The sequence below is a fragment of the Nelumbo nucifera genome, chromosome 1 (assembly GCF_055504915.1).
Source record: "Nelumbo nucifera cultivar China Antique chromosome 1, China Antique-T2T, whole genome shotgun sequence".
Lineage (NCBI taxonomy): Eukaryota > Viridiplantae > Streptophyta > Magnoliopsida > Proteales > Nelumbonaceae > Nelumbo > Nelumbo nucifera.
Window position 1 is genome coordinate 62,753,497 of NC_142649.1, and position 72,089 is coordinate 62,825,585.

Genomic DNA, 72,089 nt, shown 5'->3' on the forward strand with positions numbered 1-72,089 from the left:
GGTTTTGGTAAATTTTGGTGGCCTTGGAAGAAGTGCCATGATGGATATCTATGATTCTAAGAGAAACGAATGACGGAAGTGGTCTATTTAGAATCTTTTTGTATGATAGGTAAAATGGGGATTTGGGGTTTGGAATTTGTTGGGTAGGCATCTTAGGATATTTGGAGTCTAATGAGAGTGTCTGATGGCTTTAAAGGTGGTGGAATCATGGGAATCTGGGTTGTGGATATTGCGGTTAACGATGAAGTTTAGAATGAAATCTCGGTTTGATGGATGGGTAAATGAGGGGATTTTATGTTGAAACTTGGTAGAGTGGCATGGATATGAATTACAAGTCTGTTGGAAGGGTTTGATCATGCTAGGGGCATATGGATCGTAGGTTTTAGGCTTGAGAAGTGTTATATTTCTAGATACATCAAAATAGAATCTTTGATGGATGAACGGTGGAATCAAGGAATTTAGGGTTGATTCATTGGATGTTCAAAGGTTATTCTTCATGTAATCGATGAATTTGAGGGTAGAGAGAGAGAGAGAGAAATAATCCCTGCCTGGCCATCTCCTTGCAATTTGCACTTCACACTTTGTAGGATGCCCTCATTGTAGTCAAGGGCAAAGCTAGGAATTTTTTTATGAAGGCGGGGGCAAGATGGATGGGCCATTGGGGGGCCAACCATTAGAGTGGGGAGTGGGGGAGGGGGGAAATATACATGTAAATTGAGAGATGTTCCCAATACACAGTAGCATGTGGCTCTAAGGTTGGTGTATGGAGAAGATCCCAATTCCATCGTAGCTTGGTTCAAGGGAAAAGCATATATAAAATACAATTAATACGTGTCATCACAAGAATCGCTTGGGAAGGATTGCCAGGTTCACGTGCACTCCATGTCACTACAATTCATAATGCAGGCACACACTACACAAATTAGAAAGTTTTCACTAACAGGCAGAACAATAGAGTACAATTAATCGTCTAGGCTTTAAACTTCAAAGTGTTTGTTTATGTTGGTAAGATTAATAAGCAAGTGATAGTAATCTTAAATGTGCTTCTTACTGAGGACAAGTAACAACTTTTACGATTTGTAACCTATAGAGAGAGAGAGAGAGGAAAAAAGGGAGGTGAGGGTCCTCTCACCAATAGAGCTCACACATACCTTTTCATCATCTCCTTTCTCACACATGTGCATATTTATTTTTATATTAAATCATTAAAAATCTCACCAATAAATCTCTCTCTCTCTCTCTCTCTCTCTCTCTTCTTAATATTCAATGTTTGTAACATCTCCCCTCCCCATAAATCCTTATTTTCCTCTTAAATATCTTTTAATCCCTTTTGGCTCTTTCTAATAAAATAGGGTGTAAATTAGATAGGTTGGTTAGGTTAAGTGTCAACCTAAATATCAGCCTTAGTTTGGACATATGTATTTGCCCACCAGTACATGGGATGAATTGTTTTATTAATTTAATTTAATGTAGATTTGTTTAATGGATTCTTTTGGTTCAATAATAAAATGTAGTAAGAAAAAACTTAAAGCAAGTTTTTGGTTATTTTCACCGGTCCAATTTTTAACTATTAATCTCATGCTAAGCACATTTTTTGGCTTAATAGAGCTACACAATGGGAGGTAACCCATTGCCCCAACCCAGGTCTCTGCTACAATTAACTAAATAAGGTATCAACTGAGCCACCATCAGTTGGTTTATGTGCTTCTCATAATATATAAATTATATAAAAAGGAAAATTTGAAACTACTAAAAAAGAATAGAATCTTTCCTACTATTCTACACATAAAAAAAGTAGACATACAATATCCCATGCGTTACACGGGTCTCTACTAGTTTGTATTGAAGCATGTTGGTGTAGTTTCACGTATTTTAGTGATTGTATAGACTTTCCGGGTTTCACTCATACTCATAGGCCCTAATGTGTATAAGCAGAGTAGGGATCTAAGGAGGCACAACATTGTAAGAGAGATCATCCATTTTTTTTTTGTCTTGGGATGTGGGCTCGTAGAAAGCATGGTATTCCAACTGCTTGTGTGTATGTGGACTATGGGTGAGCAAATGGGTAGGTTCTATCCAGAACCAAATGGAACCGACCTCGAATTGGCCTTGAATCCTACCCGATCTGTTATAAGGTAAGGTCTGCTTCCAAATTCTTGGAACTGACCCTCACCCAGGTTGGTTCTAGGGTTTAGGGGTTTACCTTAGTTGAACTAAATCGATGAACCGGTCTTGGTTGCCTTGGTGGAACTGGATTTGAAACCGAACTTTCCTTAAAAGAAACCCCCAAAATATTTTTAAGGATATGAAGATTTGAGCCTAGGCACTCATGGTTACAAAAGCCATGCTCTTACTTGACCATCAAGTTACTTAATTAAGTGAATGATCATTTGTTTTCATTTTAATATATACACTTGTATGTGTATAATAAATAAAGTAAAAGGTAATATTTACAAAATTTAAATAATAATGACAAATTTTCGAGCATATATGAATATATTATAATAATCTACATATTAATTAAATTATTTAATTTAATCAATAAAGTTAATATAAGTTTTAAACTATATATTATCATTATTGAAAAATCAAGGTTTTGAAGAATGTGTTTCATTTTTTTCTGGGGAGAGTAAAAAAAGAACTGATTCCACGGGTAGACCTTGGAATCGACCCTGAAACCGCGAAGGCCAAAACCAACCACTATTGTATAAGTTCTAGGTTCTGCCATATAACCGAACCGACCAATCCATACTCACCCCTAATGCGGATTATTTAACGAGATTATATATCAGTGGATGTGTATACTATTAGTCCAGATGCATCCTGTAAGAGGGTTGTGCTTCAGGTGCATAGCGAGAAATCATAAAGTTGAAATTATTAAGATAAGTGCAGGTCCAATAGCCATAACTTCGATTATGGTAGCAGTGATGTGGACATGCTTAAAAGCTCACGAAATGGCAAAAGATTTAGGTTATTCGCAGGTTATGCCTTTCAAATGAGACTCTAGGATCACAATAGAAGTGTTAGAACAGTTCGAGCAAGGTTGCATAGAGGGGACCGGCTAACAATTGAAGAGCATCATCATGCTATAAACACAAACAACTCTTGTTCGTGGGATTTGGACTATATTATTCTAAATTTCTAATTGATGCTCTAGGCGGTTCTCTCATCTTGAAATACACATGGCAAAGTTGGAGTCAGACTGACTACCTGGATTTTGCTTGGTGGTTTCCCACTTTCTTGCTTCCAGCGGCAAAACGTTCGAGCATTGGGGTGGGGGGGTGTTTTGGGGTTATGGCAGCGGCAAACGGAAGTGGCTAGTGATGGCATTGATACGGTGATGTTGGGAGAAGGCTATTCCCAACATTAAGAAAGAGGGAGGCTATTCCCTCTCTTCTCAGAGTGAGCGTCCTATCTTCTGTATTATTAGAAAACCCTTTATCCCTTCTCCCTCTTCTCTCTCTGTTTTTCCATTCTGAGTCACTCTCTCATACCAAGAATACCCTCTCTCCCTCCTAATTTAGGTGTGCCCCATTTGAAAATAAGGCTGAGTTTGGAAGGAGTACAAATGCGAATATGTAGAGTGCAAAACTTTATATTTTGTATTATTTTGTATGTATTTATACTGAACATATTTGCATTTGTACTACTTCCAAACTGAGCTTGAGGAGCGTTCTTTTTTGAGTCTGGATCTCCTGCCCACAAGAACTCTGTCCACGTTCATCGAAGCCACACATGGAGAACATCTGATCCTTTGCATAGTATTATGTAGGGGGAGATGTTCCCAATTCACGGGGGGTAGTGTATTGTGCGTAGGCATGGGCAGAGTTCTCGTGGGCAGGTGATCCAGACTCTTCTTATTTTTTGATTTTGAAAGGGAGAAAGTTGGTCAATGGGATTTTGGTTCCCATTGTCTAAAAATCCCATGTTCTTTTTTCAGATTAATGTGGGAACCAGGGAAAGTTTATTTTCCTGGATATCACTTACCCGGGTAAATGACACCCATCTCCTAGGTGGATAAATAACTTTTCCACTAGGGAAGAAAGTTTCCAACACTTGAATGGGACAAAAATGCCCCTTTTAATAATGAATTTTTATGGTTAAAATGGTTGTTTCCTTTTTTTACTTGGAAAATAAAAGAACATGGGTAAATACACTTACTTGGGTAAGTGTTTCCCAGGAAAAACTTACCCAAGTAATTGCATTTACCCAGGTAAGTAACTTACCGATAGGGGTGGCAACGAGTCAAGCTTTTCACGAGCTGCTCGAGCCCAATTTATAGGCTCGATTAATAAATGAGCCGAGCTCGAGCCTAATAGAGCTTGGCTCATGAGGCTCACGAGCCGAGCTCTCAGATATATATATATATATATATATAGAATACAATTATAGAAAATAATATATATAATAAAAATATTATATATATATATATATATATTTTATAAAATACTTTTCTTCAAATCAAGCTCGAGCTTATGAGTTTTTGACTCGAGCCAAGCTCAAGCCTCATACTATTCGGCTCAGCTCAGCTCCAATCCACCCTACTTACCGAAAAGCGAACAGGACCTAAGTTAAAATTAATTCCCTTCCCAATTATTCCGATATGATTCATAACCAAAAGAACCAACTAATTTTTCTCAATAGGAACAGTTCTACCCAAAGTTCTAAATATCGACATGGGGTGATAGCCACAATATGCCAGTAGGGCATATTGGCCCATGTTGGTACATTTTTTCAAGTTTCATTTGTTTTTTTTGAAACCAGTTCAGAGGGGTCAGTTTAAGGCCCGACTACCCTCTGAACCAGTGGCTGACCCAATACAACCCCTGGAGGGGCGTATCGATAAGCCATCAACACAATACATATCAGCCAATACAGGCCAATATGTATTGATACTTTGAACCTTGGTTCTACCCTGCCTTTAATCAGACTCCACCCATTGACAGCCTTATAGCCAATATATCCGATCCCATCATCCCAAGGAGAGAGGGGAACCATGGTAATATGAGCCCTTCTATGGGGAAGGCAGAATCTTTTTAACTAGTGCTCTAGCGCGTTGTCCATTGGACACCAGGTTTATGGCAAACACAAATACCGATTTGGTGACCGAATCCACCACTCGAGAATGTGTCCAAGCATCAAGAATTTAAGATTGTCCTGAAACGGAACCTCACCTTGGCGTCTAGATTTTTGGTTACCCAGGGCACCATGTGAATGTGAATTCCGGATGGTTTGTTGTAAAATATCAAGAAACTGGGTAAAGGTTTCACAGGAGACCTTTTATTGTTTTTTCGGTATTTCTATGACATCATGAAGCTCCAGCTCCCCCACTTTTGACCATTAATATACCACGATTTTATTCAATAGTCAATACGATTGCTCACAACCAATCAACCATCCAACCCATATCGCTTGATTCTTAGCATTCACTGGACAAGAAAGGAACACAAAGGTAGCTTTACTTCTACCTCGGGGATAATGCCCTATAAGAAAACTAATGCACTATGTTGTAACTCAGGCTGAAGATCTCATCAATTGAAATAAGAAATTGGGGGGAAAAGACGATATGTAGCAGTAGAGAATATAAAACGTCAAACTCTTCATAACATTCATCAATTAGCTCCAAAAGCTTTTCTCTGCACCTCTTAAACTCCAAAGAAACATCATTGTCTAGAAATGGGCAAACCTTCATTGACAAAGAGACTCGAGCTCTTTATAGATGAAAACCTCAGGTATCATCAACTTGCGAGTGAAACACAAAGCTTGGGAATGTAGTGGTGATGTCCCTGTTCAAGGGCATTGAAACAGTCAGTTCAGAATACCTTTAAGAGAGCGTGTGCTGCTAAATAAATAGTTCCATTTCTTTCTGGATAGGCATTTAAGTTCTTCCATTCACAATTTTGCTTACAGACATTGGTAGCTAAAATCAGGTGAAACCATCAACTAATCATCTTAATCTTAGACCACTTCAAAAGATTAAAACCAAGTACAAGATCTCAACCTTCTATGTTATGTATGGTTTTGGTATAAAAATAAGAGAGAAATAGAAAGTTGACTAAAAAAAATAGATTAATAACATAAGAAATTAAATTAAAGTTGAGATAAGTATTTCTAATCAAGCACAGCAGCGGTCCATTTTATAGGCCAATCTGCTGCATAACATGAAACCCAATAATTGAACAACCACGCTAGATGTTTGTCATGGATACAGAAAAGAAGATAAACTCCTTCAAGATGATGATGATGGCTAAGTGGCTTTCTCTACTAATAACTAATATTACATCAATCTGTTAAGATTAAAAACAATTAGGAGAAGCACATTCCTCACCATATAGATGGGCTTTCAGTTTTGATCAGTGACACAAATTGAGGGCATCAAAAAAAAAATCCAGAACAGCAAAAGCCTTGCCAAGACACATCATTTGTATTTAGCCACAAAATCTGTAATAAACATACTCGAACAAGATTTTGTAATTGGCCTATAGATTTCAGAGCAACTTATGAGGTTCACTTTCGCATGCAAGGGTACAGGTTTATTTTTGTATGATACTGAATAACAATCCTAAAGGAGGTTTTTCCTTCCCTTTTTGAGGTGGCAGTGAACAAAAATTCTAGTGTGGCTGAGAATTTGCAAGTGCTAAATGGCAGTGTGGTGTGGGTTCCTCAGTCAGAAGGCTGTTGAACAATTGGGAAGTAGAAGATATGGGTGGTTTTACTTCAAAGATTATATGACACTCAGGTGGACATCGGGCATGCGAATAGAAGAGTGTGGAAATGGGATAAAAATGGAAACTTTTCAGTCAAATCTATCTTTAAGGCTTTTTCAAGGTCAGAAGAGCAGGACATTCCTGTCAAGATCGTTTTTCTGTGGCTGGCCTGCCTGAATAAGCTCTCAACCAGAGACAATCTGGCCAGAAAAGGAATGCAGCTGACGTCCACTACCTGTGTTTTTTGTGAAGCTGAAGAAGAATCTGTGAATCACCTCCTTTTACATTGCGGCTTTGCCCAAGGTGTGGTTTAAAAATTGGAACTTGTTTGATTTAAAGAGCTGTTGCCCAAAGTCAATTATGGAGTTTGTAAGGCTGGAGTTTAGGAGGTTTATCCCCGAAAGGTAAGGTGGCATGGAGTTTGATTTAAGTGCAAGTTTTCAATAACAAGCACAGCTCTTCTGACACAGTTTTTCAGAGAATAGTGGGCAAAATGATTTCTTGGCTTTCTGTAAACATGTTATTCAAGAATATGAACTTCAACTCTTTTTTTGTACATGAAAATATATTTTTGTAACGCAGGGCTGAGGGGTACAGATCTGCTCTAGCAGTTTTTTGTAAATCCCTGTGTACAGCTTCTTGTTGCACATGGTTTTTCTTCCCTTAATGAAATCATACTTTACCTGTTTCAAAAAATAAAAAAATAAAACAATCCTAAAGGATCAAAAACTAGGCTCTAGAAATCTAGGATGGATTAGCCAACCAAATTTGTATATTTATTTTAATAAATTCTTTGATTTTAATCTTGCAATAATTACATAATTTACAGGACTTGTGCCACTTTTCCAAGTTTGTATTATTGCCAGATAAGTATTTATTTGCTTCTTATCTATTTAAAGAAAAAAACAGCATGCAAGAAAAGCAAAGGTAGTTTGCAATTCTTTTACATAATATACAGCCCAGAAACTCTATCATCATTGACTGGCTATCAAATAAAAGAAGACATAGGTTTAAAGCCAGAACATACTTAAGGTATTGAAGAGTCATATTCTTCAACAGAGATGGGTGCCGCAAAACAAGATTCCGCCACTCTTCCTTGTCTATCTTCCCATCATGTTTTGTATCAGCCTCCTCAAATGTCTGCCATAGGCAAAGGAAACATGTGTGATTATAAGATGTTTACAGAAGATTCATATCCAGAACCCTCAAAATTATACATGTATTTACTGTATAGTCTAGTAATTCAAAAAATTCAGAACACTGGCAAGAAAAAGATAAACATGCTTAAAAACTAAAACAAAATACCACATTGAGAGTTGATACTTAAACAGAACTTCTAATATACACACTAGTTGAGTGGCATGTGCAAAAGGAGAGAGACAACTAAATGGACTAAGATTTTGAGATGGTTACCTGGACGTGAGGCCAAGACCATCAGCCAGGCTGCCAGGGATGCTTCTGAAACACATGGCTAGGTCTCCCACTATGAAAAGGGGGATCATTTCATATCCTTTAATAAAAAATTAAAACCCAGCAGAAAAACTTAATGCCAGTTCCATCTTCTAGATAAAGTAAATTTTACTAATTGAATAACCCCAATATTCATTACCAAGGTATACTTAGGTACATAACTTTTCCATACAGGTAGATAGAGCACCTACTCTAGTTGGTCGCACTGCTGAGTTGCCTAGATGAGCACCTTGTTGATATTAAGTCAAGGCATTATGGGAAATGTTCCCAGCCAAAGGTGACTAGGTGATGCCTTGACAACTATGGGTGGCATAATAGATGAGAAACCAACTCCTTCCAATTGCCACATAGCTTGTAACAATTATCTAACGACCTTTGCCTTGCCACGAGATAATAATGATCCATTACTGGCATCTTATCTTAGGAGTTAAGACAACAGTCCAGAAGAACAATAACTCTGTATGGGACATTAATCACCCAAATCCGTTTCCAAGAGAAGTTAGCATCTGAGATTTCAATTAGAGAGTCATAAAGACTTGACCAAACAAAGGAGGTCAGGTTTCCAAATATTGGATCTTCAGCTCTTAACCACAGGGTGCTCCTAGCGATATGAGAAAGCAATTCAATTAAATGAACAGCCTTGAATCATCAAGATGCTGATGTAGATCTGGACCCTAATCTACCTGACCACTAACAACAGTCCGACTCATTGATGATTACATCATGAGGATGGTGCTATATGGAGGTTAAGGGGGTCAATACACAATGGCCTGTTCATGCACCATCAATTGGTCCAAAACTGATTGTTATTACCATCTCCTCAGTAATAAGGCAACAAATTTACTGTACATCTTTTCAAGGCACCAAGGCAAAGCTAGGCGATAGGAGAGTGCCTTGTTTCCTAGTCGCTTAAGTGGGCGCCTAGGCATCACCTAGGTGATGAGTTTTTTGAAATAAAAAATATATATAAATCCTAAGCTATTAGGTTTCATAGGAAAAAGTAGTAATCTTTAGCTAATAATCACCATAATTCTCATGAAATAAGTATAAACCCCATACCAATAGATAGAAAGTAAACATATTTATGAGTAAAAAAATAAGAAAGGAAAATTTATCAAAAAAAAAAAAGAAAGGAAATAAACATACAAAACATAAGGGTTGAGCCTTTGTTTTGGTCCTAGGATGAAGAAGTCCTATTGATTGTTCTTGTGTGTCAATTGGATAAAATCTTCAAGTTATTTTTAACTTACCAATTCAGGTTTTAAACTCCTGAAGGGTTCAAGAATATGTCACTGCCTTGTGTCTCAATTTAACCCAAACGAATAAGAAAATAACAAAAAGAAACTAGTATAGGAATAACAATATTAATTCTGTAAACCCACAATATGAATAATTTAGTCTAATAATATCTATTGTACTACTATTAATAACACAAAATAAAAATATAAAATATTGTAAGTTGTCTTATATAAAAATATGTAGGCATTTGGGTGAGGCAACCCTCCAAGAACGCCTTATCACCTAGGTACTGCCTAGGTGCCCGTCTAGGTGTTGCCTTGACAACTAATGGAGTGGTTAAATTTACTGAATACATTCCAAGTACTCATAGTTCCTTTCTGAACTCCAGAACCATAGATTTTTTTTATCAACCTGAACCATAGATATTTGAATCAACTACTTTTGCTAATCTAATAAGAGGTTCCCATATTTGTTTAAAATGACTTGGATCCATGGTGTGTCATGTTCCTTGAACATAACATAGACACCTGCCAAGAAGCTATTAGTAAACGACATTTCATCACCAAGTCCATCCCAATAAGAAGTGCAACTCCAATTATCCTAAAACATCACCTGCCAATGCCAAAATAAAAAAAAAAAAGGACAAACAACAGACCAGTATATTGGAGAAAGAACTCCTAAGAGGTATTATCGTACCCACCAGGCCACCCTTTTGTAGTTAGTTTTAAATTTAACCTGCCAGTTTCTTTCCAAACTACTCAACGGAGAGTTCTAAAAGCTTTGGAGGCAGAGAGCCACATCTGTGAGACTGCAATAGAGGGAAGGCAGTGCAGCAGCCAAATCTCCTAAGTTGTGATTCAACTTGCACCACCACAGTTGTGATTGCCCTTATGGGTCCCCACCCAAGAAGACCGTGACCAAACTCATTTTTTTATGGCTGTGGAAGAGAGGAGCTGAACAGTCCTCGATGAAACAATCAAAAGGTGACACAATGACTCCCGATGCAAACACAAGACCAACACTAGCCATAAAGAATGCTTGACTCTTAAAATTGGGGGGGGGGGGGGGGGGGGGAATAGTAACAAAGTGCATCATAAAATGACCGATAAAATATCCATCCAAATACGAATTCCACCACTAAGCATGGTGTAAACTACTCAAACTCCCTACAGAGCAAGTATTACACTCCTCACTTGTTTCCCTCAAATATGCACCAACATATAACAAAAGGCATAACATCCCAAAAAATAGTCTCTTTTGTCAAGACAACTTGCAAGCCAAGCTTGAATCAGTGAAGAGATTGTGCTTCAGGATCACCATTCAAACAACCTAATGAATTACCACAAAATCTTGCAAGCAAAATAAACTGGAGAAGAAGATGACCAACCGACTCTTCTTGGGTTGTAGAAGAATTATTTTAAGGTATGATTATGTTCTCAAATAAACAAATCAATGACTAAATGAGGATAAACAAATAAGCAATTGTATTAAGGAGTCAATGAAATATTGCTTTCAAACGATACAGCAATTACTAAACAAACAGCTGATGAGTAGTAAAATTAAGATATCTCATCAGTACACCATAAAGATGAATTTTTTTTTTGAAGATAAATAAAGAAAAAATTTTATTGCCAAAAGGAAAATAGTACAAGCATAACTAGGTGACAAGACGTCACCACCACCAGAAAACAAAAAGACTCATTACAACCTCACTTCAAAACAAAACAATCCCTTGAAGACAACACAGAACATCAACACTCTTTTATGCATTCAAAGAAATCAGTACCAAAATCTTCCTTCCTCAATCCCTGAAACTCAGGAAGCAACAGCAGTACAGCACCCAACCAATAACTGTCAAACTGATAATAGCCACTGTCTCTTCCATACTTCTCTTTTTCTCCTCAAATAAATCAGTACCAAAGTCTTCGGTTTCTTCCCTTCCAGATCTCTGTTAGGAACCTGCCCCTGCCTAACACAGAGCTCTTTGAGGGAACCAACCTCCTGAATTAGAGAGAGAGAGAATGATGCTGAAAGGTCGATGGCTTTATTCCCTTATCTTTGATTATTACTGTTTTACAGAGCTCCCTTCACTAACATTCTTTAATTTCTTTTTCTGTTAAAACCACTGCAAGTGGATGGTCAGTTAGTTGGGCTGTTGACGTGGCCTTCTCTTGTAAAACTGGCTAACCATTTTCTGTTGTTCTGTTTCAGCTGTCTTAACAATCCCTCCCTCCTTTAGAGAGACCTTGCCCTCAGGGTCTAAAGTGGGAAAGTTCGTTTGCAGATCCAAGTAAGGTTCCCAGGTGGCATCCTCCTCTGGAAGTTTAGACCATACAACTAGTGCTTCCAGAATGACTCTACCACCACGGTGCACCCATCTGAAGTCAATGATGCGGGCTGGCTCAGTCTGCACTTGTCTGTGGGTAGGGTAGCACTAGTAATGGCTCCTGGCTTAGGCCCTTTCTTCAGTAAGGAGATATGAATGCAGGATGTAATCTTGATATTGCCGGTAGATCCAATTTGTATGCCACAGACCCTATCCTCTCGATGATTGTAAATGGTCCAAAGTAGTGTGGACTGAGTTTATTCCACTTCCGGCTTGCTACTGAAATCTTTCTGAAAGGATGCAATTTAAGAAACACCCAATCACCCACTGCATAGTGGATATCTTTGTGGTGCTTATCATAACTGTTCTTCATCCATTGCTGTGCTCGTAGGAGATTATTTCAGTTCCTTTAATACCTCATCTCGTTGTATCAATTGTTCTTCCAGGGCTGCCACTGCCGTAGTCCCCCTTTCATAAGAAAGTAGAGGGGGAGGTCCCAACCATATAGAGCTCTGAAGGGGGTCATCCCTGCAGCACTATGGAAAGTGGTGTTGTACCACCACTCAGCCCAGTGAATCCACTTCACCCATTGCCTTGGTCGATCTCCAGCAAAACATCTGAGATATGTTTCAAGACTCCTATTAACCACCTTTGTCTGTCCATCAGATTGGTGGTGGTAACTAGTTGATTTGAAGAGCTTAACCCCATGTAGATTAAAAAGTTCAGCCCAGAAACGGCTCATGAAAACAGGGTCTCTGTCGGACACAATTGAGCTGGGAAGCCCACGAAGACGTACGGTTTCCTGAAGAAACACTACAGCAACTGTGACTGCTGTAAATGGATGTGATAGAGGTAGAAAGTGACTGTATTTAGTCAATCAATCATCCACCACAAGGATAACAGTTTCACCAGTGGAGACGGGCAACCCGGTGATGAAGTCCATTGATATATCATCCCAAACTTGAGTTGGAATTGGAAGTGGTTGCAAGAGCCCTGCTGCTGTTGTAGTAGGTGTCTATTCTGTTGACACTACGCATTCAGCTATGAAATTTTGGATTGAAGCACGCATTCCCTTCCAGTGGAATTGTGTGGCAATGCGTTTCTGAGTGCGCAGGACACCGGAATGTCCACCTATGGGCAAGCCATGAAATAGTTCAAGGAGCTTCTGAAGATGGGCTGAATCTGCTGGGATTTCCAGGCGACCCTTGAAGAAAAGTAGGCCATCTTTGACGGTATACTGGGTGCTATGACAGATTTTCCAATAGTTGGGCCTTTAATTGCTGTAATCCAGCATGGGAGTGAGCTTCACTTCGAAGCTGATCCATGAGTGGAGAGGCTGGGGATGACACAAGTAACTGAAATGACTAGGGGTGCCGTGAGAGGGCATCGACCACACGGTTAGTAGACCCTGCTTTATACTCGATTGTATAGTCATACCCCAGTAATTTGGACAGCCACCGTTGTTCAGGTGATAGGACAGTCTGTTCTAACAAGAACTTCAAACTTTGATGGTCGGTCCTGATGATGAATCGTCTACCAAGCAAGTAGGATCGCCAACGCTGCACTGCTAGGACCACTGCTATTAATTCCCATTCATAAACTGACTTGGCCCACTTCTGTGATGTTAAATCCTTGCTGAAAAAGGCTACTGGTTGGCCTTCTTGCATGAGGACAGCCCCAACACCTCGACTGGATGCGTCACATTCCCCGATGAAATCTTTTGTGAAATCAGGTAATGCTAATGTGGGTGGTGTTGAAACTGCATGTTTCAATTGCTCAAAGGCTTGCTGGGCCTGGGCTGACCGGTGGAAGGCATCCCGTTTTAACAATTGGGTCAAGGGGGCAACTATTAGGCCGTAGCTTTTGATAAAGTGGCGATAATAACCTGTCAGGCCCAAGAATGCCCTAAATTCTTTCACATTTTTGGGTTGCGGCCAGCCAACTATACTAGAGATTTTATCTGAGTTCGCAACTACAGTTCCATTTTCCACAACATGTCCCAGGTAATATACTTGAGATTGTCCAAAGGAGCACTTGGACTTTTTAGCAAATAGCTGATGGGCCTAAGTGTTGTAAGTGTAACCTGTAGGTGGTGCAGATGTTCCTCCCAATTGGGGCTGCATACCAATATGTTGTCAAAGAATAAAAGAATGAACTTACGTAAATATGGCCGAAATATGTCATTCACCAAGGCTTGAAATGTTGCCGGAGCGATGGTCAGTCCAAATGGCATGACCAAGAATTCGTAGTGGCCATCATGTGTCCTAAAAGTCATTTTGTGAATATCCTCCATATGTACCCTTATTTGGTGATACCCGGCCCGTAAATCTAACTTTGAGAATATGGTGGCCTGACTGAGTTCATCAAGTGGCTCATCAATGACCAGTATTGGGAATCGGTCCTTAATGGTAATATTGTCAAGGGTCCTACAATCAATGCAAAATTGCCAAGTCCCATCCTTCTTTTTGACTAGTAATACCGGTGAGGAGAATGGGCTATGGTTGGTCTGTATTATTCTTTTCTCAAGCATATCTTGAACTTGCTTATCAATTTCAAATTTTTGGAAATAAGGGTATCAGTAGGGTCTTACATTGGTCGAAGTAGCTCCTGGCATGAGAGGAATGAGATGGTCATGCTCCCGGGGTGGAGGAAGCTCCTGGGGTTCTTCGAACACGCTGTCGTATTCCTGGAGGAGTTGTTGTAGGCGGCTGTGGTAATCTCCCGACCCACTTGAGTTGCTATTAGCTAAGGATGGGCTGACCCAATTCAAATCCATGTGCATGAATATGGGTTGATCAGGGTCCCTCATTTGTTTTGTTAATGATGCAAGACTTCACCCAATGTGGAGTCCATGGTGAGGCGAGCCCAATCACATACAATGGGCCCTAATTGCCTTAACCACTAGATACCTAGAACCACGTCCTCTCTGCTGAGATTAAGGGGATATATGTCCATTGAAAATTGATGCCCTTGAATCTTCAGTGGCAAACCCAAGCATATATTGTTGCAAGATAGGCTATTACCATTGGCTACATGTACCGTAAAGGCCGTTGTTGGTTGAAACGGAAGCCCCAATTTATCCACCAAAATCTGAGTTATGAAATTAAGGGAACTGCCGTTGTCTATGAGGATTGACACGTGGTATCCCTGGATTAACCCGACTACTCTCATTGTCTGTGGAGACGCAAGTCCCATGGGGGCTTGCAGGGATATTTCGGGTGTCCCAGTCGGCTGTATTTCCCACCTGGATTCTCCGTCACTGATGAAGTCGCCTTCCTCCTCGGTCTCTGTCTGGAGGAGAAACACTTGTTGTGTCTTGCACCAATGGCCTGCTCTGAATTTTTCTTCGTAGTTGTAGCAGAGGCCTTTGTCTCTACGGGCTTGCATTTCGCCCCAAGTCAGTCATTTGAATGGGATGGTTGGGCCTGAGCCCAGTATCCCGTCTTCTTTGTTTGGTGATGCTGGTCTGGTTGATGGCCCCCATGGCCGGTGAATCTTTCTTGCTCGTGCGAACTTGTCTTCATACAATCTTGCCAGAGACGTTGTGTTTATGACTGAAGTAGGTTACCTCGCCTTTACTTCCAGTCATAGTTCTTCCTTCGGGCCGCCAACAAAACACCAGAGCTTTTTCCGTCCACCCTTGGACCTACATGGCCAGCTTCTCGAACTCCATCTGGTAATCTTTAACCGATCCCATCTGCCACAATTTTGCCAGATTTTCATTGTGATCCTCGAACCCAGATGATCCAAAGCGGATAGTCAAGCCATCAGTGAAATCCGCCCAAGATTTGCGAGGGTGCCCACGTCGGTACCGCTGATACCACAAGATAGCTTCTCCTTCCAAATGTGCAAAAGCTAGAGACACCCTATCTTGCCCAAATGTCTCATGGTAATCAAAATAGCACTTTGCTCTGAGAATCCAAGGAGTCAGATTGCCGCCTGAAAAAACAGGGAAATGTATTCTTACTACTTGTGTTGCTCTAGGTCCTATTCTCCAGCTATTCTCATGGCTGCGCTCTTCTTGATTTTCCTTGTCATTGTTTGCCAACATTTGATCCAATCGATTGAGGAGAGTGGTGAAGCCTTCCTTCATTTCTCTGAGGTCTGATGACATATGATGGATTTCTACCTCCATCTGATCCACCTGAGTGTCTACTTGAGTTGTTCTCGTGTTGGTCTTGTTGGCTCTAATACCAACTTGTTAGGAGCCTACCTCACACAGAGCTCTTCGAGGGAACCAACCTCCTGAATTAAAGAGAGAGAGAGAGAGAATGATGTTGAAAGGTCGATGGCTTTATTCCCTTATCTTTGATTATTTATACTGTTTTACAGAGCTCCCCTCACTTACATTCTTTAATTTCTTTTTCTGCTAAAACCACTGCAAGTGGATGGTCAGTTAGTTGGGCTGTTGATGTGGCCTTCTCTTGTAAAACTGGCTAACCATTTTCTGTAGTTCTGTTTCAGCCGTCTTAACAATCTCCCAGAACAGAGCAACGGGAATACAGATCAATAAAATCATAGATTTAATGCCACCACAGATTCTTGGCCAGCAACTAAAGATTTCAGCCAGATCTGCCATAGAACACCTATCTACCTTAAATAGCTTGAAGAAATAGGACCAAATTGGACATGTGAACTTGCAGTGCAGAAGTGAGAAACATCTTCCTCTTCAGAAAAACACAGCACACACCTACTTGGAAACTGAAAGCCTCTGAGCTTCAGGTTATCCTGGGTTAAAATGCATCTTCTCACAACCAACCAAGCAAAAGCTTCAGCCCTAGGAAGCACTGGTTTTCCCAAAACACCCCCTAACTGGATCACCCTCCACCTGATTTCTGATCAAAGCCGCGTACATTGATTTGACAGTAAACTTCCCATCCTTACATTCTTTCCATAATCTGACAACTGCAACTGAGGGATTTATCTCCAAGGCCTGAAGTTTTGCCAACAACTCCACACACTCCACCTCCCAATCGAACAGGGGTCTTCTGAGATATGGATTCCAGATCACAGCACCTTTAACTACTTCATAACACTCTGAGATAGGCACTCCTTTCCTGCTCAAATTGTATAGCCTTGGGCATATTTCACAGAATTTCCCAACCCCAGATTAATCATCTTCCCAAAACCGAATACTCGATCCACTCCCCACTTACAAAGAATAAAAGGAGATCATCAAAGACTTAAAGCTCATGATTCCTTTTCATACACTAACACCATATGAGTGCCTCACCTCCTTTGAGTTCCACCCGGAATTCACCACCCCATACTTACAGGCCACCACTCTCCTCCAAAGGGCCTCTCTTTCTCTTCCAAACCTCCAAACCCACTTACCCAACAAAGCTTTGTTGAAACCTCCTATCCTTTTCACCCCTAACCCCCCCGTCTTTTTTGGGTCTGCAAACCACCTCCCACTTAACCAAGTGAATCTTCTTTATTTCAGACCTAATATTCCACAGAAAATCTCTGTAATCTTTCAACCTCTCCCAGAAAGATGAATTATAAAAAGTAAAGATTATATCAGATTGCCATATAAATTACTAAACAAAATCAGGATTCTTTTTGATATGTGAGGATTTAGAGGCATCTTTTGTCATCCCAAAGTACATTTGTGTACATGGTTTTACAGTTGCATTGTATTTGCTAATACATCTTTTTGTCGTTAGGTAATAGTCATTTTTCTTATTGTTTTTCAAAACAAAATACTTGTCAGAGAGAACATAGAAAGCTGAGAAGACCCAAAAAGCACACAAGATAAAAAGGCTGGAAGGTGGTCAAGAAAATTTATATGGGAGAAATAAGGAAAGAGAATAAACAGAACCAAACTAAGGAAGCACCTTGTCAATAATACTTTCTATAACATCATCTGAAAGATTCATTCCAGACTCAGCAAGCGTAGCTACTACCATTTGCTTCACCTGTACATTTGAAAGAAGGTCAAAGTTCTGAAATGCCTGAGTAGAACAGAGATAAGAACCTATACCAGACTAGATGTCTGAAACACCAGAAATGAAGTCAATATTTTTATATAGGCAAGTGAAAAAGGATTCTATTAAAAATGAAGGGCAAATCACCCTCAAACATGTATAAAAAGAGCTTTACAAGAGTAACATGATTCCCCCAACCTTGCTATACAAAAATGTTTAACTACATCAGAAAATAATAGACTTTCAATGATTAAAAAAGCTATCAGTGGGCACGTCCAGAAATGAAGTCAATATGCAGAGGGTAAACTTATGTTCACTGAATCAACAGTAAGGAGGGAGGGGGAACCAAAGTAAAGAACCAACTAGAAAACAGTCATATTAAGCATGAATCTCTATAACACAACCATTGCATCCCATTCAAGTATATGCCTTGCTTTAGTTTCCTTATTTCCAATACCCTTAATCTTGTTACATCACCCACTGCATATGAATCACATAAAACATGCTATTCCCCGTTTACAAATCCTTAGTCTCAAGCCTACTTCATCATATTCTTACTATAGGTCATACTTAAAAAAAAAAAAAATCCAGTATAAGTTAAAAGGAGAGTTTCACATGACATATGGAAAAGAAAAAACACCGCATTAACATTTCCTATAAGAGATGGACAGGCTTGGATAGAAGATTTTTAATGGATGAGATTGTCATTTGGAAAGTCAATTATTTCTTTTCCCTTTTGACCAACAATAACAATAAAAGACACTTCATGGATATAAAAAAAAAGGAAATAAATTAACCCCTAAGCATATGGCCCACAGTGATTTGACAGTAGCAAACTAGTGCAGCTTACAGCCCAAAGCTTCCAGCACCTGATACTGATTCCATAAGTCTCTCATCTCCAACTCGCAAGTGATGAAACACTATTTTGTGAAGCACATTAAATCGTGCCAAGGAATATAAACTCTACATTGAACTGATTTAAAGACAATGAAGAGATAGTCGATGAACAAAGGTTGACCAAAAGGTATCCTGTGTTTCCTTCTTTTTATATAAGGTATAGATAAAGTAAACAAAATATCTAATAAAAAATAGGGAAAATTACAGATAGGTACCCTATACTTTCGGGGTACTAACACTTGAGGGCCTAAACTTTCAAGTGTGACACCTGAGTACCTTGAACTTTTGGAAATATACATCCAAGTCCAACTGTTAGTATTTCATGTTATCTTGACCACATAATGTCATGTGCACTTTTAAAACTTTTATAATCCCAAAAATATTCTTCTCTTAAAGCTCTCACCCCGAACGAAGCTGAGACAAGAAAATAATGCCAGAGAATTTCTCTTTCTTCCTCCATCAAAGACTGATGAAGGTGAGGGATACTCCAGCATCCAGCGTGATATCAATCAGTAAAAGATCTGAACATTCACAACACAAGCCGTAGCAGCTTGAATTTCCGGCTGTGTGAGAGATCCACCATGAGGAATCTCTGGTGGGTTTTCCGGAAAATTGAACTTGTCATTCCGACCATGTAAGCAAAAGAGGGCAGCATCAAAGGCCCGAGCGATCTTTTGGGTGGTGCCATAGGATCCCAACAAAAATCATCTCACGGTTGTTGGGTGGCCGAATTTCTGAAACCCATTTGCCCCATTTTCACCATCAGCTGTTGACGAAATGCCTCTAAATTTACTGGTACAATTGTTTCCGCTGGAAAAAGGGATTTTTCTCAGGTGTCAAGTCTCTGGTTAGTGAGGGTGAAGAAATGACGGCTATTCTATATATATACTGTAGGTGAGTCTTCAGTGTTTTTGTTTGTGGGTTGACCTGTGTCTTCATGGAAAATCTTTTCAGCTAGAGAAATTGGCTTGGAATTTGATTACTGTGTTTCTAGGAGAATAGAAATTAGAGCACCACCACCCATTTGCACATTTGGGCTGTAAAGGGATTCTCAAGAAGTGGTGATTTAGGATTGCACCTTAAAAATTCAATTTAAACAGATATTTATATTGTTGTAATCAAACAATCTCTGTATGTTTTTCTGTGTTTCCTACAAAACCAGTTTGCAGCTTTGTCTCCCCCAAAAGAATTAAGGATGAATCACTCACTGAAATTTTGATCACCTAGCTCACAATTACTGTATTTAAGTTTCTTCATTTAACAACCCTTTCCAGATCCCATGGAAAAAAGTAGTCATCATCCCAGTTGTGAACATTATGTTTGAAAACTAACTCCTCTTCTTCTGCATTAATTTCAAGGCACTGAAAATACTTGAAAGAATGAAAGAGATCCTTCCTTTTCACTAAGGCTAAATCTAGACTTCAGAACTGTCTGATAAATAGTGACGATCCAAACTGTTTAGAAGTTGACGCAGGCAGGAAGACTCAGGGCATTGAGTCCATGGTTTTCAAAACCGGACCCGACCGGACAGTTGGACCAGAAAAACTGGGAACCTGTCACCTGATTGGTTCCGTTTTACCCCAGAACCGTCATTTTGGCCAAAAACAGCAAATCACTGACCCGGGCGGTCGAACCATTCGAACCGTCCAGCGGTTTTTGGCCATTTTTTTAAAATTTTTTTGTCAGAACAGGCCGTCTGTTCAGTTCGAACGGCCGGACCATTTGATCCGGGAACTGGACCCCTAAACGGTTCGTTGTCCGGTCCAGTTTTAAAAACGTTGATCGAGTCAAGTAATAAAGGAGGATGAAAGAAGATATCATCTTATAAAATGGGAACAGGTATGCAAACCTAAAGAATTGGGAGGACCTGGAATTGGGAATTGAACAAAGAGAAATACAGGTCTACTAGGAAAATGGCTCCAGAGATTTCCTTTAGAAAGAGATAGATTGTGGCACAAGATCATTGGAAGCATTCACGGTATGGCAGAAAATGGTTGGGAGGCAACTTTGGCAACAGATACTTCTTCAGATGGAAGAATTTGGTTCCCTTCACCTAATGGCCTTTTCTCTTGTGCTTCCTTCTTTAGCATTCTTGTCTTGCCAGAGCCTTTGGGGGAAATTTTCCCGGTTAAAGAAATCTGGTGCAAACCTATCCCCTCCTAAAGTACAAGCTTTGTGTTGGGAAGTGCTCCATGGGAAGATCAACACTTGTGATTCGCTACAGAAAAGAAGGCCAAACAAATGCCTTTCTCCTCATGTGTGTATCCTTTGCAAGGAAAGTGGCTAAACCCTTCCCCATTTAATTGTTACATGCCCTTTTGTTTCTTGTATATGGAAATATGTTTCTTCTCTCTTTGGTTGCAGATGGGATCCTCAATAGGATGCAGTAGACCTATTCAATTCTAGTTTCTTAAGGCAACAAAAGAAGAGAGGCAGAGTTATGTGGAGGACAGCAAGAGCAGCGCTGATCTGGACTGCATAGGAAGAAAGAAATCAGAGAATCTTTAATGAGAAGAGCAAATCAAAGGAGGAACTGTTTGAAAACGTAACAGTAAAAACAGCACATTGGGTAAAAACTTTGGATCTCTTTCAAGACTTCTCAACAAATGCCATAATAAGATCCCGGACTGAAGTGGAACGAACAGTTAAACCTGCAGAAAGTGTAAGAGTGGTTTGGAAACCTCCATCTTTTAACAAACTAAAGGTTAACTTTGATGGTAGCTCAGTGGGTAATCCAGGAAGGGCAGGAATAGGTGTTTTTAGAAACCACGAAGGAGTGGTGGTGGCATTATTTTCAAGACCAACTGGTTTTGGAGATTCAATATAAGTGATGGCTCTCTTACATGGGATCAAGGCTTGTTGTACAATTTGGAGCAAGGGAATTGGAAGTGGAAGGAGATCCTCTGTTAGTCATATCTTGGTCCAAGAATATCATATCAGCTCCATAGAAATATAAACTTGCTTTTAGGGAGATCGACACCTTGGCAAAGAGATTCAATTCCACTTTTGGGTGGATAAGAAGGTCAACAAATGGAATGGCAGATGTATCGGCAAAGCAAGGAGCTCATAGAGATGGATTGTTTTGGACTAAATTGTAATCTAATGTATTTTGGGATGTTGGGACCTTATTAGCCTTTTGGGGATTTCTTTGTAACTATAATTTGATTAGCTCTTGGGGATGGCATCCCTGTCATAATATTATACTGCTACAGCTTTCTTTAAATCTAATAAAATAAATTCTTTTGCTAATCAAAAAAATGAAAACGAGGAAGCATTCACAGGGGAGAGGGAGGAAATGAAAAGCATGAAGTCTTCTGAAAGAAACTTGGAGTTAGAGAGAGATGAAGGGATTGAGGTAATGAAGGAGAAAACTATTGACAGTGGGGGGAAGGATGAGAGAAAAGGAAGTGCTCACGAAGTGATTGGAGCAAAGCAGGGAGGGGGAGAGGGAAAAAGGAGGGAATAAAGCTGATCACAATGATATTATCTTTGAGAGGGAAGAGTTGATATGATAAACTAGTAGAGATAGACAGGTGGCAGTTGGAAAATCTCTTGGCATTTTCCTTTTGGGGGGAGAAGCAGTTGTGAGGAAGGCAATCGAACAATTTGAACAAAATAAAAGGCAGAAAAGTAACAAGATAAGTACAACTGGGGAAGGGTGAGAAATGGGAGGAAGGTGAGGAAAGGAGTTAGATTTCGTTGATGAAGAGTGAAGGGAGATGTGGGTATTCAATGCAGGTGAGAGGGTGAGGTATGGTCCATATGGATGTCTGTGGTTGCTCTATGTTGGTCTCCGGGCTCAGTTGGTTTGTTCTAGAGGTTGCTTCTACTATTGGGTCACTAGTTTTTTTTTTTTTTTTGTTGATCAGCAACACAAAAAAAAAATTGATTTATTAATTTTAAAAAGGAGTACAACAAGGAGTTGTGGGAAAAGAAAAAGCCCAAAACTCAATTCCAATATTTACAAAACAGCCCAAAACATGGATTGTCTCTGAATTCCTTGTTTAGCTAATCCATCCGCCATGCTGTTTGCAGATCCCCTAATCCACTTTATTTGGATTATCATGTCCTTAGAAATCTGCTTGAAGCATCTGAATTCATTCTTTAGCTGCCATATTACTCCTTCCTCCTTTTTCAGCCAGAGCCCACAACAATTTTTTAATCACCTTCAACAATCAACTTGTCAATCCCCAATTCTTTAGCTTTCTCCACTAAAAACACTGCTGCCATCATTTCTGACCTCACCACATCTCCATGCTGAATAGGACCTCAAAACATGGCTAGAATATTTCCATTTTCTTCCATGATTAACCCACCAATACTCGAAGGTCCAAGATTGTCCATGCAGCTGCCATCAAAATTTAATTTCTTCCATCCAGCACATGGAGGAGACCAGGCCTCAATTATTTTTTGCCTTCTAGAGGATGAGTGAGCTATTGATCCCCATGAGCTGAAGAAATCTTCAACTTTAAAGTCTGCGAAGAGCTTTAAAGTTTTCACCCAATGTGCCACCCTTAAGGTTATAACCCTCTATCACAACTTCCTTACTCCTTTCTTTGTCTTCAAAGATTTTTAAGTTCCTTTAATCCCAGATTGTCCAGACCACTGCTGCTCTGGTGCATCTCCCCAAAATCTTGCCTCTTCTTTTAGAGCAACTAAAAAGATGAGAGTTGAATAATCCTTCCAAATTATCAAGAGGAAGCCATCTGCAACCAAAAAGAGATGGAAAAAACTCCCAAATAGAGATATCAAAAGGGCAGGAAATTAGAAGATGAAAAGCAGTCTCACCATGCAACTTACATATGAAACACCAGCTTGGGGACAAGCACTAATTTGGTCTTTTTCTCTTGAGCAGATCACAGGTGTTAATGGAACCATGATACACTTTCCAACAGAAAGCATTGGCTTTTGGAGGAATAGGCCAAGACCAAATCTCCTTAGAAGGGAAAGAAGGAGAAGAGGAGGTGACTACAACAGATTTTTGTTTTTTATTTGATAAATGGTGGCTACAAGAGAATTCAAGAAGGATTTACAAGAATAAGCCCCTGAATGATTAAGTGCCCACACTCTGGAATTTGAACCACCATACCCCAATACCACTGAGTTCAATAGGCTAAGCAAAGTGGAAACGCTAGGGATTTCCGACCCTCTAAGGATTCTAGTAAAGTCTAGATTCCAATTCAAGCCTGAATGGGAAGAGGATGAGCTGATAAAATGGCACACCAGCTTTCCTTTAAAACTAGAAAGATCAAGAAGAGAGGGAAAGACCTCAGACAAGGGGTTGTCCCCGACCCAGATATCCTCCCAAAACCTTATTCTCTGACCCAAAGCTAAGTCATACCTTATGGCTATGTTTGGTTTGAAGGAAAAGGTAGGGAAAGGAAGGGAAAGACAGGGAAACCTATACAAGGTTTGTAAAGGTTTCCCTTCCTTTCCCTGCATTTTCCTTCAAACCAAACATAGCCTATATGGGTGAGGAACACAGGAAGAATGTCATGGATAGCCTTCCAGGGAGTAGCCAAAGTAGCTTTATGCAAGTGGCCATGGATACTTGAAATAACTCTATTCCACAGCTTCTCATTTTCTTTAGAGAATCTCTAGAGCCATTTACTCAGCAAAGCCAAATTTTTCGACCTAACATTTCCAATGCCCAACCCCCCTTCCTCCAACCGTACCACCTTATCCCAATTAATCAAGTGATCTTTCTTTCCCTCCCCCGGCTCCCAAAGGAAATCTCTCATAACCTCTCCTAAAAACTGACATAAAGTACACTAGGAGATTTGCTAGAGTGGGTTTGATCAATGTTGTTCGCCCTCCCATCGAAATATAATTCCTTTTCCATCTTGTTAGCCTTTTCTCAAACCTCTCCACTACTAGGGTCCAAAAACTACCTGATTTAGGTTGACGCCAAGGGGTAATCCTAAGTAACACAAAGGCCAATTCCCTTTCTGACAACCCAACGAATCTACCCTTGCTCTCAAATCATCATCCTCCAAGTTGATACCAGCCAATAAACTTTTAGACTAGTTGATTTTCAAATTGGAAATCCTCTCAAAGAGCTTCACTACCAACTTCAAATTTTCTACCCCTTCTCTGCCTTCCCCATCACAAAAAAAAGAATATCATTTGCAAATTGCAAGTGGGAGACCAAAATTTTATTTCTTCCTATTACCCAACCCTTAAACAGCTCCATAGAGTTAGCCTTAAAGATTAGCTTACTTAAAACCTCAACTATCAGAGTGAATAGAAAAGGAGAGAGTGAATCACCTTGTCTAAGACCTCGAAGCCCCTCAATGAAATCAACTGCCGACCCATTAACTATAACAGAGAAGTGGCTTGTTTGCTAGCAACCTCTGATCCATTTACACCATAAAACCCCAAAGACACACCTCCTCATAATATTGATCAAGAAATCCCAGTCCACTAAATCATAAGCTTTCTCTAAATCCAACTTGATTGTTATTCCCTTTTCTTCTCCAACCTTTTATAAGCCTCCACACACTCATTTGCAATTAGAATCTAATCAACAATTAGTCTGTCCTGGATAAAAGCCCCTTGGAACTAGGATATGAGAGGAGGGAGGACCTTTTTAAGTCTCAGAGAAAGCACCTTGGCAATTATCTCATAGATACCAATCACTAGGCTTATAGGTCTGAACTCTGGTCCCCTGGTTGGGTGGCACCTTTCTTCTTTGATATCAAGGCTAAGAAGGTTGAATTCATTCCCGGGCTGATTACTCCCCTACTATGGAACTTCCCAAAAAAAAAAAACTTTAATTAGATCATCTTTAATTATCTCCCAACAATCTTGATAAAAAGCCATTGTGAATCCATTAGGCCTAGGAGCCTTAGATCTATCCATGGAGAAAACTGTTTCCTTAATTTCAACCTCAAAACTTTTCTCCAAAATGTCCACTTGATTTTCTTCCAAACAATCCCACTCAAGCCAATCCAATGACCACCTCTCATTAATTAGCCTACAATATATTGATCTGAAATGGTATGCAAAGGCCCTGGCAATTCACCTTGATCTATTATTTCAACCCCCCCCCCACCCACACACACACCAATAAAGATGAGATTGAACTCTTCCTTTTTCCACCATTAGCTATAGCATGGAAAAATGTTGTGTTCCCTTCCTTAATCCACCTCTCCCTTGACTTTTGCTTCCAGCTGATCTCCTCTCTCAATAATCTCTAGCTCCTTTTTTAGAGACCATCTCCTCTCCCTATCATGATCATCAAGTACACCTTGCATCTCCTTCCTGTCAATCTCCTCAATTTGCAAAATAATACTGGTTCTTTTTCTCTTCCAATCTCCCAAACTTAACTTTATTCCATTCTTTAATTTCTCCCTTCAATATCTACAGCTTCTTCAGAAATTTCTGACCTTCCCAAATAGGTTGTGGTATGTGGGTATCCCACCACTCCTTAACCTTTTCCTTGAATTCCGAATGGGTAAACCACATATTCTCAAATCTAAAGGGAAATGGACCTCCAGCATTGGATCTCTTAAACAAGCATATTGGCCAGTGATCAGTAACTCAAGGTAAGGTTTTTCCCATCAAATTCGTCCAATGTTCTTCCTAGTATAGTGACACCAAGAATCTGTCCAAACTAGAGCAGATAGGGTTAGCTTGAAGATTAGACCAGGTAAAACAAGGTTGACCAAAAGGGATGTCCCTTTACTCAAGATCCTCAATAAAGTTGTTAAGTTTCCTCATGCTTGAGGTAACCCTTTGTCTACCTCCATTTGATTCCTCCACAAACCTGACTACATTAAAGTCTTCTCCTAGGCACCAAGGTCCATCCCACAAACCTCTAATGTCTGCTAACTCTTCCCACATTACATTTCTTTTTCTGTAAGAGTTTGGACCATAAACATTGGTAAGGACCCATTCAAACCCATCCTGAGTATTCAACTTAAGCAAAACTGAGAATCTTCCCACTAGTTCTTCACTGCAATTAAGCATGTACTCCTTCCAAGCTGTTATTATTCCTCCTAAGGCACCCCATGCTGGAGCATAACTCCACTAAATCTCTCTCTCCCCCCAAATACGTGATACATTTGCTATCTACCTCCGAAACCTTGGATTCGTGGATCAGCACTAAGTCCGGTTTCTCTTTCTTCAACAACTCCCTAATCAGTCTTCTCTTCATAGCACTTCCTAGGCCCCTCACATTCTAGCTGATAACCTTCATTGACCTAACTCAAATTACCCTAAACCTCCTTTTTTCCTCCTCCCCTGGCACTAAACTCTTTGTCCCCTTCAGCGTCATTAATAAGCTTCTCCACTTCATTCAGTTTTCTCCTTTTCCTCCCCACTTTTCCTTTTTTTTTTTGTTTGAGAGCTCATCTCCTTAGATTTCTCTACATTAAGCCCCATTCTTCCAGCTAGGTCCACCATTGGGTCTTCTTCCTCATGTATCCTTTCCCCCAAGATGCCTACTTCAGCTCTGATCTCAATCCCTTTTTCTTTAATCACAACACTCTCATTTTTCTCCACTTTCGTGTTTTCATTGGATTTTTCTCCCTCCTTCCAACATTCTCCACTTCTCATGCTTTCCCCTGAATCCTCTAGCTCCTTTCCACAATCTGTCTTTGATCCTCCCTTTGAGTCTTCCCCAATCTCACTCACTCACAACAACATCAGATGAATCCATTGACCTTTGCACAATGGGAGCAAGATTTGGGCTGCCTACAATAGCATTTGAGGAAAGGTCAGTAGCAAAACCGAAACACTAAAGTTACAGGGAATACCAGAGTTCAAAGGAGGATCTTGTTCTTTTTCAGATACCATGTTGCCCTGAATAGGATCTGGGATGCCAATCAGACCAAAGTCAGTTTTCTCTATTTGATTGCGTTCCCTAGTTGCATTAACCTGATCCAAGCTTGGTCTTGTGGCCCTTGCTGGAGTTTCCTTTGAAGTTTTAGAGTTCCCTTGCTCAATCACCACCTGACTTTCCAAAATTTTCTACTCAACTAAGAGAGATCTTCCAACTGTTGTTTGGTTACAGGAAGATCCCTACTAATCCTGGACCAGTTACATCAAACTAGCATCATTTTGCAGTTGCCCTTATTGCTGAAAATCTATCAACAAGCTTTATCCTCCTTACCAAGCTGCTTATATACTTTAATGTCAAAACACTCCTCAACCTGTGTTTCACTAAACTTCTCCCCCTCAAACAGAGCACCAATGTGCATATCCTCTTTGTCCTCCAAGCAAACTTGGATAGTTCCATCAACACTTCCAAAGCTAGAATCGTCGTCAGAAAGGCTCTCCTCAGAATCACCGTAGCTAAGCCACTAGTAGTCGTCGTTATTGTCCCCCTGAACTTCCTTCAAATGGGCATATCTAGTGTTGGGCTTGTCTTGTATCAACTGAGAGTGCTTGACCCACTGTAACTGGATCGAATTTCCCATGTTTTTACTGTTAGAGCTTGGCGGGGACGATGATACACCCACCTCATAATCTCCCATTGTCCACCCTTCCACGACCCCACGCGTGAGATTTAAGTTATCATGTGAGGTCGGTTTAAAGCAAGACCTAGTCGCTCAGTCCGCCCCTGGTTCAGAAATCTTTAAACCCACTTTCTCCCCTTTTAGAGCCTCCACGTAGGACAATGAACCATTTCTTCTAAATTCAAAAAAAAATTGAAAACCCAGCTATCAATGGGTCTTTAGAGCCTAATGAAATCTTGCCCAACGATCTATTTCCCTTTGGGGGAAAAATGACATTAAAGCTCAAGCCTTCCTTAATTTTTTCTCCACGTGGCCTTCTACTTGCCATGTAGTCATCATCTTCAACCTTTCTCCCTTTCTTCCAGAGTGTCGATTCAACTTCCAACACTATCCATACCTGCCTCCACCTCCCATTGCAGAAAACTTCAATCATTCTCAGAATCTTCTCCAGCTTGGACATACCTACCTGCAAGGTAGCCACATGAAGATCAGACAAATCCATTTCTTGAAGGGAACCTCCACACAACGCTGCAATCTGGATAAGAAACTCCTCTGTCCAAAGATTGAACGGGAGTCCCACTATTTTCAGGCTAATGGCGTCGCATTCTACTTCCACCTTGTTGCAAGCGGAGTTCCAGTTTTCTACAATTGCTACTCCCTCTCTAGTGGCAGCTCTGAGTAGATTATCAAATTGGCTGCCCAAATCTAATACCCCTGCATTTCCACCAAAAGGGCAAAGAGCTGCCCTTTCCATTGCTGGAACAGAGGCCATTATATCCTGTAAAACTCCTCCCCAGTCAGCCACCTTTCTATCCAATCTAACCACCTTTCTTCTTCTCCACTCCTCCATACTCCCCTCAGCCATCAATTTCGAGCATATGGAACTTCCACAAATGCCTCCTGTCTGTTTCTTCACGTCATAGGTATTCTCAGACAAGTGTCTCGACTCTGGGAAAACCATAGGAGCCTTCATGCATTCTGCTCGGTTCTCCAGAAGCCACATCCTCTGTTCATAAATGCCCAGGGCCTCCGCAAACATCAGCCACCCTTGTTTTTCTTTTCCAGCAGGAATACAAACTATCTGCTTCTTACCAAGTCCGAACATTTCTGTTATTGTTCTTCTTCTCCATAATGAACTTTTTCTTTTGCAGACATAGTTCCCCTTTCCATCCGGTCTCTGTGATGGCAAATAAAGTGCCATTGATCAACCCTTTCAACCAACTTGAAGCTTCCCTGTTAACACCACTACAGATCTTTTGTCTTCTCTGATTTTGATCACCGAGTTACCACCTGTCTCTTCTAACAAGAATCTCTTTTCCACAACAAAAAAAAAAAAAAAACTTCTTCCGCCTATTAGCCAGAACAAACCTCTCCTCCATCCTTCTTCGTGCACCCAGCTCCTGCAGTCTTATCATTTGGGGGCCTTTTGTTTGGGATTTGGATGCCTGTTGTTTCTTATGTCTTATGGAGGTTTTCCCTCAACACCATTCTAGGCTGTATTTGTTTTTTTCTTTTTATTTAATAAACTTTCTTTTTACTTGTCGAAAAAAAGAGGATCCTTTTTCTATTTTTATCTAACTTAATTACCTTTTGGTGAACGTCTGCAACGTTATTTTCATTGTTAAAGTGATTTGAGTCAATTTTTAGTTCTAGTTTCTAACAGAGCAGGAAGGTTACCAAGGTTAAGGCCTCTAAGTTACAGAGGTGCTGAAATGTTTTTGTTGGCATTATCTCTTATCAGCAAGGCTATCTATGATATGTTTTTATATATTTTTCTTGTCTGATAAAACTGCTGTTGGCTGACCAACAGAATCTGACACATTCAACTATATAGTGGATCCCAGAGAGCTGAAACTCTATTCTCCTACAGTGCCACTTGTGCTGGTTGAGACCAAACTTGGTAATATCACTGAATTCAAAAAAGAAAACAAGCATTGTAATAGTGAAATGCCATTTACATTTTGATCAACCTCATTTGAAGGCCCCATTATTAAGCATGTTTCATGCCGAATATTGCCTAGGACCATAGAAGCCTTTAATCATTTCTCAATTCAGATTTGGAGTACACCAACTTCTAAGGATTCAATGGTGTCACCCGACTCATCTCAGATTCAGCAGCTCTTCCTTCATGGATGGACTTGCACGAAGGTTCTGTCATTTTCAGCTGATAGGTACTTCCGTAACAAAAATCAGTTTTATTTTCTGAATAAGTTCATGTAGAGCAGTGTTTCCAGTCTAGTACAACCATTACACCCTCTTAAATTGTCTATGTAATTTGTTTAATTTTCTCTGAAGTTGTGGTATTAATCTTAAATAAATCTGAAGATAATGGGCAGTTTGGTAATTTTACTACTATCTACTGTAATGTCAGATAACGGTGTTAGACTTGTGCGTATATTTCTGAAAGTTTAGGGTACTCAGGTGTTGCACTTGAAAGTTCAGGCCCCCAAGTGTCACTACCCACAGAGAAAAGTGATGCATTCAATCAGTTAAAATGCTATCCAGTACGACTTGAAAACCATGATGTTCCATCAAAAGACCAATTAAACATCACTTTAATGTTACAAATTTAAAAAAAAAAATCATGTCTATCTAATACTGCCCAATGAAACTACAAACAGAATGCTGATTCCTAGAGTCCAAGAAAGGACACAATTGTCAAAAAAAAATCGAAGTGCACAAAATAAAATTGTATATAGACATTCATGCATTCATAATGTAAACAGGAAAGTTATAGTACCATTATAGTTTGTCACATTACATGTTTCATTTTACTTCAATCTTAATTCAGTATGAAGTAAAAATCTAGTGCCTCCAATTGGACCTCAGAAAGCTGTACTTTTACAACTATTGGTTAGTTTGATTAAGGCATCAGAATATACCTCCTGTCTCTCAATGAAGCCTTGCTGCTTGAGATCATATAGTTGAAAAGAAACTGCAAGATAACAAAACATAAATTAGAATTGCCAACATATTTCAGTATATGAAAAGATAGGATGCAGTCAAGGAACATAAAAACATGCATGAAACGAGAAATAAGAGACCATTAAGAAAATTAAATTGCCACCTAAATAATTCAACAAGTACTTACAGATTCAATAACCTTTCATTTACTTTTCATTATTTGTCAATATGTCTCCATGTTTCAATGTTTTAAAAAAGGAACATGAGCTATAACCAATGAAAATTAAAGGAGAAGGCTAAAGAAGATATAAACTTTGATGAATGTAAGTTTGATATAGCTTACAATCAATCTTATCATCAGTTGGTGCATTAGGATGAAAGACTGAGAGAGCACGTGCAAACTCCTCAAAACCTAATATTCCATTGTGCTTTGTGTCAAACAAGTCAAATACCTGCAGATTTTGAACCAAGGACATGCATCAAGAAGATTTTATTAGAAAGTTTAAAGGAGAAGCGATTAAGTTTGAAAAAGAAAGAAAAAAAATACACAGCAGCAGTAAAGTTTACCAGGCTACAGCATGAGACACAACATATCCCCCACAAAAGAAAACAGATCATGCGTTTGCACATGGATGTTGTCTAACTATAATTTGGTATTTTCCTGACCTGAATTCTTTCTGAACTAGCAAGTGAAGTAATGCAATACATGGGGTTGAGTAGAAATTTGGTTAGGTTTGGGTTGGAAAATTTGGGTTTTGACATTAGTTTAGGTCCAAGCCAAGATCCACGTCTAAGGTTGATCTTGGGTTGACCCTTAACCCAACCCAACCCATCTAGTTTAAGAGAGAGAGAGAGAAAGAGAGAGATTTAATAATGATTTTATTGGAGAAAGTAATGATAGATTTAATTAAAGAAAAGCTAAGGTGGCGTTTGATAAAATTGAAATCTGAAATCTGAAAAGCAAAAATGTGCTTTTTTTTGTTTTTTAAAGCCTCTGTGATATTAAAAGGAAAGGAGGGCATTTTTAGTCATTATGAACCATCTAAAAGACATCTGAAAACATTCCGTGCATGGGCCACCTCTTACCAAATCAGACCTTTTATCACTTTTAGAGATTTAGAGATATGGTTTAGGCATTAAAACAAATGAGACCCAACCTCTGAAAAACAAGATTTTCTTATTTCAGATGCCGATTTAGAGCAACCAAACACTGCCTAAGACTTAATAGGGTTTTATTATGGCCAGTGTTTTAAAAGGCATCAGAGGTGTATGCCTGGAGGCACACTCCAGGCAAGGCACCCCCAAAACGCCCTGAGGTGTATGCCAGAGGCGTCCATAAGTATTGCCTCATGCATGCCTCATACAAAAAGACAGAAAGAAAGAAAGAAAGGAAAAGAAAGGAAAGGGAAAGAAAGAGAAAGGAAGAAAAGAAGAATAAAGGAGGAAAGAAAGAAAAGGAAAGGAAAGGGAAGAGAACGGAAAAGAAATGTTGGGTGCTCGCCTCCACTTTGACAAGACCTCCCCTTTGAGCTAGTGTTATGCATCTTCATTCTTAATATAAGACATCTTTCAATTAAATAAAAATAGAAAGGAAAAAAAAAAAAAAGATGAGATCCTCCTTCCTCCGATTACGCCCCTTACGTTCTGAACTATGCCTCATGCCTATAGATATAAACCACATAGTTTAAATATACATTCTATGTGGATACCTTTGGTTTAGTAAATAAGTTTACAAGAATATAGCCATGAGGTCATGTGCCTTAACATAAAACATGAAAAGATATTAGTCGACCATATCATAGATGAGAGATCTAACGAATGAAGAAGAAAGGAGAACGATGAGGAAAATTGAGAATAAGCTACTCAACAACACACTACCTCAACTTTTTTTAATCATCAAAACAATATATAAGGGGGCATGTATGCCCTTTTTTTTATCAGCAAGGGCATGTATGCCCTTGATACAGGATATGTCACCCATTTGGTTAACCATATATGTTAAAAACATAAAGGACTCTACAGCCAGGGTTCAAATCTTGGAAACAGCCTCTCTGTATGTGCAGGGGTAAGGTCCATACATCTATCCCTCCCAAGACCCCACATTGGCAGGAGCCTCGTGCACTGGGCTACCCTTTTCTTATGACACTGTTAAATGAAAACTAATCAACAAACTGACAAAATGATAAGGCTTGAAAAGCAAAAGAGTACCCGATCCGCAAATAAGCTTTCTTTTTTGTTTGTCTTGAACAATGCCAACTGAAATTCTTCCTGCAATAAAATAGTTGAATTTGTTAGCAATTAAAACTATATAATTCTTTAAATTAAGTAAATAAAATATAAAATCTCAAATTCTCCATATACTAGAAGGGCCTGAAGTATACCTTGTTGATCAATCCGTCATCAATTACAGCACTGCTGATCTTCTTAAACAGTTCATATAATGCTTCAATTTCACTTACACTAACTGCAATAAAAAAGCAGGAAACTTTTACAACTTTTTATTGACATTATTACATTAACTGGAAGTAATTTTCAACAACCCAAAAAAAACACAAAAAATAACAAAATTAAAACAAAGCAACACATCACCAAACAAAAGTGATGCAATGAATAAAATCCTCATATAATCACAAACATCAGAATTTTCGTAGCTTCTCAGCAATGAAAGTATGCAAGCTGGTTCATACAATCTGATTCACCCAAGCGTAGAGCAGAAGTTGAATCAAATGCATAAGGAGCATGGGACCACAAGATTTATTAAAAAAAAAATCTAAATGCAGGTGTGCTTTTTGTGAGTTATATTAGACTTAAAATCTTATTGTGAGTGTTAATTTTTGTCTGACTGATTTAGCCATTTGAATTGTTAAGGGACATTGCAAAACCAAAATAATAACGGGCTTACCTGCAATTAGTTTATATTTTATCCATTAGAAAATAATCCTAAATTTCATATAATGGCAGAAAAACAGGCTGAAAAAATGTGGAGTTGATGTGCCATGGATTGAGGTTTTCCTCCTGGTTTGACATGCATAAGCTCAGGGGAACCAGCCTGATTTGCTCTGTCATGTGGACTCCCGAATCAGCTAACAGATAGCCAGTTCCTAGCTAGGGACAGAATCTCTCAGTAAAACTTATGTTAGTGTGAGCCTGCACTGGGAGACCATTGTAAAGACAAAAGAAATGTGAAGGGAGGTGGGGGGAATGAGAATAGTTGGCTTTAAGCTGCTCCTGATTTTTGTATGACTACGTCCTATGAGTTTGGGGTTTACCCTCATTTGTACTAATATCTATAAACATTTTTGATAGGTAAAAAAGAAAAAAATTTTACACAACAACCGCAACAACAAAACAATGCAGATGCTAGGCACAGCTGCACAGGTCAATCTTCCACCTCACCAAACTCGTCTGGGCCTCCCTCCTCATCCCAAATTTCTCCCCCTAACGCTTCAAGGACCTTTCTGAAGCTGTCTTCTTTCCTCTCCTCTCGTATGCTTCAAAGGATCTTCTCACAATATTCTCTCCCCCTATGAAGAACAAGCCCAAGGATTTACCAATTTCCACTTCTGTCAACTAGCGTCTTCAAATCCACGCTTCCTTTCTTTATTCCCTTTTCCTTCAGCATCACCATAGCAGAGACCTCTTTCAAATCAAACTCATCCCTGAAAGCTTTTTCTGACAAGTCAGGCTTATTAAACTCCTGTTTAGAACCATCCTGAAAAGGCTTCTTTCTAACCTCCTTGGATGAGAGGGTAGATTCTGGGCAAGGGTTCTCAACACTCGAAGATCTACATTTAACCCCTCTTCTTTTATAAATCCTTTTATACTTATTTTTCGGTCCAGCTCCCACCAGACCCTCCTTTAGCCTCGAAAAGACCTTCATTATGTGAACTACGTTTAACTTGCTTGAAGTTCCAGTCTTCTTTGGGGTCTCTGAAACATCGCCACTTTCAACTACACTCATCTCATTTCCCCTACGACCCAAGTCAACTCCCAGTCTACCAACAAGTAACAACCACTTCAGAAACCAAATAACTGGCACCTATCCTATGGCACGTGTCTTGATTTATGTTATCTAAGTCAGAACCCTGCTCGCCCTCAACTTCTAATAAGCCATCTCTTCTTCCTTGTCTCCTCCCTCCTCCCACTCCTTGATTTTGTGCACCACCTCCTCTACCACTGCCTCTACCCTAGCTTTACTCACATCCCCTACTCCCAGTTCCTTCTCTAGGCTTCCTCTCTGTAAACGAGAAACAGGACCCCTACACTCCTGGCTTAACTCCAGGCACAACAAAATAGGGTTCGGCTCTTTCTTCCCTTCCACTGGATCAAACGCCAAAACATTGAGCATGCTCTCACCACGACTACCTAGAGGAAGCTCCTTAGGATTTGAAAACTCTTTGCAAGTGGTCGAGCAAGGCAACTCGTTCATTGCTCCAAGAAAGTCACTAACTTCTCCTTTTACCTTCCACCCAAGAAGTATGACATCACAAAAGAACACAAAAATTTTGCTTTTTGATGCTCTGGATATTAGTCAGCTAGTTTTACTGGTTAATGTAACAGAAGGGATGATGCTTATAGTGAAAACTATGCTTATGGTAGATGATATAAATGTCTTCTACACTCGACAGCCACAAGAGCTAGAAACATTCAATAAGGAAAAGTAAAAGGTAATGAAATCTTGGCACAACAGTTGGGTTGCTCCATTGCAACCCAGGTGACCAGGGTTCGAATCTTGGAAACAGATTCTCCATGTATCTGCAGAAGTAAGGCTTAGTACATCTGTCCCTCCCCAGACCCTGGATGGGAGCTCAATGCATTGGGCTGCCCCTTTAAGAGGTAATGAAAAAAAATACTGGTAGTAACAGTATACAACAACAAAGACATGAATACATCATCATTCATCATTATCTAAGCCTTGTCCCAACTATATGGGACCGGCTACACAAATCCTATTTCACCCTTTCATTCCATTCAGCACCACATCCATTGCAAGACATGAATACATGGCAAGCACAAAACCACAGACATGAATACATCATCATTCATCATTATCTAAGCCTTGTCCCAACTATATGGGGTTGGCTACACAAATCCTATTTCACCATTTCATTCTGTTCAGCACCATATCCATTGCAAGGCATGAATACAAGACAAACACAAAACCACAGACATGAATACATAGACAGGCATAATAACCACAAATGAATACATAAACAAGCATAACAACATCCATTAAAATTAAAACAAGCAGTCTGCATACAGACAATATTAAATAAACGGCATAAACTTGCTCATAACTAAATCAGAAACACAGCATTATACACATCTTCACAAAGTTTAACGGTTCCAAAAAATGCTTCTTGGCATCCAGAAAAGAAATTTTCTTTTTTTGTGTAGGTAATTGTTAACTTTATTAATTGATGATTAAAGAATGAAATATGTAAAATGGAAAATGTGCCAAGCATCCAGAAAAGAAAATTTGAGGAATGATACATGACTTACACACAGTTTCCCTTGCAAGAACTTCTGGATCTTCAAGGCCCTTTGGCTGCTTATACAAATCTAGATCACAACACCTCAGCAAGAAAGCCAATAGATGCTTAAATCCCTCTAGGCACTGCAACATGATATTTCCGGCTCATCAAAACAGTCCATACCTGTGCAACATGAAAAAAGAGAAAAGGAAAATCTTTCAGATTACTCTAATAAAAACAAAATCCAACATAGAGTTAGGCAATAACAAGGATCTTTTGTCTATTAAATGCTTCTGCTAATCCAAGCTCAAGTGCAAGGGGTAACAGAAACTGGAGGGTGCACTCAAAAGTCAAAACTTTATATGTTATCTACAATGGAATGCGCATGCAGGTTATTGCTGAACTTACAGGCAATACTATTTCAACTACTAGAAACCAGAAAGTAAACCAAGATGATGCACAAAATATTTACAGAGGAACATGAAGGCTAAACATCCATGTCATATACTTTAAAAAAGAATCTTAGAGAAGTTAGAATAACTTAAAATCTTTTCTTTATGTTGCATGGATGCAGAAGTAGAGTCTCTTATAGCATTAATTGTCCATCAGTCTTTCCAAACAAATAAGGTACATAACCTTGCAGTGTACAAAATGTTGACAAAAAAGAAAGACAAAATAATGTATTTTTGCATGCGTTAACACAAAAAAGAGTGAAAAAGAAAAATGAATATGAGAGGGAGAGGGAGAGGGAGAGGGAGAGGGAGAGGGAGAGATAGACAGATAGAGAGAAAAAGAGGGAGGGAGAAGGAAAAATGGAAATAAACTTTTGTGTCAATAAGACATAAAAGAATTCTTTTAGCTGTGAGTAAATATATAAACTCATTTAGGACACTTAGAGGGGGAAGGCATCCCTGGTGGCTTTTAAGATCAATACAAGGCTTCAGGAATAAAAAAGATCAATATGCACTAAACTGCTATCTGGTCCAAACAGAAATCCATGAAATTGGGAAAGAAGCAACAAGAAAAAAAAAAACATATTTCAATTTTTCAAAACATAAACCTTTCAAACATGATGAAGGAATGAGACAATTTCCAGGAAAAAAAGGTATTGCATGTACATGGATACATACTAGGTGACAAAATAACATAGTGGTAAGCATGAAAAGAAGATAAACGGATAGCCATCTTTTTCTCATTGAGAAAATTCTTGAATACACAAGACAAATTGAGTAGACTCCAATAAAGAAGAACCAAAACTTCATTAGAAACTAAAAACTCCTTAAATGTTCACAAAGCTAACATTAAGAGCCAAGAGAAAACTGGACCAAAATAGAATTACTAAAAAATCCCACTGCAAACTGATATCCTGACACTTAAACTGTCACAACTCACTCAAATCACATCAGGTTCATGGATGGCAAACTGAAAAACCATTCTCATGAGGCTATGATACTAAAACCATGTCAAGGCTAGGTGATGCAGAAGAGAATGACTTCCATTTGTGTACTGAATGCCCCTAATCTAAGTTCATATGGGGATTCTTCTTTGGCTTTTCAAGGCTAGATGGATGGTCCCTTGTTGGGCAGAGGAGTTATTCTCTAGGTGGCCAGGTGTTAGGGGAAATATCAAGGAGGAGATCGCTTGGAGCTGCATTCCTTTTGCTGTGTGTTGGGAAATTTCAAAAGAAAGAAATAGGAGAATATTTGATGATATTGCCTGATCAAGGGACTGTATCACTCTTCTGTGTGGTAAAAGGATCATGGATTGGGTTCTCATTCTTCCAGAATAAGAGAGGGTCTCTAAAGAAAATTTTGGTGCTGATTTTTGGAACATTCTTGAACTGGTTTAGAAGCTTTGTTCTTCTATTGGCTTTGTTTCTTCTTTTGTTTGTTTTACTTTCTGTACTGTCTTGTAATTTTGGTGATCTATCGTCACCCTCAGTTGTACCTCCTATTTTAATAAATTTTATTTTCATTTACTACCAAAACCATGTCAAACAGATGGGTATTAACATCTGAAAATCAGGGCACAACATAAGTGACAAACCTAGACACCCAAAACCACTAAAAGTAATAACAATCTCTACTCTAAACCAAACATGAGGCTCTGACCACCATGTTTTCTATATCACGAAATTACCCCTAATAAACAATAATTAAACCTTATCAATTAGGAAATTGTTAATTGTGATTTCTTAATCTCTCAACCAAGGGTCATGCCTCTTCAGACAATATGATGAAAAAATCAAGTAATAATAGCTTAATAGCCGATTAGGAGATCCCAAAGTCATCTTAGTCACTTGTGCAAATATCTAATAAAAGTGCATAACATCAATAATAATTTCAACAATCCAACAAATTTTATTCCAAAAATGTCACAAAACTGCAATTCCTTGGATGCATCAATTGTAGCCTGACTACATTCACTGCCTCCGGTAGCCATGAAACTTTAGACTTCCATAAAATGTTTAAGTGACATGTGCATATTTGCAGCATAAAACGATTGTTCAACACCAATCAAAAGAATAATAAAAAGGATATGTGCAAAACAATTGTTCTGCTGTACACTTGGACCAAACATCCAACTGACAGAAATAAATATGGAAAGCTCATCTTAAAGATAAGGAAACAAATCCCACGAGGTTGACAATTCCTATTCATCTCATTCCCATAGGCTGCAAACGAAGAGGTTACAAAAGATACACTCATACAGGATAGAAAACTTTTAACTTTATGGTAGTTAGACAGACCAATGTCCTTCAGATTAGCAGATCAGATTTGGGGGAGAACTTTTGGAATGTTCTTGAAATTCAGAATTATATCAGTGTTTAATTTGTTTCTTTTGGTCCTTAGTTGTTCTGTCTTGGTAAGGTGCCATCTTGTCACCTCCTATCTTATAACCTTTTATTAATAAAATTTCTTCTCTTACTCTTCAAAAAAAAGGCAGGTCAATGTCCTATGGAAGAGATCCATAGATTTCCACATGGTCTAGGCATAATGCAAGCACTTTGCATCAAAACCTGACAGACTGGTATGTAGGTGACAAATAATGCCAGCATAGCATCACTTAACTCTCTTTGGATCGCCTGGTACAATAAACAAGATATCCATAATGACACTAAGTCCTAAATAAATGCAAATATGACAGTCAATTTGGATCTCTTAGGAAATTCATTCGCCCATGTGCTTCTCAGATTGAAAAAGCCTTTGTCATTGTTCTACCGGATGCATCTGTTGTCTCAACATAGCTTTTTCATAATCCAAAGTTTGGATCATATCAACTTGTATTTTTCATTTAGATATATACTGGAATGTGGTAACAAAGTTTAACGTATTACAAGCATAAGCCAGAATCTCCACGCTATAAACAACAAAGAAGCTTGTAGCCTTGTAGTTGCTCGGGACTATGCAGAGTCCTTATAATCTATTTTTATCTAGTTCTGTAAGTATTACTCAAAAATAAAGGAAGGGTCATATCTCGAGTTCAATGAGCAAACCATTTGATATGTAACAGTTGGATAAACTCAATTAACATCCATTTACAAGTTTGTACACTATATCAATTTGTAATTATTGTTAATTTTAATGTTAATATCAGTAGTAATTATGGAATTATATATGCACACAAAATTAAAAACCAAAGTAAGAAATAATAGATCTGCACTTGCAAAATTCGCATTTATGGCGAGTATCAAATATCTTATTAACCAACTTTTCAATCATAACAGGACTCGATCAGAATTTATATTTCAGAAAACAAATTAATCTAAAGAAGCGATGTATTAATCCCAAACTCATCCATTCCGAAAAAAGAATGACAAAACACTTCAGAGCCAAAAAATTAGGGTTGCAGGGGAAAAATACTAACAAACGAGCAATTAATTAAAGGGAAAAAATGTAAATGAAGAATTCAGGAGGAAAAGAGAACCAAAAGAAAAATATGGATGGACAAAGGGGGAGGGGGGAGATGGAAGATCGTACTTTAAATCCATGGCAGAGATAACTGGGAGAAAGAAGAGATTTCCTGATTCCACAACATATCTTCGCTGTTATTCTGTTTTCTCCGGTTCTATTTTCCTTTGCGGGAAGACGATTGCGATTGAAAAGGTAATAGACCAGTGCATCGGTGTGTGTGGCTGCGCGCGTGTGAGAAGAAAATATTCGTTAATATGGCAACGGACGGAACAATCTCTGGGCCTCGTTCATTCAGGAGACATTATTTTAGAATCTTTTTTCCCTCGCAAAATGATAGAAATAATCAACCCTAGCCGCGAGAATGGCACTTGAGTGCTAGAAATCGTTGGATTGGAATATTTTTTCAGTCGAAGTTACTAGCGTATGTACTCCGTCATAATGCTTCTCCAGGAGCCCATTTCTCACTGTTTTCACTACCTTTTAAAATGATTTCCAAATACTTGTTAGGGCAGAACCGCAGCGGGTCAGGGAAACAGTTTTTAGAGTTTACAGCCTTGCTGTGGGCCTCTCGCGTGTGACCATTTTCATGGGGGGCTAACTTTTGGCCCGTTTGGCGTGTTTTTTTGCACAATCTTTTGGTTGTTTATAAGTTTGGTGGACCGAATTTCAGTTTATTCCTGTTTAATTCATGGAAGATTTAATTGTCAAAAGATACGAGAAGCCAATTTGGGACTAATTTCGAAAAACTCCAAATGACACAGAAAGATGTATATCTCCCAAACTAATTTCGAACTACTCAAATCTTCGTGCAGAAGCTCAATATGTTTTTTAACTCTGAGAACTACCAGAAAATTTTCCCATAAAAACTTGCCAAACAAGCCCTTTATATTTTGGATCGGCTTTTACTTTACCCTCCAAATAAAACCAGAGAAAACCTATGCATACATAACCAACTACAAGTAAACGATTTCAGTCCTCACAAAACCATGTTCATGGTATTTTGCAATTGTGTACAAAAACATTTCTATAATTGTATATATTTTATTAATAGGGAGATATTTTCAATACACAGTTACAAGTGGCTTTTGAACACCGTCAAAGCGATTTTGTGAGGACTGAATCCAATTTAGCACTGGTATACTCACTCTTAACACGTGAACAGAAGATTCCAAAGCACGTGACTGATAAGGTCTCTAATTATTGTAACATAGACTTGCCTTTACTCTTTGGTATTGGGGTATATCAGGAGTAATTTGGATTAACTGAACACATGGGCTGTGCAACCAGACCAATGATATGCCACACCAGTGAGACATGACTGCTCAACAGCTACTGTATTTAGTTAATCCTTCTCAACGGATATTGTGTTTAGTTAATCCCCAATCTAGAAGTAGACCATGGGTCAACCAAAAAAGTGACCCATGGTTCCGGCCCAACCAAAAATATTTTGACTACGTGACCCATGGTCCAGCTTGGACAAAGGGATACATATCACTGTAGCAGATCGTCCATAGCTCTGAAATACCAGATCCCGAAATATCCATTACCTCGCCCATCAAACAAATAAGAAAATATATCCCTTACGCCAACCAGCGAAGTGGATCTATCATTTGTTATCCATCCATCTGTTAACTAGCCACGTGTTATTTAATAAATTTTCATCCAAATTATTTAAATTTTGGACTTGGACGATACGCCAATATCCAATTGGGCCTAAAGCATTGAAATGGTCTATCAATCTAGAGAGTAAATTTCAATACAACCAAATCTACAATGCAGCCATATGATTCGATTCATTCGAGAAGCCATACTTATACAGTTGCTCTGTAAGATGCCAACGCATTTTCTCTCTTTCTATGAAGGACACAAGGATCCTTCCGAGATTGTCCGGATGTTCTATCTACCTGACGCTACCAACAAAGTTCCAACTTGATCTACAGATCGTGTTCATGTTGGAAGCTGCGTTGGTGATCCATGGACGCAAAACCAGCATTTTTTTTAACAAAAGCATTCGTATATTTTTAAGTTTTTTCAACTTTATTACATTTTCTTTTTTCTGTATAAAATTATTTAGGCGCAGTTTCGAAGGAGTGCAAATGCAAATATGTAGAGTGCAAATGCAAATATTTTGTATTATTTTGTATATATTTGCAATGTACATATTTGCATTTGTACTCTTTCCAAATTGAGCTTTAGAGCTTGTGTTTGTTCTAACGTCTACCTTTGGAAGTGCAATAATTACATTAAGAGGTGTATTGATACTGATGAACTTTCACTCTAAATGTAGAGAATGTTGTTAATTCTAGGGGTGTTTACGAGTTGATTTGGTTCGGTTGCAAGCATTTTGGCCAACCAAACCGACCTCTTGGGTTGGTAAACATGTAAACCAAAACTGATCGATCATAAGGGAAAATTGGCCCAAACATGAAGGACCGGTTTCTCGGTTTGATTTAGTTAGTTTGTTGGCTTAAGATATAAGGTGGATAAGCACCCCATTGGGGAGGTAGATTTCTACCATGGTTGCATCGTTCTAGGCGATAGATTTTGGTCACTCGGCTAAGTAACCTTCTACCATGGTTGCACCATTGCGCCATTAGAGTTTAAAGAAGAAACCATGGAAGAAGAGAGAAAAAAATAAGTGAGACCAACACATTTGGAAATGAGTAGTTGTAGGAAAGATGGAGAGAGAGAGAGAGAGAGAAGGAGGAGGAGGAGGGGGAAGAAGAAGAAGAAGAAGAAAAGAAAGAAGTGCTTTGGGCTCCTAACCTTAGTGGTTCGTTTCGAGGTGACATAATGGTTGGCTGGTTGCATTGGTCATTGGATATAAGCTTGAAAATATGACAAACTTGACCTCATAGCCCCACTAAATTGTATTGAAAAGAGAGGGGCATTTCTATAACTGAAATTCAAATTATAGTTGTGCCAGTGGCACAAGTTCACTAGACAAAGCCTAACATTGAGAAAGTTGGGCACGTTGTTTCTTAGCTTGGGGGGTTGAAAGTGAAGGGATGGGAAATCCATCATATGGATGGCCAAACCCTACAGGAAGGTTGGGCAAAATTTCAAAAAATTTTTCTCTCCGATCCGGGAATCGTATTCCCTAATTTAGAAAACCGCATTTTCAAGGTTCGTTCTTGAATCAAAACCGAACTAGATCTGAAACCAAAAGTGAAGTGAGAGATATACTTGATACGAAGTAAAAGGGACTCCCAACGTAGGTGTTCACGCCCAAAAATGATACCAAATCCACCTCCAGTAAAGATGACATAGTGTATGTTGAGGCAAGATCAGCAAGAATGGTTCTTTAGCAAGAACTTGAGATTCTTCACCAAGAATCGAGTAAAGTGGTGTGAGCATGACTTCTTATTGTTTCTTCACCAAGAAACAATATCAAGAACACTTCTTGATCACTCTAGTAGGTGGAGATCGAACTAGGATGGCGCTAAGAACTGAGAGAGCAAAAAGACTGTAGAGAGAATTGTGTTCCTTTTATGGAATTCGCCCCTATTTATAATCCCTTCTGGATCAACTTCCTAATCTGATTAGGAATGAGATTTCCTAATCTAAATCTTGTAATTAGATCTGGACTCTCAAGTTGATAATACTTATCTTATCCAACTGCTAATCCCAATCAGATTATAAACCCATAATGGCCCAATTTAATTAAACAATTTAAGCCCAGTATGAAATGGGTTTTAGGCCCATTAAGTCATATTGCTTACTTAACCCATTAAGTGCTGGCTAGTTTGGTTCTCTTTGTATGGCGTGGGACCCTAGCATTGATCTACACATCAGCCACATGGGTTCAGCCTACCCTTTGTTACAAGGCCTGGTTGAATTCACTATGGGTCACAGTAAATCCCTGAGTCCATCACCATGGGCTCTTAATGGGCCCAACATTTACACTAAATGGTCCTTGCATCGAGCCATCTTGTGAAAACCCAAGGACTGTGGGCATATGCAAGATTAGCCCATCAGGTACTACCCTCAATGGCCTTACACTTAACCTCTCAGCCCATAATGATCAAACACTACCCGACAAGAGAGGACCTCTCCCTCGGCTTCAAGGTATAGTGCTGCACTCTCTACTCACATGGATCCCATTAATTAAAACCTTTTTTTGCAAACAATTTGAAACCATAGTATATATCCTTATATAAATATATTTTGCAAAACCAAATTTCAAACACATTTGAAATCTACTGCCGGCAGTTTAGGTTTCCATCAGAGAGAGTGCATTCCCCGATCATTCACTTTGTCCAACAAAGGGGTTGATCATGTCACTATGATCACTCACTCAGATGAATTCTCAGACTGCCCCAACATACCCAGGTTTTGACCTAGTAAAAGATCTCACTGATTGGCATATCAAAGACAACCCAATCCGACACTTAGTGCAGAACCATAATTGAGTCTAGGGGTCAAGTGTAACATTCCAGTTTTACCCATCTATCTCCAAGGTCCAGGGCAATACTAAAATTTGGTCTAGTTCAGGGTTTCAAGCAAACTCGCACTGCATATACCTCAGGTCTCACCCTAGCAGCTGAGACAAGCCACCCCAACCAACTTGGCGGCACATCAGTGTCGGCCTTGGTAGGATAAATCTCCCCATGATAAATCACTCTGCAGTTGAGACAAGCCACCCCATACTTTCCACGTATTTCTCAAACACTTTCTGTGTCAGTGACTTAGTCAATGGGTCTGCTACATTTTTCGCTGATGCTACCTTATGAATCAAGACGTCCCCTCTACCAACTATCTCCCGTAGTACATGGTACTTCCTCTCGGTTAGTGATGGAGGTAAATTTGACCCGACCTCTTGACCACCCGACACGTGGAAGCAGCCAAGGGTGACCTGGCAAGAACGACAGCTCGGCACGGCAGTGCCCAAGGCGCGAGCTCCAAGAAGAGGAACCCCGAGCTCCCCAAGAGGGACCTGTGACCCGAGCTCCCCAAAAGAAGCCCAAACTCTCCCCTTGGCCCCAAACCTTGCGAAGAGCACAAAGGGCCACAACCTTAACTGGCCCACCCCAGGGCAGTTCGGGCCACACTTCTATCCGAACTCAAGACTTTACCTGGCGCACCACACCGGCACTGTCTCCTGGCCACCGAACTGAACCACCGTACCTGACACTAAAGCCCATATCCTGAGGCGGCGCACCAAACTGACTTGGGATCTGACGCTTGACAGTCGCACTTCAACGACCACCTGCCACCGCCACCTCCAGTTACAGAGATGGCTCCGAACTGGCAGAAGTGCAGAGGTAATGATACCTGACCTGACAGGAGCTTGGGAGTGAGTGTGTGAAGTGGTTATAAAAGGCCCTCTTCCCCCCAAGAATAGAGGTAGGTGATAACTTTGCGCTATCTGGTTTTGATCTTGCCTTTGAGGAAATACTAACTTGAGCTCCGGAGCACTCTCACCGGGTTCCTCCCCGAAGACTCCTCGCCTTCTTCTCCATTTCAGGCACCTGTTGCTCCAGTCAGAGGCAAGGTTGTTGACAACTAGGACCGACCGGATTGCGCTACATCATTTGGCACCGTCTATGGGAAACGCTTCTAAAAGTCTCTCTCTAAAACTTTCGTAGCACCTTTTGACCAAGAAACCCCAACGCCTATGGCTTCTTCCAGCAATGTCGGATGTAGCACGGAGATGAACGCCACCGGGGAACAACTTCAAGTCCCTGTGGTATGCATCGGACAATTCACCATCCCCCTTTCAGTGGATGGGACCCACAGCCTGAGTACGTCGTGAACAATGGTGCCTATGAATCTTCCCTCCGTGAACGTCCCCCTTCTTCCTTTTGTTGGAACCACCTTTGCTAAACCTACCATTGTTCCCCCGACAACTAGCCAGAACCAATTCGATGACCTAATGCATGGCATGCGGGCCATCCAAGCCCAGATGCAGCAGCTTCAACAACAGCAAATCCACCAGCAGCAGATGCTGCACCATGTCTCCCAGTACCACTACCAACAGCAGTTCCCCCAACTACTTCAAGGTCAGCTTCAAAGTCAGTCGCAGCTCCCACCTCGGCACCCCACCGTTAGGCGAGCCAAGCCCTCCCCTCAAGGCGGGCGCCCCCACTAGAAGGCTTTCCAAGCTCGGCCTCCCCAAGCTCAGGCCTCCCAGCCTCGGAGCCCCTCTAGGAGCCAGGCCTCATCCCCTGGCAGGAGAGAGCGAGCTGTGGCCCCCGCCTCGCCACACGCCGACGGATCAGGAACCTGATCTGTCAAAACAGCATCACCTCGGCACCCTCAGGATGGGCTCCTGCACACCGAGAACCGGTTCAGTCCCTTAGCCGTGGACTACCCCCAACAGTCCAGGTCCATCAAGCTCAGGAACACCGAGGCAAGCAGTGCCAGTGCTAGGCCTTCCAAGCAGTAGAGGCGCCGCCGGGGAAGTCGCCAAACTGCAACCCGTGTCCTACCCAGGCTCCGAGGCAAAGAAGAAGTGAGCTCGGACGAGGTAAAAGCTACCCCTGTCCTCTCAGTCCCTTCCCCCTGTCATCAGGATTACTTGCAGTCCCCATGCCCAGAGACATCAAACTCCCCCCACTTGACAAGTATGACGGGTCCTTTGACCCCAGCAACCATGTCGATGCCTTCTAGTCCCAGATGCACCTGGCGAGAGCCAGCGAGTCCTGTATGTGCGTAGCCTTCACCACCACCTTCAAAGGAGTGGCTCGCACCTGGTACAGGAACCTAGCCCCCGGGTCAATAAGGAGCTGGGCCCAGTTCGTACAAGTCTTCACCGTGCACTTCGTAACCAACAAAGCGGTGCCCCCGAACCGAGGAGAGCCTCCTCGGCGTGGTCCAGAAGGAAGGGGAGCCCATCCGCAGCTACATCAACCGGTTTAACAACGCATGCCTACAGATCCCACGCCTGGACCCCGCAGTTCAGCTTGCGGCGGCCAAGATGGGAGTGATGCACAAGGAGTTCAAATGGCACATTGTAGCCAACCAGCCCACGACCATCGCCGAATTCCTTGATCTCGCGGACAAGTTCATGCAAACGGAGGAGGAGATCCATCAAAGGACTGGGGGTGGGTTTGAAAAAAGAAAGAGAGAAGAACTCCCCAGCCAAGGAGACAGCCGGAAGAATCCAGCTCGGGTGCCGAAACCGAGCCAGCTGTTCCGAGCTCCCATGACAGGTCGGACATACTATACGCCCTTGAACACAAAGCGGGCTGAGATCTTAATGACAATCAAGGATGCCCCGTATGTAAAGTGGCCACCTCGCCTAAAAGGGAACCCAAATGAGAGGAACAAAAACCTGTACTGCAGTTTCCATAGAGATCATGGTCATAGTACCGAAAATTGTAATAATCTCCACGACGAGATAGAGGAACTCATCCGCTGCGGGTACTTAAGAAATTTTGTACAGCATAGTAGTAAATAATAATAATAATAGTAAGACAAGTCGGCAAGGGGAGCGCGGAAAGGATGCTCCTGAATCTAGCAGCAGGCCAATCGAACAGCCACAGAAGCAGCCTCCAGAAGAGAGGCTAGTTCGGGGGACCATCCACGTGATAGTGGGAGGTTCGGTTGTAGCAGGGTGCACTTCGGCAGCGGCCTGGACGTCAGTTCGCGAAGCTGCCCGAAAAGAGCAAAATCCTCAAAAGAGGCCGAAGGCAGAAGAGCCAATTCTTTTCACAGAAGACGATGCGCGAGGGGTCCACTACCCTCACGACGATGCACTTGTGATAAAGCTGAGGATCAACGACTTCGAAATTAGGCGCGTGCTTGTCGACTCAGGCAGCTCGATAGACATTCTATTCAAATCGGCATTTGACCAGCTCCAGCTGCAGGGAAGTGACTTGAAGCCCGCGAACATTCCCTTGGTGGGCTTCAGTGGGGAAGAAGTCAAGCCCCTTGGGAAAGTGACAGTACCCGTCGAGGTCAGCACATGGCCCTGTGCGGTCAGACTCAATCACGACTTCCTGGTGGTCGCGACCCCCTCCCCGTACAACACCATAGTAGAGCGGCCAATCACCCATGTCTTATGGGCGATGGTCTCCACCTACTATTTGGCGATGAAGTTCCCCACGGACTTCGGTGTGGGAGTAGCACGGGAAGACCAACTCGAGTCCCGCAAATGCTATGTGGCCGCTTTGAAGGAAAAACCAAGGTGGTCGGCGAACTTGAACTGGAACGCCCTATGGAGCAAGGCGAAGAGCGAGCTACGCCCACGAAAGAAACGGTCACGGTCCCGACTTCAACGACAGACCCAGCTCGGACACTACAGATTGGTGCTTCCATCCAAGAACCTCTACAATCTAAACTGGTAAGTTTCTTACTTCAAAATTTAGATATTTTTGCTTGGTCTACGGCAGAAATGCCCGACATAGACCCTGTGCTCATAACTCACAAGCTCAATACTGACCCCGTAGTCAGACCCATTAGACAGAAGAAACGCAACCTAGCCCCAGAACGTTGGAGGGTGGTCGATGATGAGGTCAAGAAGCTCCTCAAAGTAGACTTCATCAGGGAAGCTCATTACCCAAGCTGGGTAGCCAACCCAGTACTAGTAAAAAAGGCAAACGACAAATGGCGCATGTGCGTCGACTACACCGACCTGAATCGAGCTTGCCCAAAATATTGCTTCCCCGTCCCCAGGATTGACCACCTAGTAGATGCGACCTCGGGACATGAGTTGCTAAACTTCCTAGACGCCTACTCGGGCTATAACCAAATCAGGATGGACCCAACCGACGAGGAAAAAACAACCTTCATAACCGAGTTCGGATTGTACTGTTACAAGGTCATGCCCTTTGGACTGAAAAATGCTGGGGCGACCTTCCAAAGATTTGTGAATAAGCTGTTTCAACCCTTAATTGGGACAAAAATAGAATGTTATGTAGACGACATGGCCGTCAAGACACAATTTTTGCATGAATTAGTACAAGACTTGCATTCTGTCTTCCAAATTCTTCGACAATTTAACATGAAACTAAACCCAAATAAGTGTGTCTTCGGTGTCACCATGGGTAAGTTCCTAGGGTACATCATCAACCAGTGCGTTATTGAGGCCAACCCGGACAAAATAAAGGCCATCTTAGATATGAAACCACCACGAAAAGCAAAAGAGGTTCAGAGGCTAAACGGTAGGATAGCCGCTCTGAGTCGTTTCATGTCTAAATCAGCAGACCGCTGCCTGCCCTTCTTCAAGGCAATAAAAGGAAAAGGGTTCGAGTGGAACCCGAACTGCCAGCTCGCATTTGACGAGCTCAAAAGATACCTTGCCAGCATCCCAACCCGGCCCAAAGAGGGTGACTTTTAGAACTGTACCTCTCGGCAAGCAACGAAGTGGTTAGTTCGGTACTAATAAAGGAAGCAGATCGGGTCCAATGACCCATCTACTATGTTAGCAAGATATTGTAGGGAGCAAAAACGAGATATCCAGAGATAGAAAAGCTATCATATGCGCTGGTCATCGCGGCCCGCAAACTCCACCCGTATTTCCAAGCTCATACCATCGTCGTCTTCACCGACAAACCCCTAAGGCAAGTATTACTTAGACCCGAGGTCTCTGGACGATTGACGAAGTGGGCCATCAAACTCAGTGAATACAACCTCCACTACAAGCCCTGAACTGCCATCAAATCCCAAGCCTTGGCAGACTTCGATGCAGAATGCACGTTCCGCTCTGAGACCCCTGGCCTGGCCGAGCATGAGTCTCCCAGTTCGGGTGAGCTCGGTGCTTCCAGGAAAATCGAGTCTGAGCACTGTGAAGTCAAATCCAGACCGGCATCTCTCCTGGTTAGGCCAAGTGCGAACTGGGATAAGGAGCCCTGGATCCTTCACATGGATGGCTCCTCGAATCAGCTGGGCAGCGGAGCCGGTGTAGTTCTTCGCGGCCTAAGTGGCATAAAACTGGAGTACGCGCTACGCTTTGAGTTCGCAGCATCCAACAATGAGGCAGAATATGAAGCGCTGATAGTCAGGCTAGCCCTAGCACAAGAAGTAAGAGCGAAGCACATAGTCGTTTGCAGTGATTCCCAACTCGTGGTCAACCAGGTACCCGACGAATATGAAGCTCGCGAGTCAACCATGATCGCCTACTTAGCAAAGGTAAAGGAGGCTCTCCTCAACTTCTAGTCACACTTCATCAGACAGATCCCGAGGTCAGAGAACACTGAGGTCGATGCCCTGTCCCGGTTAACTAGCACCAGGGACAACACCATGAGAACGATGTATATAGAGGACTTACCTCGGCCTAGTATTCTCAGGGGGGCAGAGGAGGTCACTCCCGTCATTGAGGCAGAGCCGAGCTGGATTGACCCACTCGCGAGCTTCCTGCTACACGGAACCCTCCCTGCAGATCGCAACGCAGCCAGAAGGGTGCATCGCCAGGCAGCCAAGTATGTCATAATAGATGGACGGCTGTACCGACGATCCTACACGCTCCCCTATCTGCGTTGCTTGCGACCTACCGAGGCCGAGCTCGTACTACGCGACACCCATGAGGGTCTGTGCGGTGGACACTTGGGGGGCAGGGCTCTCACCCAGAAGGCACTTCGACAAAAGTACTGTTAGACAGTTTTGTATGCCCTTAGCTTCAATCAAAATGATGTACTTTATGAGTTTATTGTAAATGAATAAAAGTGCATATTTGATTCATGTTCCCTTGGTATGTTTCTGTGTAATACCCTTAAACTGGACACTTAATGAGACTCGTGTTAGTTTAGAATGTTCACAGCCAGTGGGTCAGTCTGGGGAGATCTATCCTGATAAGGCTGACACTGTGGTGCCACCAAGTCGGTTGGGGTGGCCTGTCTCAGCTGCCAGGGTGAGACCCTAGGCACATACAGTGTAGGATTAATTGAATCTTTGAACTGGACCAGATTTCCAGTATTGCCCTGAACCTTGGAGATTGATGGGCAAAATTGGAAAGTTACACCCGACCCCTAGACTCGATTATGACACTATACTAGGTGTCGAATTGGGCTGTCTTTGATGTACCAATCAGTGAGATCCTTAGTGGGGGTCAAAACCTGGGTATGTTGGGACAGTCTGAGAATTCATTTGAGTGGGTGATCATAGTGACAGGATCAGCCCCTTTGTCGGACAAAGGTAATGATCGATGATGCACTCTCACTGATGGAAACCAAGATTGCCGGCAGCCGATTTCAATCGTTGAGATTTGTTTTGCAAAGTATATTTTATATGAGATATAAAAGTATATATATTATGGTTTCAAAAATGTTTGAAAGAAGGTTTTAATTCCTGGGATCCATATAAGTAGAGAGTGCAACACTGTTCCTTGCAGCCGAGGGAGAGGTGCTCTCTTGTCGGGCAGTGTATGATCATTATGGGCTGAGAAGTTAAGTGTAAAACCATTGAGGATAATACCTAATGGGCTAATCTTGCATCTGCCCACAGTCCCTGGGTGTTACAAGGTGGCTTGGCCCAGGGACCACTTAGGGTAAGTGTTGGGCCCATAGAGCCCATTTGATGGGTTTCAAGGGGTGCATTGTCCATAACAATGTATTCGGCCAGGCCTTGTAACAAAGGCTAGGCCGAACCCATGTGGCTGATGTGTAGATCAATGCTTGGGTCCCACGCCATACAAGGAAGCCCAACTGGGCTGCAGTTAGGAAGGTTAAGTGAGCACATAAGCTTAATGCGCCTAAAGCCCATTTCGAACTATGCTATTTAATTAGTTAATTATGGGGCGAATTCTGAGATGGATTAGCTGATAGGATAGGGTCAAGGTCTTGACCCTATCCACTCAGAGAGTCTAGATCTGAATGTGATTCAGATCTAGAAACCTCCTAATGAGATTAGGAGAAAGCCAATCTAATCTGCAGATAAGATAAGGGTTTATCCTTATCACCTAAAGAGAGGGCTGATCCAAATATGATTTGGATAAGCAGCTCCTAATTGGATTAGGAGCTGATCCTTTGGGTTTGCAAAAGAAGGAAGGGGCGGCAACCTTTAGAAGAATGAGATATTCACATCCTCTTTAGTGCTGAAAAACACAGAAGAAAGAATTAAGCAACTCTGCGGAATTCTTTCTTGCCGCCTCCTTGTTCTTGCCTCCCTGTTTGTCAATTCGATCTCCAGTTGTGGGAGAAGTCAAGATTCGATCTTGACATCAGTTCTTTGAGAAAGAATTGATTGGAAGCTGTGCTCACGTGCCATCCTACTGTTTCTTGCGAAGGAATGAGTTCTTGGAGAAGAACACTACTGATTCTGCTCCATCCTACACTGCGCCATATTCAGTGGGAGCAGTCTTTGGATCCTTCCTTGGGGGTGAACACCTTCGTTGGGAGATATTATTTCTCCGTATCAGATATAATCCTCTCTACTCCTTTTGGTTCAGATTTGGTTCAGTTTATGGTTCAAGATTGATCCTTGAAAATATGATTTTCTAAATAGGGAATAAGATTCCCAGTTGAAGGGAGAGAAAAATTTTTGACATTCGCCCCCTTATTCCGCAAGATTTGGGCGTCCATACGATGGATCTCTCATCCCTTCAGTGGTATCAGAGCCTAGGTTCAAATCTTGAACCAATTTGTTTCAGATCTGAACCTGCGCAAATGGGCAGAAGGCGTTCTACCCGATTTGCGCAGATATGGGTTTTGGGAAATTTGTTCCCAAAATTAATGGGCGAATAATCTGAAGTTCATTTTATATAAATCTGGTTATTATTTAGAATTGTTCTTTATGATTTTCTTGATTTATGGGCTGTCGTACAAGGGGAGATCAAAATCTTGATTTGCACAGGGAACCTGCGATTTTGGATTGCTTTATTACATTTGGTCTGTAAAATAATTTTTTTTTATTTTTAGACTGAATGTATAGGTATTCGATCTGATGTAATTATTAATAGAAATTAGGATTTATGGGCTGTTCGTACAAGGGGAGATCAAAATCTTGATTTGCACAGGGAACCTGCGATTTTGGATTGCTTTATTACATTTGGTCTGTAAAATAATTTTTTTTTTATTTTTAGACTGAATGTATAGGTATTCGATCTGATGTAATTATTAATAGAAATTAGGATTTCTATTTATTTTGGATCAAAGATGGCGGCGCAGAAAAGGAGATTTCGCAAATGAGAGAATTACAATCTGCGATTTGCAGTTTATGAAATTGCAAACTATGATCTAACATCTGTTTTGCAGGATGGATTGTGCGAACAACTCTGTTTGACTGATTCTTGATTTTTCTTTTATCAGTAATTAATTTCATATTATTTTCTTGAATTAAAGATTTAATTAAAGATCAAACCCTAGACCCATTCGAACCAAGATTGGTACAAATTGTTTGGACCGAATCTTAGGGTTTAATCAAGGCTAAAAGTCAGCCCTAATTTTCCCACTAATGGGTCTGAGGATTGATGTTTAATTAAATGGTTAATTCGGCCCAACCTGTAAAGGCCCAGTTTTAAATAGTTAAAACTACCAAAAAGCCCAGTTAACTCTTAAAGCTATATGGGCCGAACCAATCAATCCTAATTCGGCCCATATACCTTGATAATATTAATGATTAATATTATGGACTCAAAATGGGCTTCAAATGGGCTTTACAGATGATTAATTGATTGGATCAATTTATCCCTACATGAGATGTATGGATGTGTGATGTGCTACGTACATGGGCCATAAGTGCTTGGCCCATGCTCAACCGACAGTGGCTCTTGCGCACACCATGGCTGAATGCACATCATTGCCATGGTGTCCTTTTTGGTCATTGGATGACCTCCCTCAATGGTGGGCCCCACACCTCATCAAGAGGTTACGTGCGGAACCCTAGCCGATTTAGGCCCACCGAAATCTGGCTTTATGAAAGTCAGTGGGAGTCACTTTGGTTTGACCTAGATCAAACTAGGGCGTAATTAACTGTTAACTCCAGCTAATATGAGTGCATGTGATAGGGAGATTCATATGATGAACTCGCTAAAGGCCTTCCATCATTAGCATGAGGATGGGTCCTTCAGTAATGAGGAAACGCACCGAAAAATGGGCTATCCATTTATTGTTGGGCTTGTCTGAGTGTTTCATAAGATGATAGGGGCGTCATAGACCGATGTGGGAGGGGCTTCACCAAAAAATGGGAACTCTCTCACGGTACCTTGGCGTTCACGAATATGATTTGTGAGCACTCACTGGATAGAAAGGTTTACCTAAAAACGGCTTTGAACCTTGTCTGATAGAGGCCAAAGGGAAAACTCATATGATGAGTGGATATGATCCTTCACAGAAAGGTGGTGGGGTTATGCAGCTGAAACAGTTGGCTCCATGCACTCTATGTGATTTCCCACATTTCCAGAGACAACCCGTAGTCTTCGTCACTGAAAAAGGAGGGAAATATCATATATGAATAAATGGAAATGGAACGTAGATTAAAATCCATATCTATGAAATGAACATGAATCAAATATGGTTGTGGACTGATGTTTGCGCTTTTATCAGAAAATGGCAAACGGACAATTTGCAAAATTACTTGATGACAACAAGTTGAAGGGCTCAAACTATGCTGACTGGTACAGGAACCTTATGCTGGTCCTAACTTCTGAAAAGTTAGATAAAGTGGCAAAGAATCCTGCCCCGGAGCGTTTGGGAGATAGGGCTTCTGAGGCCCGAAGGAGAGACTATCAGGATTGGGAGGAGAAAAACTCCCTTGCCCAGTGTTACATCATTGCCTCCTTGGACAACCCAATACAGAGGCAGTTCGATCAGATCGAATTTGCCAAGGACATATTGGACAGTCTCAGGACGATGTATGAAGAGCAGAATCGTTCTACTCGACAAAAGGTCTTGAAACAGTTCATGACCACACAAATGTCCAAGGGCCAACAAGTTCACGACCATTGTCTTCGGATGATGGGATATATCAACGAAATGGAGGCTCTTGGATCCGGGCTGGACCTTGCGACCCAGATAGATGCTATCCTTAATTCTTTGCCTCCTTCCTTTAATCCGTTCATCATGAACTATAACATGAACAAGCTGAATGTCAGTTTGCAAGAGCTCAGCAATATGTTGCAAAGAGCTGAAGAACTGATTAAAAAGGATGAGCCTGTGGCTATACTTGTTGAAACTAGCAAGACAGGCAAGAGAAAGAGGAAGGCAAAAAAGCCTCAGAAGAAAGCCACTAAGGGCTTGAAGCAGAAGAAAGATAAAGCATCAGATGCCTGTCACTTCTACAAAAAGATCGGCCACTGGAAAAGGAACTGTCCTGCCTACCTGGAATCCAAGAAAGGTAATTTCGAAACTTGTGTTATAGAAACGAATTTATTGGTAGCTTCTGCGTCCTGGTGTATTGACTCCAGGGCTTCAACTCATGCGTGTAACTCACTGCAGGGGTTCAAGGTAAGCAGAAGGCTGAGTGAAGGAGAAGTCACACTCTACTTGGGGGCTACTACAACTATTGCAACCGCGGCCATAGGAACTGTGGAGTTGCTTTTTAGAGAAGGAACAATTGTACTGAAAAATTGTCTTTATGTACAAAATTTAAGGAGAAATTTGATTTCTATCTCAAAACTGTGTGCAGATGGTTATTCTGTCTTCTTTAGTAATACGATTACTATTAAAAGAAATAACAGATTCATCGCATACGGGGAACTGGAGAACGGTCTCTATGTTCTACATCCTTCTCTAGAAACTAACATAACCGAAACTACGTCGGCTGAAATCCCCAAGAAGAGAGCCCGTGATACAGTTAATCCCACGTGTATGTGGCATTACCGACTTGGCCACATCGGTGTTGACCGAATCACAAGGTTGGTAAAGATTCGATCTCCAGTTGTGAGAGAAGTCTATATTCGATCTTGACATCAGTTCTTTGAGAAGGAATTAATAGGAAGCTGTGCTCACGTGCCATCCTGCTGTTTCTTGCGAAGGACAGAGTTCTTGGAGAAGAACACTGCTGATTTTGCTCCATCCTACACTACGCCATCTTCAGTGGGAGCAGTCTTTGGATCCTTCCTTGGGCATGAACACCTTCATCGGGAGATATTATTTCTCCGTATCAGGTATAATCCTCTCCTACTCCTTTTGGTTCAGATTTGGTTCAGTTTATGGTTCAAGATTGATGCTTGAAAATATGATTTTCTAAATAGGGATTGCGATTCCTAATTGAAGGGAGAGAAAAATTTTTGAAATTCACCCCCTTATTCCGCAAGATTTGGGCGTCCATACGATGGATCTCTTATCCCTTCAGGTACTACTGGCCAACAATGAAGGTTGAGGCCACCGAGCCCGTTAGAAAATGCGACAAGTGCCAGAGGCACGCCAACATCCACCACCAGCCTACCGCCGACCTCAAGTACCTCACTAGTCCGTGGCCCATTGCACAATGGGGCATCGACGTACTAAGACCATTACTGCCAGCAACAGGTGGGAGGAAATTTCTAGTAGTGGTGGTGGATTACTTCACGAAGTGGGTAGAAGCCGAACCTCTCGTAACAATCACAGCCCGAAACGTCCAGAATTTCTTTTGGAAGAGCATAGTATGTCGCTTCGGGTTACCTCGGGTACTGATCTCCGACAATGGCAAGCAATTCGAGGACATCAAATTTCAGGAATGGTGCCAAGAAATGGGATTCAATAGAACTTCACATCAGTCGCACACCTGTAGGAAAACGGTCAAGCAGAAGTTATGAATAGAGCTATCCTCCGCGGACTGAAAGCGCGACTAGACTGAGCTAAAGGGTTGTGGGTGGACGAGTTACCAAGTGTTCTATGGGCTCACCGAACTACCGAAAAAACCGCCATGGGAGAGACCCCCTTTAACCTCACCTACGACACCGAAGCGGTAATACCAACGGAGATCGAAGTACCCACACTACGATTAGAAGCATACGACGAGCAGACGAACGGAGAAGAACTACGTACCAACCTCGATCTACTCGACGAGGTAAGAGATCTCGTGTACATTCGGACTGCAGCTTACCAGCAAAGAGTAGCTCGGTACTACAATGCCAGTGTAAAAAAGCGGAACTTCCACGTTGGTGAGTTGGTTCTTCGTAAGATCATGGCACCTGAGCCTGACGTCGGCAAACTTGGACGAAACTGAGAAGGGCCCTACCGAGTAAAAAGAGCGCTCGGGGGAGCATACGAGCTCGAAACTTTAGAGGGCAAACAAGTACCCCGAGTGTGGAACGTCGTTAACTTGAGATGATACTACCTATAGATCACCGAGAGAAGTGGACTAAGAGTCGCTACCAGAGCCTAAGGGCTAGAATGCCGAGCTAACAAGGACCTCGGCATGGGCAAGCAAAGGCAAAAAATGCTAACCAAAAGCTCAGGCAAAGTGCTAATAGTGAACTAATAGGGACATCGGCATCTCAGAGGCCAAGTGTTAACACCAAAACAGGCCACATGAGTGCAGTAACCTGGGCAAAAACAGATTGGGCATATGATCAGTTTGGCAATATGGTCAGCTCGGAAGAAAGAGTGACAACAACACTTAACCAAAAGAAGATCATTCCATTGCAAAATACTTTGTTTACATTCCAAAAGAAAACAACAGAAATGAGCTCACAGGCCCGGAGGTACTTCTTCACCATCGGAAGGCACTTCAACGATACCCGAAGGTCCTGCCTCGTCCTCAGAATCTGGTTCACCGTCAGTAGCGTTGGCCATCTCCTGAGTAATGCGCGAAGTGGTTATGGCGCTAATATCAAGCTCGGGGTACGTATTCTGGATCATCCACTGGCTCAGTTTAAAGCCCCTTCTGTACAAGCCCACCATCAGGTCATCAAAGCGCGGCGAGGCAATATAGTCATCGACGACCTTCTTCTTGGCATCCTCGATGCCCTGAGAAAAGATCTCAGTCCTCTCCCTAATATCCTCCTGAAGGTATTCGATCTGATGCTGCAAGTACAGCCTCAGGTCCTCCATGTGCTTCACCACCACTCCCATGGCCTCAGTGTCTCTCTGAGAACTCGCCAGCCTGACCTATGCAACGCGAGAAGCCGCTTCGGCAGCTCGGGAAGCCTCTTCGGCAGCTCGCGCCCATCTCGAGCTCCTTTCCACTTGGGCCGCTAAGGCATGGATGGAGGAGTTCACCTACAAAAAGGAAAAATAACGAGAATGTTAAAAAAGTAGCAACGAAAAGGGTAACGACAAGGAGCCCAACAAGAAGTCACTAACTTACCACTATAGCATAAGAAGCAGCACGCCCGGCCACATGGTTCAAGGAAGCTCGGCCCACGCCGCGACCTCCTCAGGGTAACAGGCCTCCTTACTTTTTCGGAGAGCTTGGTTTGGCGACAAAACGCTCCTGAGCTCGCCTCGGCCTCCCGAGACTGAAGGCCCAGCCCGGGTATAAGCTGCCTCGGTGTAAGGTGCCCCTGTATATGCAGCCTCGGCGTATGGGGGGGCCACCTCGGGCTCCCTGGGTGTGAAAAAGGTTCCCACCGCGAGTCTTTTCTGAGTCCATCGCACCTGCAAAAAGCAAGAGAGAGCTTGGCATAAAAAAAAAAAACAAAGGCAAGCCGCTGAGCGAGGAACCTACCTGAACTCAGGGCGGCCTGGATGAGCTTGTTCTCCGTTAAATAGTGGTGGCATTTTAGCCCGAGCCGGGCCCACTCCTAGAGGCCCTTCGCCGTCTCCCTATCTAGCGTAACACCGGGGTCAGGGGCAGCCAATCCCCACCCAGTTTGAAACGGCCACCCCGATACACTTCGTGCCACGAAGTAGTCCCGTTTCCACGCCGGGACCTTGTTAGGAAGGTCGTGTAAAAGATTGAACCCCAGGTGAGGAGATAGGTAGTATACCCGCCTACGCTCGAGAAGGGGACCCGCTTGCTTCTTAAGCATAAGGATAGAAGAGAAGATCTCTTGGTCTAAGGGCACAATGTGTGCGCAAAAGAGGGAGATGGTCCCAACCAAGTTACAGATAGAATTCAGGTGAAGCTGACCGATGGTAACGCCGAAGTGGTTCATGACCTCGACGATAAAGGGGTGGAAAGGTAGGCGCAGCCCGGCGACGAGCTGCTCCCGAAATACCACGATCACATCCAGACCGTGTTCCCAAGGGAAATCACTCGAGGGTATAGAATAAGTATACTCTCTAGGCAAGTTGAACTGGGCGATAAGGGAGTGTAGCCCCTCGGGCGTCATGGTTGGAGGCCCGAACTTGTCCAACGTCCGACCTCGACGGAAGGAGGACGCCAAACTACTAAAGGCAACTCGGCCTACGGGTTCTAACCCTTCCTCGAGCTCTTCCTCGAGCTCTACTTTGGGTTCTGCCTTGAACTCACTAAGGTTGTCGGGGGCCGCAGCTCAGTTCGAGGAACCTGCGTATGACCCCCTCGAGAAGTTGTCTGAGCTGTTCGAGCTAGACATGGCGAGGAAAGGAAAACCAAAAAGAAAAATAGACTCACCCGGAAAAAGATAAACGGACTACGGAAGGTTGACGCGAGCTAAAAATCTGGACGCGAGCTCAAGAAGCAAACGCAGGAGAATGGCAGAAGAAAACGACTGGGGGTCCCCCACTATTTATACCCACAGTGACCAAAATCCAACAGCTCGCGACTAGGCTGACCGCACGCCTCCTAAGACCGAGACGTGACTGGCTGCACGTCTTTGGAAATTGAAGGTCTCCCAGCATTAAAAGCGGCAGTGGCACATTTTTTTGAATTTAAATAATGCCTGCCGCCACGTCTCCTACGTCTCCCAGCATTGAAGGTTGCAACGACGGGTTTTTTTGAATTTTAAACTCCCATCGTCGCGCCTCCATTGAAAGGCGGACTGGCGCATTTTTTTTAAGTTTTTGGCCCTTGAGGAAACTCCTGACGTCCGCGCACTTTACTCCGTCAGTCAGACGGTTTGAAAGAACGGGTCAAATCCACCCGTCACCTTGCGAACTCCCCCGCACTAACACAAAGACCCTTAGCACGAGGAGTGGGGGGCAATTGATGGAGGTAAATTTGACCTGACCTCTTGACCACCCGACACGTGGAAGCAGCTAAGGGTGACCTGGCAAGAACGACAGCTCGGCACGGCAGTGCCCAAGGCGCGAGCTCCAAGAAGAGGAACCCCGAGCTCCCCAAGAGGGACCTGTGACCCGAGCTCCCCAAAAGAAGCCCGAACTCTCCCCTTGGCCCCAAACCTTGCAAAGAGCACAAAGGGCCACAACCCGAACTGGCCCACCCCAGGGTAGTTCGGGCCACACTTCTATCCGAACTCAAGACTTTACCTCGCGCACCACTCCGACACTATCTCCTGGCCACCGAACTGAACAACCGTACCTGACACTAGAGCCCGTATCCTGAGGTAGCGCACCAGACTGACTTGGGATCTGACGCTTGATAGCCACACTTCAACGACCACCTGCCATCGTCACCTCCAGTTACAGAGACGGCTCCGACAAAGAGAGCAGTGGCGGTTGCCTGCTCCGACAAAGGTGACGACACCCGAACTGGTAGAAGTGCAGAGGTAATGATACCCGACCTGACAGGATCTTGGGTGTGAGTGCGCGAAGTGGTTATAAAAGGCCCTCTTCCCCCCGAGAATAGAGGTAGGTGATAACTTTGCACTATCTGATTTTGATCTTGCCTTTGAGGAAATACTAACCTGAGCTTCGGAGCACTCTCACCGGGTTCCTCCCCGGAGACTCCTCGCCTTCTTCTCCGTTTCAGGCACCTGTTGCTCCAGTCAGAGGCAAGGTCGTTGGTAGATAGGACCGACTGGATTGCGCTACATCAGTTAGGTTTGGACCGAATTGAAGAAGGTTAGGGCTTATTTTGGTTGAGAAAGAATGGAAAAGATTAGGGTTTCTAGGAATGTTGGTGTGTTCTCAAAAGGATGGAGGGCTAGGATCATTTGATCCTAATCTAGTGAATTCAATGCCCCTAGATAGCCCTCCCTAAATCAATTTCTTTTGTCCCCCCTCATTTAATGTCTAGAAAGAGGGAACTTTAAATTTCAATTTCAAAATTCGAAATTAGAGGAGGCAAAACTAGAGGGGGCGGCTTAGGTTTTGACATTTAGCATTTTGGGGGGTGCTAATGTGAGAATGGGTCGATCCTAGGGTAGAGAATGTGTGTGGGTTTAAAGATAGAGCTATGAATGCTTTTAGGGTTGATGGAGGTCTTTGGTGATTTCCAAAAAAACGTGCATGAACCTAATTGAAAAAGTGAAGGCAGGGGGGGTTGCAATGAAAGGGTAAGTCTAAGGGGTGTGATGTGCATGATTCAATGGTTAGGATTAAACCTCAAGACGGTAGGGTTTGTCTTAACCAATGAGAATACACAAATTGGAATCCTCATAGATAAAGGATTAAAATGGGGAATTTTGCAACAAAATTTTCCATAGGGGTTCTAGGGCGTCCAAAAAAAGCTAATGATGGGGGTTGATAGCCTCAAGAGGTGTGTTAGAGTGTGAAATCATGATTCAGAGTATATCGAGCAATGAAAGCTAGATCGAGATGTGTCTTGAAATAGGGGTAAAATGGTCATTTTGGGTCTAAAAAAGGGGGATGGTTGATCGAGATGTCTAGGAAGGTGATAGTCGGTTCTAGATGTATTAGAGGGCATACCATGATGTTGATCTTGAATTTGGATAATTATGGCCAATGAGAGCCCTCGACTTGGAATCTGTATAAATACGGGGTAAAATGGTTATTTTAGGGTTTAAAGTTTGTTGGGTTTTCGATCAGGAGGTTTTGATGGGGTTTGGAGGTGTTGGATGATGCATGACAACAAATATCTTGAATTTGGAGAGTATCGGGCGACGGGGGATGGTCTATTTGGAATCCTTTTAAGTGAAGAATAAAAAGGTCATTTTGGGGTCAAAGATTTGATGGATTGTCGATCGAGAGGTTTTGATTGGGTTTAGCGGTATTGTAAGATGTGTGACAACAAATATCTCGAATTTGAAGAGTATGAACGATGTGGGTAGTCCCTTTAGAGTTAATTAAGAGAAGGGTAAAATGGTTGTTTTAGTGTTTAAAATTTGATGGATTTATGACAAGAAATTTTGATGGGGTTTGGAGGTGTTGGATGATGCATGATGACAAAAATCTTGAATTTGGAGAGTAGCGGTCAACGAGAATGGTTGATTTGGAATATTTTCAAATGAAGGGCAAAATGGGTATTTTAATGTTTAAAACTGGGTGGATGGTTGATCAAGAGGTTGATGGAGGTTTTGGTGAGATTTAGTGGTCTCAAATAGTGTGTCGCGATTAAGATTTTGAAATAGGACAAGGACGGGCTAATAAGGATGGTCAGTTCATAATATTCTTTGATGAAGGGTAAAATGGGTATATTGAGGGGTAAAATTGGGTGGATGGTTGATTAAGAAGTAGATGAAGGTTATGGTAGGGTTTGGGGGTGTAAAGAAAAGTGTCAAGATAGAGATATAAGGTTTTGAGAAGAGCGAACAATGAAAATGGTTACTTTGGAATCTTTGTGTACAAGGGATAAAATGAATATTTTTAGATCTAAGGTTTAGTAAGGTTTGGGTGTCTTAGGGGTGGTGTTGTGATTGAGATCTAAGATTTTGTGGGTAATGGGTGACAGAAGTGATCAATTTGGAATCTTTCTAGATTAGGGGTAAAATTAGTATTTTTGTGTCTAAAATTTTGGTGGGTAGTCAATCAGGTGTTTGATGAAGGTTTTGGGAAAGTTTGAGTGTCTTAGGAGTGGTGATGTAATGGAGATCTATGACTTTGAGAGTAATAAACAACGAGAATGGTCGATTTGGAATTCTGGCATACAAATGGAAAAAATGATATTTTCGCTTTGAAATTTGGGTAGTGGATATTTTGGGATATTTAGGGTCTAGTGGGAGTGTCTGATGGTTGTAGAGGTGTTGGAATCAAGGGAATATGAATCATGGATGTTTCAACTAATGGGGGGGGGGCTCAGAATGAAATCTTGGCTTGATGGATGGGTAAATGAGGGGATTTAAGGTTGAAACGTGGTAGAGTGGCATTGAATTGAATTATGAGGCTGTTAAGATGGTTTGATCTTCTTAGAGTCATGCGGATCATAGGTTTTAGGATCGAGAAGTGTTGTAGTGCTAGGTGCGTTGAAACAGAATCTCTATTGGATGAACAATAAAATCTAGGAATTTAGGGCTGGAATTTATTGTAATTGGTTGTTCAAAGGTTTTATTTCATGTGATGGAGTTTGATCGTGTGGAAAGTGTGGTAAGTAAGAGGGACACCTTATATGGTGCGGTGGACCTTAAGTCCAAGAAAGTAGGATAAGGAGCTTAAATCCTTCATTTTAAAGTAGTTGCCAAGGGTTGCTACTAATGAAGAGATAAAGGAAAAATTATTCCCTGTAATAATTATGTCATCAATGTGGAGCACCAAATATTTGGTAATATGGACATGATTATAAATGAACAGTGATGGATCCAAAGTAGAGATTAAAAAGCCAAAGTTTGTAAGTGTAAAGCTGAACTTCTCATACCATGCACATGGCACTCGACGAAATCCATAAATAGATTTGAGCATTTTGTACACATAGGATGATGGGAGGGACGGGTAGGATCAATGTAACCTAGTGGTTGTTCCATATAAACCTCTTTGTGAAGGTCACCATGTAGGAAGGCACATTTAGCATCTAATTGATGAAGTGGCCAATTGTTGGAGACAGTAAGAGATGAAACAACTCTACTGGTGGTGTACTTGACCACCGAGCTGAATGTTTTGATGAAATCCGCACTAGGTTGTTGAAGAAAGCCATTGGCAATAAGGCAGGTCTTAAATTTGTTGACAGACTTGTCGGGATTATGCTTCACACAATAAACCCATTTACAGTCTACAATGTTCATGTATGGTTGGACTAAAACAAGTGTCCAAGTACCTTGTTCTTAGAGTGAGTGAAACTTGCGATCCATGGCCTCACGCCATTCATGGTGTTTGTGGGCTTGAGAAAAGCAAGTGGGCTCCACCACATGGGCAGTGAGGAGGGCTGAGGGTAGAGGTGTTAGATAGTTATGCCCTTAGCTCCAATCAGATTGATGTACTTATTGACTTATTGTAAATGAATAATGCGCATAATTGATTCATGTTATTTTGGTGTATTTCTGTGTAATACCCTTAAACTGAACACTTATGAGACTCGTGTTAGTTTAGAATCTTCACAACCGTTGGATAAATCTAGGGAGATTTATCCTGCCAAGGCTTACATTAATGTGCTGCCAAGAAGGTTGGGGTGGCTTGTCTCAACTGCTGGGGTAAGACCTAAAGCACATGCAGTGGGTTTTCTTGAAACCCTAAACCAGACCAAATTCCAATATTACCCTAGACCTTAGAGATAGATGGGCAAAACTAAAATGTTACACTTGACCCCTACACTCGATTATGGTATTGCACTAGGTGTTGGATTGGGCTGTCTTTGATATGCCAATTAGTGAGATCCTTAACCGGGTCAAAACCTGGGTATGTTGGGGCAGTCCGAGAATTCACCTGAGTGGGTGATCATAATGACAGGATCAGCCCCTTTGTTGAACAAAGTGAACGATCAGAGAATGCACCATCTCTGATGGAAACCTAAACTGCCGGCAGTTGATTTCAAATTATTGAGATTTGTTTTGCAAAATATATTTATATAGAGATATATGGTGTTCGGGTCATGGATGAGCTAGTCCTGAGAGACACGTGGCCACCCAGTCATTGCCCGACCATGTCTGCCTAACTTGGCCACGTCGGCATAGCTCGACCAAGCGACGCTACTATTGTGTCCCCCATCTTATCCTTTCAGCCACGTCAACTACACGTCACACAGATGAACATAAGTACGAATAAAGAGGAGTAAGGAAGACGACTCCGTTGGGGAATGGGACCCTATCCCGAATACCTCGACGGCTAACCTCATCCCGACAACCCAAAAAGCCCAATCTGACCAGGACATGGATCTTCGGCTATAAAAAGTTACTCCTTGCTCAAGGTAAGGGATCCAACTTCTGACACCCATACTGCTACTTAGCTCGGACCAGTATCCTTATAGATCGGCTCGACCATCCATCACCTCTTACTGACTTGAGCATCGAAGTACTTACTGGGGATAACTCCTTGGGCCTCTAACTTCTCCTTTCTTGATCATAGGTCTTGAAGCGCAACCTCGTCCTTGTAGCTTGGCCCCGCCCTGCCAGAAAGGGCTATCTGGTTGCTCTCCTCAATTCGTGCACCACCTCGGATTGAACAACATCAGATTGGTGTTGTCTGTGGGAAACATACAAAAAGCCTTTCTCGAAAATCCTTCATTCCTCACTGCGCAATCAAGAAAGTGATCAAGATGCCCAAGAACCAGCCCGAACGATCAACAGGCCGATCTCCACCTCGGGCCTCAGACTTCTCCTTTCTTGATCACAGGTCATGAAGCGCAACTTCATCCTTGTAGCTCGGCCCCGCCCTGCTAGCAAGGACTATCTAGTTGCACTCCTCAATTCGTGCACCACCTCGGATAGAACAACATCACATATATATTATGGTTTCACAAAATGTTTACAAAATGTTTCAATTTTTGGGATCCATGCAAGCAGAGAGTGCAACACTGTACCTTGTAGCCGAAGGATAGGCCTTCTCTTGTCGGACAGTGTTTGATCATTATGGGCTGAGAGGTTAAGTGTAAGATCATTGATGGTTATACTTGATGGGCTAATATTGCATCTGCCCACAGTCCTTGGGCCTTAATAAGGTGGCTGGACCTAAGGACCGTTTAGTATAAATGTTGGGCCCACTAAGAGCCTATACTGATGGACTCAGGGGTTTACTGTGTTCTGTAGTGAATTCGGCCAAGCCTTGTAACAAAGGCTGGGCTGAACCCATGTGGTTGATGTGTAGATCAATGCTAGGGTCCCACACCATACAAAGAGAGCCAAACTAGCCAGCACTTAAAGGGTAAAGTGAGCAATGTGACTTAATGGGCTTAAGGCCCATTTCGAACTGGGCTTAAGTGTTTTAATTAAATGGGCAAATTTGGGTTTATGATCTGATTAAGATTAACAATTGGATAAGATAAGTCTTATCCACTTGAGAGTCTAGATCCAAATATTAGATTTGGATCATGAAACTCATTCCTAATTGGATTAGGAAGCTAATCTAGAGAAGGTTATAAATAAGGGGCGGATTCTACAGAATGAACACATCTTTCTGTAATCATGTTCTCCCTCTACTCTTGCCACCCTTCCTAGTTTGATCTCCACTTCTTGGAGTGATCAAGAACTGTTCTTGATATTGTTTCTTGGTGAAGAAACAATCTGAAGTCATGCTCACACAACCCTACAAAATTTTTGCTGAAGAACCCTTCTTGTTGATCCTACCTCAACATTCGCTATGTCATCTTCAGTGGAGGTGGATTTGGTAACCTCTTTGGGCGTGAACACCTATGTTGGGTGGAGCTTTTTGCGTGGATTCTATTTCAGGTACTCCTCTCCCTAATCTTGGTTTCAGATTTGGTCCAGTTTGTTTTAAGAATGAACATTGAAAAATGCAGTTTTTCTAAATCAAGGAATAGGATTCCCGGATGGGAGAAAGAAATTTTTGAAATTTCACCCAACCACCTTGCATGGTTCGGCCATCCATATGATGGATCTCCCATCCCTTCAGTGGTATAAGAGCTAGGTTCAAGTCTTGAACCAAATTTAGACCAGATCTGGATTTGTGCAATTTGCAGTTTTTTTATTGGGAATTGGTTCCCAGTTTTGGGTGTATGATCTGAAAGATAAATTCTTTATTATTCTATTATATCTGTGGAATTGTTCTGTGGTTGTTTCTTGAATTTTGGGCTGCATGTGTGGTGGAGATCAAAAATCTTTTTGGCACCAAGTGTTGCACACCCTATTTATTTTATTCTATTCGATTTGTTCTATAAATAATTCTTTTTATTTTTAGACAAAATGTATATGATTTGATCTAATGTAATAATAGAAAAAATTAGGTTTTCCTATTTTTTTACATCCGAAGATTTGCTGAAGCGTGTGGAGGAGAAGAAGACTTTTTGTAGATACAAGATATGCTATCTGGGATTTGTAGAAATCAATTATGCTTTCTACAATTAATTTGTTTCTTGCTGGTTTGTAGATCATATTCTTGAATTGGATCTTGCAATAAACACCAAACCCTAGGCCGGTTTGACTCAGATTGGACCAAACTGGTTAGACCAAATCTGTTGTTCAATAGGGATTGTTCTCAGCCCTAAAATTTGATTATGGGCTAGGGGTTTGATGGCCCAATGCAAGATGCAATTCGGCCCACCTTGTAAAACCCAATTTTATTAAGTTAAAACTCCATCAGCCCTAATTTAGCATAAATGCTATATGGGCCGAACTGCTTTTTGCAGTTCAACCCATATACCTAAATAATGTTATATGATAATGCTATAGGCTTTAATGGGCTTATACTGATTTAACCTAATTAATTTAGGGTTTTACAGATGATTTAATTGATTGGATCAATTATGTGATTGTTTCATGCATGTGATGTATGATGTGTGGTGTGCTACGTACATGGGCCATAAGCATTTGGCCCATGTTCATTCGATAGTGGCTCTTTCGCACACCATGGATGAATGACATCATTGGCACAGTGTCCTTAAGATCATTGGATGATCTCCCTTCTTGATGGGCCCCACTTCAGCTTCCTCCCCAAAAGGAATCGTGTGGAACCCTAGCCCGTTTAGGGCCCATCTAAATTTGACTTTGAGAAAATCAGTGGGAGCCACTTTGGTTTGACCTAAATAAGAACTAGAGCGTAATTACTTGTTCCCTCCCGCAAAATATAAGTACATGTGATAGGGAGAATTATATGATGAACTCTCTAAAGGCCTTCCATCATTAGCATGAAGATGGACTTATCAGTAACGAGGAGATGCACCACATAATTAGGCTATCCATTTGCTGGTGAGTCTGTTGGATTGTTTCATAAGATGATAGGGGCGTCATAGACCGATGTGGGAGGGGCCTATCCTAAAATGTAAGACTCTCTCACGGTACCTTGGTGTTCAAGAATATGATGGGTAAGCACTTACTAGACAAAAAGGTTTAACCTAAAATGGCAATGAACCTTGTCTGGCTGAGGCCAAAGGGAAAGCTCATAGATGAGTGGATATGATTCTTCACAGAAGGTGGTGGGGTTATGCAGCTGAAACAATTGGATTCATGCACTCTATGTGATTTCCCACATTTGCAGAGGCATACTCTGCAGTGTCTATCATTAAGATGGGAGGGAAATCCCAGAGATAAATAAATGGAAATGGAACATAGATTAAAAGCCATTTCTGTGAAGTTAACATGAATCAATTTAGGTTGTGAACTAATAATCTGCTTTGCCTTTATCAGAAATGGAAAATGGACAGTTCACCAAATTGTTGGATGACAATAAGCTTAAGGGCCCAAACTTTGCTTACTGGTTCCGTAACCTTATGCTGGTATTAACATCTAAGAAATTGGACAAGGTTGCTAAAACCCCTGCTCCAGATCGTTCGGGTGAAAGGGCTTTTGAGGCCCGTAGGAAGGAAAATCAAGAATGAGAAGAGAAGAACTCTCAGTGCTTCATCATAGCCTCCCTTGACAATCCGATGCAGAGACAATTCAACCAGATTGAAGTGTCCAAGGGCTTCTGAGGACGATGTATGAAGAGCAGAATCGTTATACTCGACAGAAAGTCCTAAAGCTGTTTATGACCGCTAAAATGACTGAGAGCGAAATGGTTCATGACCATTGTCTAAAGATGATGGGCTACATCAATGAACTAGAGGCTCTCGGGTCAGGGCTTGATCATGTCACCAAAGTTGATGCCATCCTAAATTCCTTGCCTCCCTCCTTCAATCAGTTTATTATGAACTGTAACATGAATAAACTAAATGTTAGCCTTTAGGAACTCAGCAATATGTTACAAAGGGCTGAAAAACTGATTAAGAAGGACAAACCGATAGCGATGCTTGTTGAAGGTGGAAACTCGGGTAACAAAAAGAGGAGGGCAAAGAAAAAGTTTCAAAAAAAGGTTAGCAAGCCTAAAAGGAAAAAGAAAGATAAGACATCGGATGCCTATCACTTTTGCAAGTTGACCGACCATTGGAAGAGGAATTGTCCTCAGTATCTGGAGATTAAGAAGCAAAGTAATTTCGAATCTTTTGTCAAATAGACCAATTTGTTGGTCACTTCTGCTTCCTTGTGTATTGATTTCGGAGCTTCTACTCATACATGTAACACATTGCAGGGGTTCAAGACAAGCGGAAGTCTGAGTGATGGAGAAGTTACGCTCTACTCGGGGACTTCTGCAACAGTTGCACCGACAACCATAGGAACTGCAAAGTTAGTATTCAGAGAAGGAATTATTGTAGTTAAAGATTGTCTTTATGTACGTACACTTAGAAGAAAGTTGATTTCAGTTTCAAAATTGTGCATGGATGGTTATTCTATTTTGTTCAGTAATGTGATTATTATTAAACAGAATAACAAATTCCTCGCACACGGAGAACTTGAGAATGGTCTCTATGTTGTCCATCCTTCTCTAGAAACAAACTTAACCGAAACTACGCCAAAACAAATCCCCAAGAAGAGAACTCATGATACAATTAATCCCACGTGCCTATGGCATTACCAACTTGGCCACATTAATATAGATTGTATCACAAGGTTGGTAAATGATGGTTCTTTGGATTTTCTAACTATAGAAGATCTCCCAACCTGTAAGCCTTACCTTCAAGGGAAGATGACAAAATGACCATTTATAGGTAAGCCTAAAAGATATACATGCACGCTTAACCTTATACATACTGATGTATGTGGTCACATGAATGTTAGGACACGCAACCAACACATTTATTTTATATTTGCCGATGACTTTTCTCGGTATGGTTATGTGTACCTAACGAGACACAAGTCTGAATCTTTTGAAAAGTTCAAGGAGTTCAGACAAGAGGTCGTGAAACAGTTGGGGAGACAAATTAAGGCCCTTTGATCAAATCGAAGAGGTGAATATCTCTCCGACGAATTCAATGACTACTTGAAGGATAATGGGATTGTATCACAACTAGTTTCTCTTACAACACAATTAAACGGTGCATCAGAGAGGAGAAATTGAACTCTATTGGATATGGTTCGTTCACTTCTGGTCCACTCAGAGTTGCCTATATCTTTTTAGGGTTTCGCATTAGAGACTGTGATTTTCATGCTGAATCGGGTTCTAATCAAATCCGTTCCTAAGACTCCATATGAGCTATGGATCGATAAGAAACCAAGTATAAGACACTTGAAGATTTGGGGGTGTCTGGTACATGTTAAAATAATAAGTGCTAACAAATTAGAACCCAAAACCAGCCATTGCTTATTTGTAGGTTACCCCAAAAGCTCTATAGGTTACTTATTGTATGATCCAAAAGAGCAAAAGGTGTTTTGCAATCAAAGTGCCTACTTCTTAGAGGAAGATTACCTCTTGGACAATCTTTATCAGGAAGTTGTTCTTGATGAGGAGAGCCCAGGGGTAGTAGGAGATGTCCCACAAGCTTTAGATAATAAACAATCTAGAAGGTCTATCCGGGTATCCAGGCCTCCAGTTTGTTACGGCTATAACCAAGAAAGTTAGTTGGTGGAAGCCACGGCCAGTGAGGAAGATTCCGTGACTTATTCGGAAGCTATGCTGGATATAGATTCCTTGAAGTGGGTAGACACCATGAAAGCTGAGATGGACTCGATGGAGACCAACAAGGTCTAGACTCTTGTTGATCCGCCCCTGGGGTGAAAGCAATTGGTTGCAAGTGGATTTACAAGAGGAAGAAGGTTCTAAATGGTAATGTTGAGACATATAAAGCTCGTCTTGTAGTGAAAAGGTACACATAGAACGAAGGAATCAATTATGAGAAAACCCTTCCACTAGTGGCCATGCTTATGTCTATTAAGATCTTGCTATCTGTAGCAACATACCATGATTACGAGATTTGGCAAATGGATGTCAAAACCGCGTTCTTGAATGGAGATCTTACTGAAGATATCTATTTGCAACAACTGCAAGGTTTCATAGCTGCAGGTCAGGAACACATGGTGTGCAAATTCAATTGATCCATATATGGACTTAACAAGCTTCTAGGAACTAGAACATCTGGTTTGACTCTACTGTTAGACAAATTAACTTTGAACAGAATTCGGATGAACCTTGTGTTTACAGGAAGACAGTGGGAGATAAGGTTACGTTCCTGGTTCTGTATGTAGATAACATTCTATTCATTGGGAATGACATAGGAATGTTAACTACGGTGAAAGTATGGCTTTCACAACAATTCTCCATGAAAGATCTTGGAGAAGCTTCCTACATCTTGGGACTTCGACTTTATAGAGATTGATCAAAGAGGATAATAGGATTATCCCAGGGTAAGACCCAAAGCACATGCAGTGTGGGTTTTCTTGAAACCCTAAATCAGACCAAATTTCAGTATTGCCCTGGACCTTGGAGACAGATGGGCAAAACTAGAATGTTACACCTGACCCCTAGACTCGATTATGGTACTGCACTAGGTGTCAGATAGGGCTCTCTTTGATATGCCCATCAGTAAGATCCTTAACCAGGTCAAAACATGGGTATGTTGGGGCAGTCCGAGAATTCACCTGAGTGGGTCATCATAGTGACAGGATTAGCTCATTTGTTAGACAAAGTGAATGATCGGGGAATGCACTCTCTCTGATGGAAACCTAAACTGCCGGCAGTTGATTTCAATTTGTTGAGATTTGTTTTGCAAAATATATTTATATAGAGATATACATATATATTATGGTTTCACAAAATATTTACAAAAGGTTTTAAATTCCCAGGATCCATGTGAGTAGGGAGTGCAACACTATACCTTGCAGTCGAGGGAGAG

At 41.5% G+C, this 72,089-nt stretch overlaps 1 protein-coding gene across 1 annotated transcript; it reads right to left on the reverse strand.

Annotated features, from left to right (window-relative positions):
• Window positions 1-5,442: 5,442 nt before the first annotated feature.
• Window positions 5,443-40,544, reverse strand: LOC104594302 (calcineurin B-like protein 3). Its single transcript, XM_010254541.3, has 9 exons — window positions 40,386-40,544; window positions 36,434-36,588; window positions 33,313-33,395; window positions 33,140-33,199; window positions 31,275-31,383; window positions 30,910-30,962; window positions 17,580-17,660; window positions 7,735-7,847; window positions 5,443-5,786 (listed from the first exon to the last, which is right to left on the reverse strand). Exons 2-9 carry the CDS (start codon window positions 36,555-36,557, stop codon window positions 5,729-5,731), a joined length of 681 nt encoding a protein of 226 aa, XP_010252843.1. The 5' UTR covers window positions 36,558-36,588; window positions 40,386-40,544; the 3' UTR covers window positions 5,443-5,728.
• Between the last annotated feature and the right edge of the window lie 31,545 nt (window positions 40,545-72,089).

Bases quoted from the DNA above. Each gene is read 5' to 3' on its own strand.
- LOC104594302 (XM_010254541.3), bottom strand. From the start codon at position 36,557: ATGTTGCAGTGCCTAGAGGGATTTAAGCATCTATTGGCTTTCTTGCTG. The intron at 33,396-36,433 runs GTAAGTCATGTA...TTTTTATTGCAG, and splicing joins TCTTGCAAGGGAAACTGTGT to TTAGTGTAAGTGAAATTGAA. The intron at 31,384-33,139 runs GTACTCTTTTGC...CAAAATCTGCAG, and splicing joins AAAGCTTATTTGCGGATCGG to GTATTTGACTTGTTTGACAC.